Here is a 55,236-nt window from a genome sequence, read left to right on the forward strand (position 1 = left end):
CATCCTAGCCACGCAGGAGGCTGAGCTCTGATGACTGGAGCCCGAAGCCAGCCTGAGCAGGAGTGGCTGAGGCCCCAGGAGCGCCTTCCTCCTCCATTCCCCCTCCACGGGCGTCATCGGCGCTCGGCCTTGACCTGCGGTAATAGTTCCAGGGAATGGCTGAGGAGCCTGCGGGAGCCACGGCTGCCCGTGGGCCGTCCCCGGGGCTACAGGAAAGGGACAAGGATCTGAGAGCAGGGCGGCGGGGGCCACAGATGAGGCGTGGGCCTCTTGGGCGGGAAGGGGTGCAGTGGTGCCATCGTGGGGGCAGCAGGGAGTTTCTGCACAGTTGGAGTGGGCATGCCAGCCCCGCCTGGCCCTCTCTGGGCATCCAGCTCTCTGGGCTTCAGCTGCGATCACTTCGGCATTTGACCCCTGCTCTTGCCCAGCTGACTGTGCAGAGCTGCTCTGCCCACAGGCCAATCCGAGCCTCTCTGCCGTCTCTAGAGCCTGGACCAGGCGTCTGACTTCCCATCTGGCTGCTGTGGGGCAAGGGTAAGAAACAGACCTAAGGGCAGCAGTGGGGCACTTGTGCCTGTGCCTTTGGGAAGGCTGGCATCCGAGAAGCAAGGCAGGGGGCAGGTGCCACCCGGGGCCTCCCTCAGCCACTGAGGACCTCCCACCAGGCCCTAAAAGGCGCACCTGCCACGTCTCTCTGCAGGGGTGGTAGTAGCATGGGGTGGGCACCATAAATTCTAGCCAGCCACCCCCCCTCCCTCCACGGGCAGGGCAAGGCCAAGGCCGCCCTAGCCTCTTCCAGAGCCCTGAAGGGAAGGACACAGGCCACAGGTCTTGAAATCGTCAATCAAGTTTAATGCATCGTACAGCAGGAAACTACATGGCATAGTTAAGACAAACACGTTCTCTAGCCTCACTATCCACTGGACGGCCCTCCTGGTCCCCAGAACTAACCGTCTTAAGACTCGCTGGCAGCACCCCTTCCGGTCCAACCTTTCACATCCTCCCATGATGCCTTTACAAAAACTGAACTCAATCCATCCAAGAAGAAAAGCAAATCGAGAGGAACCCAGAGCCACGCCCTCCAAGCCACAGGGAATCGTGGGGTCGGCAGTCACCAATATAAAAGACGGCGTGTCTCGCGCCATTCATTTTGTTCAATAAAAGAATATAAAAATCTTGTTCAACCCAGTGGTGAGTGTATTAAAATAGATCTGTATCGTACAGCACAGTTTCTCCCGGAGTCGTGAAAGTGACGAGGGGGTGGGGGCGGGGGCGGGGCGGGGCTGGCCTCCTGCTCGGCCCCTGTCTGTGTGCACTTGCACGTCTGTGGCCACGCCGCCCGCCCACTGTTGGGCACTGTGTGACAGGCTCAAGGCGGAGCCTGGCTCGTGGACATGTGTGCATTGTGCTGAGTCCCTCTGGGCGGGGGGCTGGGGCCAGGGCGGGGGGCGTTGCCCATCTGGGCACCAGAGCACAGAGACATGGGCCCCACAGCTTGCTGCCCACGAGGGCGCAGCAGGAAGGGAGGCCTGGCCTGCCTTCCTGCCCGCCCCCCAGGCTGGCCCCTGGCTATTTACTGGGGCTGCCGCAGGCTGGCCAGCCGCCCTCTATTTGTACCCTAAGTGGAGGTGGCCGGAGGCACAGGGTCAGCAGGTCCCTGTCACGATAAATATCTTACCGTAAAAACGCCATACTAAAAGGTATTTTTGGCATAGTGTCTGTTAGTGGCAAGAAAAGAGGCTGGAATCCTTATTGGCTCTTAGAAAGGAGACCGTCGAGGCCTCCGTGGACGCCGAGGCCTGCGTGGGCCTCGGTGCGCGGCAGCGGCTCTGTCTTGCCCAGGAACTCCTTGAGAAAAAATACACCCATAGCAAAACGGATCCAAAGGATGGGCCACGGGGAGGAGGCAGGCAGGCGAGGCCCAGGGGGAGGAGGCCCGGCCTCCCCCTCCTCCTCTGGGGAAGTTGCCCCGGCCTGGCGAGGCCAGCAGCTGCCAACTCAACCTAGAAATACTGACACGAGGTGGCTGGCGGGGGCCAGAAGGTGCCAGAAAGGCCCGGCAGGCCTCTGGCCCCACAGGCTGAGGTGCTGACCAACTACCTAGGCTTACTACCCTCTTCTCCTCCCAACAGCTCAACCCAACTACCTACCCAGCTATCTGTGCTTGCGCTCCTTCCCTGGGCGGACACCCTGAGGTGCAGCCACGGGCGCCCTCTGGTGGAGGCGGCTCAAGACCCTGGTGAGACCTGGGCTCTCACCAGCAGCCAAGGACGGAGGCCATCACACCCTGGGCCGACTCCCAGGGGTTTTCTCCAGCCAGGGAGGGGACAGTGCCCCACCCGGGTCCCAGCTCTGGGATGCCTGGCTCCTTCCCCCCTTTCTCCTCCGCCAATACTGTTTTGTCTGCATTCATAGTATTTATGAATTAAGGCCGACAGAACCCCGGGTGTCGCAGGCAGGCCCGGAGACTTTACATGGGCATGGAGACAGGTCCCTGGGGTCAGTTGTGGCCCTGGGGATGCTGGAGGGTGGCGTGCAGGGTGGCAGCTGAGGGCTTGGTCCAGGGCCCGGCCAGCAGTGGGGCGGGGCCTGCGGTTGTCACGGTGACCTGCAGCATGGGCTCGCCCTGGATCCGTCTCAGGAGGGCCCGCAGCCGGTCCAGCGATGACTGGGTGCCCCTCTGGCGAGCTAGCAGACTTGTCTTAAGCTCCAGGCATTTCTGTTGGGAGAGCGGGGTCAGAGGGTCTCAGTGAACTGTGAAGCTGTCGGGAAGCAGCCCCCTCTCGAGCCCTGCCGTGCCTTCCCCAGACTCTTGAAGCAGGCAGAGGACCTCAGAGACAAGTCAGAGACACACACTGTGCAGCAGGCGCACAGGGACCCGCTGGAGACGTGGTGGGGCCCAGGGAGACGCCCCGGGAGGAGCCGTGGCTGCCTCTGCTCTGGCTCTTGCTCTTGCCCTCCCCTCTCTCGCCCCACTGCCTCGTGGCAGGGCGGCAGCCCAGGGTGGGGAGTCCATCTGCTTGGGGTCGCAGGCTGCCTAGAACAGCCTGAGCATACTGCTGGGAGCAACGCGCCTCGGCCCTTCATCTCGGAGCTACTGAGAGGAGCTACTAAGAGGGTCACTGCACAAATAGAGTGCTGCTGTGTCCACCGTCACCACCACCACCACCATCACCAACACAATCATCACCATCACCATCACATCATCATCATCATCACCACCACCATCACCATCAACACCACCATCACCAACACAATCACCACCACCACATCATCACCAACAAAATCACCACCACCACATCATCATCATCATCACCACCACTACCACCATCATCACCACCACTACCACCATCATCACCACCACCACCACCATCACCACCACCACATCATCATCACCACCATCACCAACACAATCACCACCACCACATCATCACCAACACAATCACCACCACCACAATCATCACTACCGCATCATCATCATCACCAACAAAATCACCACCACCACATCATCAACATCATCACCACCACCATCACTATCACAATCATCACCACCACCAACACAATCACCACCACCACATCATCATCACCACCATCACCAACACAATCATCACATCACATCATCATCATCACTACTAACACCATCATCATCACCATCACCACCATCACCACCACAATCATCACCATCACATCATCATCATCATCATCACCATCATCATCATCATCATCATCATCACCATCACATCATCATCATCATCATCACCATCACCATCATCACCATCATCATCATCATGATCACCATCATCATCATCATCACCATCATCATCACCATCATCATCATCATCATCATCATCATCATCATCACCATCATCATCACCATCATCATCATCATCATCATCATCACCATCATCATCACCATCATCATCATCATCATGATCATCATCATCATCATCATGATCACCATCATCATCATCATCACCATCATCATCATCATCATCATCACCACCACAATCATCACCATCACATCATCATCATCATCATCACCATCATCATCATCATCATCATCATCACCATCACCATCATCACCATCATCATCATCATGATCACCATCATCATCATCATCACCATCATCATCACCATCATCATCATCATCATCATCATCATCATCATCATCACCATCACATCATCATCATCATCATCACCATCACCATCATCACCATCATCATCATCATGATCACCATCATCATCATCATCACCATCATCATCACCATCATCATCATCATCACCATCATCATCACCATCATCATCATCATCATCATCATCATCACCATCATCATCACCATCATCATCATCATCACCATCATCACCATCATCATCATCATCACCATCATCATCATCACCATCATCATCACCATCATCATCATCATCACCATCATCACCATCATCATCATCATCACCATCATCATCATCACCATCATCATCATCATCATCACCATCATCACCACCACCATCACCGTCACCATCACCATCACCACCACCACCATCACCATCACCACCACCATCACCATCACCACCACCTTCCTCAGCACCAGCCCCTCACCGCTGCCTCCGCCGTCACTCTGGCACAGCACCACATCACTGGGATCATGTCGTCTACACTCCCGCAATGGGAGAATGCCCTTTTCACAGGAGGAAAGCGCGGGCCCAGGCCTTCCCCAGGTCACGGAGCCAGGATGTCCTCACTATTAGGTAACGATAATTAAGGTGCATTCCCCCCCTGTGGCCTGGCGAGGTCGGCCTCCCTTGGGGTTCGGGAGGGGGCTGACTCGGGGCCTGCAGGGCAGCCCCACACACCTTCACTGCCGAAGCCAGCTGCCGGTCCCGCTCCTCCAGATGCTGCTGCTCGCTGTGCAGCTCGCTGCCTCGCTGCAGCAGCTTCTGCTTCTCCTCCTCTTTGACTAGGAGACAAGGGCGGGGAGGTGAGGGCCCGAGGCACGCAAAGGCCTTCTCACAGCCTGGTGGAGGGGCGGCAGGCCCGCGCGCCTGGCCTCACCTGTCTTGTGGGTGACGTAGGAGTGCACAATGGCCAGCATGCCGGTCCAGGGAACACCCTCGTCTCTCTTTAAGGCCTGGCGGGCAGGGGAGGAAATGAGCGGGACGCTGGTCATGTCCTGAGTGGCCCCGGGGAGCCACAGTGACCAGGGAGGGCGCCTAGGGAAGCTGAGTGACTCACAGGGCAGGGCCCGCACAGAGCTTCATGGGCACCAATGTCAACTGTGCCAGGGTAAAGAAAGCCGCTTCTACCCTCCAACCCTGCCAGTCACCCTCCTGCCCCCAGCCTCCTCCTGTACCACGCGTGCCGTGGGGGGCACCACCGCACCTTCTGCTGGCACTTGGGGCACAGCCACACGCCCTTGGGCGCCGTCTTGAGGGGCGGGTCCAGGCAGCTGAGGTGGTAGGCCCCTGAGCAGCTGCCGCAAGGCTGCAGGTTGGCTCCTCGCTTGCAGGCCACACAGCTGTCCTCATGAGAGCTCTCCATCTAAAAGGGAGGTGGGGGGCTCAGCTCGTGGAGAGGAGAGGAGAGGAGAGGAGCTCCTTGCAACTGCAGCTTGGACATGTGGGGACCCCGGCAGAAAGCTCATGGGGCACACAGGATTTCAGGGCACCACCTGGCCAGAGGCACATGAGGAATCCATGTTCTGACTCTTCTGTGACAAGACCCAGGCTCCAGATGTGGGCACGGGAAGGGCACCCTGGCACCCTGACACCGGGGGAATCCCACCTGGCTCCACAACTGCACATCCAGGGGCAGCAAGGGGGGCACAAGGAGTGCTCCACTCATGCTAGACTGGAGTAGCCACCGAGAGCTGGCAGCTCCTTGGCCGTGCCCACCAGAGGTGGACCCAGCTCGACTTTCCCAGCCACCGCCTGCAGGGGGCTCCCTGCCCCCCCCCCCCCCCCCCGCCTTCTTGCAAGTCCCGTCGGGAGCTATTTTGGCACCTGTCATGCTAAGCTATTCCAAGGCTAAGGTCTGAGGATCAGGATGCAGAGAGACCGGGAAGAGGCGTGTGTGAGCCCCAGCGGACTTGGGCTCACGTCAGCCTCGAGAGGAAGAGCTGAACAATCCCAGGACAGAACCCAAAACCAAGAAAGTCTTTTGACTTCAGAGCTAAAACGGCCAAGTGTGTCCTCCAGCGCAGGCTCTGGATGGCAGCGGTGCCCTCGAGGAGGGAAGAGCCACCCCCGCCGTCACAGCCCATGCATGGCATCCTCCTTTCGGGGCAAAGGATGAGGAGGGGGGAGCCGAGGTCAACACCCAGGGCTCCTGCCTCAGAGCCAAGGCCCCAGCAGGGCTGGGAGCTGGTGTGGCAGGGATGTCGCAGCCCGAGAGCTCCAGGCCCTTGGTGCACCACCAGTACCCGAGTCACAAGAAACAACTCAAGACAACTGGCACCGCCTCCTGGACCGATGTGAGCTGTGAGGGCTGGAAGATGGGTTTGGAATTAGATCAGAAATTGAGGACAAAACATGGCAGAGGCCGGGCCTGGGCGCGCGCTCCTGAGCAGACTGCCGGGGAGTGGGCATGGTGTGTGGGTGAGGTTCACAGGATCACAGGGATGGAGAAAGGGGGCCAGATCCTGAGGGTACTGAGCTCAGAGAGAAGCCGAGAGAAGCCAGCTTGGCCCAGGGTCATACCCCGGAGCCAGAGTGGGGGCAACATGCCCAGCGCTGGCTGTGCCCGGCTCTCCCAACGAGCCTGGGCAGAGCAAGCTCTCCTGTGAACCCGGCCACTCAGTCCTGATGCCAGGCTCTGCAGAGCCATGGGCGCCTGCACCATGCCGGGACAGCCCCTCCTCCAGGAATAACCAGCAGAGCCCACGGCCCTCCCTTGGGCATGAAGATGGGCACGTACCTTCCAGCAGGGATCCTCATTGGCTGGCACAGGGAGGAAGGGCGGAGAACAAGTTAGCAGACATGAGAAGGGGTCCTGCCAGATGACAGGAGAGCACAAGGCCCAGGGAGGCCGTGAGAGGGGTGGGGGACGGGCTCTGCCCTGGTCCCAGCCAGAACTCACCCAGGGAAAGGCTCAAGGGCCATGGAGATGGCTGGGTGGCACTGCCGCCCAGTGAAGGCCATTACAATTCTAGGCCCCTCAGAGTGACTCGGTGACCCCTAAGTTCTCATTTGTGATGGCAAACCACAGCTGTGAGCACAGGAAAAAGTTTTCCTTTCAGGTTCCGGGCCAAACTCATCTGCAATGCCACCTGGGTTCCAGGCCCAGAACAAGGGCTCCCCAAACCAGGGCTCCTAGACCTGACTTCTCAGCCCCGAGAAGGTCTGGAGGGTGGCAGGGTGTGGCAGGGTGCCCGAGTACTCTCCAGTGCAGGCTGGCCACCCCGGCAGAGGCCACACATCCCCCGGCAGCCAGGCTGTAGGTGGAGGGGGGCTGGGGGGGCTCCCCTGCACATCCTCCCGCCCAGCCACGTGGCCTTTGACTCGGTGGGACCTGCCCCATTCAAGGCAGCCAGTGTGGGGCAGTGATTGGCAGGTGCCACTAGAGCCTCGGCTCTGCACCTTCAGGCGGAAGTCTCTCCAGCAAGCCCCTCCCTCCCAGGGCCCCAGCAGAGGAACAGCTGGCCAGCTGGCCCGTGCTCCAGCCGGCTTACCTCGGGCTGTGAGGAACAGAGGGCTGTTGAGAAAGCCAGAGGCCAGCCGCTTCCTCTGCAGGGACAGAAAACAGCAAAAGCCATCACCGGAGGCCCTGTGGCTCCCTGCCTCGGGGTCCAGCAGCCAAGGGAACACCCAGTGCCAGGGGCGGGAGGGGAGTGCCAGGCTCTAGGGGCAGAGGTGGGTGGGCAAGGGGGTCTCAAAGGCTCTGCCATGCCGTCAGGGGTACCTCGGTCTCCCTCTGCTCCCGAGGTGTCCGTAATTCAGGAAGAACAGGTTAGATTCCAGCCACAGGCCAGCCGGGCCCCAAGCCAGTGCTGCCCTTGGCCCCCTGGACTCCTAAATCTGCTGATCTTAGCCAGGTAGGCATAAAGCCCGAACCCTAAAATTCTGGGGATGTGACCCAAAGCCCCCCAGTGGCGGCTTCCATGCAGCTGCAGAAGGGCGGGCAACCTCTGTCCTGGCTTTAACAAGGGCCACAGGCCACGCCTTCCTCCCTTCAGTAGTTTGGAGTGGTTTGTGACAAGATAGGGAGGTGGCTCCAGGATTGTGTGATTGCTCTGACAAGTGGCTCTGGATGTGGTCCAGTGTGTGTTCACAGCCAGAGGGGCCCAGGAGAGGGCTTCCCTTGGCCAAGAGCTTGTGTGAAGCTCAAGGTCACAGGCTTCCCACAGACCTGGGACTCTAGAGTAAAACTGACACGTGAGGTTCGTTCTGAAAGCTGCTGGGTGCCCCGGGGACCCGCCCCGCTGCCCCATGCGCCATGGGCCTCCTTGGCAGGGGTCAGTGCCCGTGACCCCACCTCCGTCTCCAGGAGGCCACTGTAGGCAGGATTGGCGGTGCTCCTTCTCTTGCGTTCCTGGCGCTTGCTCTGGATTTCTGGAAAGACACATGGGGGTCACTGCATCCATCCTGTTTCTGTGCTCCATTCCAGGCAGCTGCTGTGGTGGCTGCAGACACTCTGGTGGTCACTCTGGTGGCCTCAGGCTGAGTGCCAGCTTGGTGGGAAGGTGGCAGGGACCCACTCTAATCATGGGGCCCTGTGTGTGCCATTACTCGGCATCTGGCCTTGTGGCTGGTCCACACAGGCCCAATACTATGAGGCTCAGAGCTTGGCCAGGTCAGGCCTGCAGGGCTCAGGCAGCCTCGGTGTGTGGCCTGTCTATCCACAGCCCATAGGGATGGAGGTTTCCTTTCCCTGGCTTTCTGTCTGGGGACTGTGCCTTGTGGGGGAGGTCACCTGGCCTTTCTCCCCCGGCCCTTGCATCTGCTGGAGTGCTTTTTCCTCTTCAGACCTCTCCAGTTCTATTCTCCATGGGCCCCATGGAGCACTACAGACCTCTGGTGGACAGGGTGAAATAAATATTTGAGGCACCACAGAGCTGGCTGCCGGCACTGCCCCAGGGTCCACACCAGAAGGCCTCATCAGCCCGTTTACAGATGAGCAAATCGAGACTTTTAAGAAGTGAAAAATTGGAGCCGGGAACATAGCCTAGTGGTAGAGTGCTTGCCTAGCATGCATGAAGCCCCGGGTTCGAATCCTCAGTACCATGTACTCAGAAAAAGCCACAAGTGGTGCTGTTGCTCAAGTGGCAGAGTACTAGCCTTGAGCAAAAAGTGTCCAAGGACAGTGCCCAGGCCCTGAGTTCAAGGCCCAGGACTGGCACAAAAAAAGAAAGGAAGGAAGGAAGGAAGGAAGGAAGGAAGGAAGGAAGGAAGGAAGGAAGGAAGGTGCTCAGATGGAGAGAACACCACAGGACTGTGCTGCCACTGTGGGGACAGGAACCTTCCAAACAGGAAGGGCAGTCGAGTGCAGAGCTTTCCTGCCTAGTGGGTCCTGGATGGCAGCCATGCCACTGTGGACAGAGCTCCTGGAAGAGGGCTCACAGCTGATGCGGCATCCTGAATCCTCATCTCACCCCATCCTGCCCCTTGCCCTTACCTTCCAGGTGCTCCGTGGAGACCAGGCCTAGCCCCACCATGAAGGCGATTTTCTGAGGGAAGGAAGGGGATGAGGTGGTGTTAACGAGGCATTCCACTACAGAGCAGGCCCCTGCAGTCCTAGACCCCAGGCACTGCTCCAGGAAACCTGAGACAACTGGGTTCCCGGTGACGCCCCAGGCTGGGACTGGGGGCCCTGGGAGCAGGCAAACAGCACACCTCAAATGTACTCCAAGATCCCCGGGCACACAGGCCCACTGGTGCCCACAACACCGCCCCCCCATCCCCAGCTCTGCAGTGGGGTCACCCTGCATGGCCTGCTGTGGAGCTAGAAGCGCTGATGTGAGGCCTTTCTCACATTAACAAGCAGTCTATATAGCCAGTCTTGGGCTTGAACTCAGGGCCTTAGGCATTCTCAAGGCTAGAGCTCTACCACTGGAGCCACAGCACCATTTTTTGGCTTTTTTCTATGTAGGTGGTACTGAGGAATAGAACCGGAGTCCTCATGCATGCTAGGCAAGCACTCTACCACTAGGCTAAACTCCTGGCTCCAACAAGCAGTCATTTATAAGCAGAACTAGCCAGTGTTTTCTTGTGCAGTGCTTGGATCTTTGCGTTTTGCAGAAGAACTCTGAGGTTGCAAACAAGGTGTTTTATTTGGGGACCTGGGGTCGCCCATGATGCATGCATGCCCATGAGTGACAGAGAGACTGGCCCAGGGCAGAAGTGCATTCTCTGCATTACTGGGGTGGCAGTGGGTGTTTCCACATCTCCGCCAGCATGCCTTCCCAGGTCACCAAGCCACAGCTGCCCCCATTCCTTCCTCAGTCTGCCTGTCATGAGAAGGGGGAGCAGACATTCTATTTCCTGGGGTGATGTTAACAGTTACATACGTGCCAACCACCAGTGGCTCGCTCCTATAATCCCAGGATTTAAAACTTTAAACAGGGGACATTGGCTACTTTTCTTTTTCTTTTTCATTTGTTATAAGGGTGATGGACAGAGGGGTTACAGTTATATAAGTTAGGTGAAGAGGACATTTCTTTTTGGGTACTGTCACTCCTTCCCTTGCTCTTGCCATTTTTCTCTTCCATTCCCTCCCATAAGTTGAATAGTTCATGACAGCAGCAAACCAATAAATGTCAGCGTGTGGATGAAAATACTACACAAAGGCTCAAGGCCTCTGTGTCTCTGATCGTATAAAGCAGCATTTATCAAAATGAATTTCAGGAAACGGAAACGAGGTGGTTCTCTTCATTCATGTTTTGGTTCATTTTCGACGTAGTGCCTAGGTGACAGTGCCACTGCTCTTTTGTCACCCTTTGTCCCTCCATTTCTGTCCCTTCCTTACCTGCCCAAAGACAGACACATGAACGAACAGGACAAAAAGAATAGGTCCTGGACACGGGAGCTCACCGCGGGGGCTCTCCACTAGTCACGTAAGCTCACCACGGGGACAGCCACTGGACACGTGAACTCACCGCAGGGACCGCCACTGGACACGGGAGCTCACCGCGGGGACCGCCACTGGACACGGGAGCTCACCGTGGGGCTCTCCACTGGACACGCGAGCTCACTGAGGGACTCTCCATTGGACACGTGAGCTCACCGCGGGGCCTGCCACTGGACACAGGAGCTCACCGAGGGGCTCTCCACTGGACACGGGAGCTCACTGTGGGGCTCTCCACTGGACACGGGAGCTCACCGTGGGGTTCTCCACTGGACATGCGAGCTCACTGAGGGACTCTCCATTGGACACGTGAGCTCACTGCGGGGCCTGCCACTGGACACGGGAGCTCACCGAGGGGCTCTCCACTGGACACGGGAGCTCATCGTGGAGCTCTCCACTGGACACAGGAGCTCACCGCAGGCTCTCCACTGGACACAGGTGCTCACCGTGGGGACTGCCACTGGACACATGAGCTCACCACGGGGCCTCTCCACTGGACACACGAGCTCACCACGGAGACTGCCACTGGACACGGGAGCTCACCACAGGGGCCTGCCACTGGACACGCGAGCTCACCGAGGGGCCTCTCCACTAGACACGGGAGCTCACTGCGGGGCTCTCCACTGGACATGCGAGCTCACCGCGGGGCTCTCCACTGGACACGGGAGCTCACCGTGGGGACTGCCACTGGACACGTGAGCTCACCGTGGGGACTGCCACTGGACACGCGAGCTCACCGCGGGGCTCTCCACAGGCAGCTCAACATCCCAGAAGTCTTTGATATCTTCTTTTATATTTTCAAAATTTTAACTGTGTGTGTGTGCATGCAAGTGTGATGCGTGAGTGTGTGTGTGTGTGTGTGTGTGCGTGCGTGCACCATTGCACATGGTGCACAAGCACTAATACTAGGACTTGAACTCAGGGTCTAGGTGTTGTCCTTTAGCTATTTCTTCCAGGGCTGGCATTCTACCACTGGAGCCACAACTCCATTTCCGCCCTTTTGGTGGTTAATTGGAGATAAGCGTTTTACAGACTTTCTTGCCTGGCCTGGCTTTGATTTGAGACCCTCTGATCTCAGCCATTCTGATCAGCTACGATGATAAGTGTTACCTACCCAGCACCCCTCTAGAAGCAACTTTAATAAGGAGCTTCCATCTAGATGTATTGTGACTGCTCTTGGTAAGTATCTCTATATGTTTATGCTAATTACGCAGTGATATGTAATTATACTCATTGTTACAATGCACAGTAATTGACTAAGATACACTTTAAGAAGACAAGGAGAATCCGCCCAGGGAACCTTTGAAGGCATGGGACAGCAAAGAGGCCAGGGCCTCACCACAGGCACGGCAGGTGCTCAGGTGGCCCCCGGGCTGCACCAGGCACACAGCAGGTGCTCAGTGTAGAATCTGATTGGCTTGAGATGGAGGAACGGGGCCGTGGAAGGGACTTGATGCGCATGCAGCCTCACTGAACAGCGATTCTTGCTGGCCGTTTGTGTGTGTGTGTGTGTGTGTGTGTGTGTGTGTGTGTGTGTGTGTGTGCGCGTGCATGCGTGTGTGTGTGTATGTGCCAGTCCTAGGGCTTGAACTCAGGGCCTGGGTGCTGTTGGTTTGCTTTTATTTATTTATTTTTGGCTCAAGCCTAGTTCTCTACCACCTGAGCCATGTTTATGGCAGTTAGTTGGAGGTAAGAGTCTCATGGACTTTCCTGCCCAGGCCAGCTTTGGTCTGTGCGCCTTCGATTACAGGTGTGAGCTGCTGCTCTCTGGCCCTCGGCTTTTTGGCAAGTAGTCAAAGAAAAGTGGCTTATTAGTCACTCTCCCTCTCTGCTTCATGTCCTGCTTGGAATTCTCACTTCTCTGACAACACTGGACATTTCTCAACCCCAGCTGGACCTCTGAGTAGCCAGGCCCTTCTCTAAAATGAGCCCCTGCCCTAGCCCCCAGCACAGTGCCCAGCAGGGAGTGAAACCCAGGACACATCTGGGCACCAAGGGAAGATGTGAGTGGGTTGAGGAGAGACGTATTTGTCCAGAGAATCACCAGGAGCTCAGTCAGGGGCAGAGGGCCTGCAGGGCTGGCTGGGGGGGGGGGGGTCAAAGCACTGCTCAGACTGGGACTGACCAAAATCTTGGAGGATGATTGTGGTCCCACACAGCCCAAGGGCCATGGGTCAGGCCTGGGGAGGGAGCAGGGGGCTCTAGGCTTGGATGGAGGATGTGGCGATGGCCACTCACTGAGCCTCAGGAGCCTCAGCCAGGGTGACTGGTTACCAGTGGCCCAGGCTGCTGCTTGTAAAGTGTTCAGACCCCAAGGATGGACAGAGACGGCTGGCAGGGCCCCCTCAGGGCTGGCTTCCGGTGGAGCCCTGGCCCTGACCCAGGGGCTTGGCTGACATTAACTCAGGCCCCTGCTCCCCAGGCAGCAGAACTACAGCTCACACTATGTGGACAGGAGATGGAGGAGCTGTCGTAGTCACACCAATGTCACCAGCAACCCAGACAGAGCCAGGCTAAGTGCTGTTAACCCTTCCAGCCCTGCTCTGCGCTACCAGCCTGACAATGCTGTGCTGAGACCCACTCCCTGTGAGTCTCACGTAAGTTCCACAGCACAAGGAGGAGAGGCCACCCCATGGCATACATCACAGAGTCCTGGGCCCTCCAACAGGCCCTCCCTACCTCTGGGTTCTCCTGGACAGTGGGCCGGTCTTCCTTCCTCTTTTTGGTGGCCTGAGCTCCCTGAGATGGCTCCTCTGAGGGTGGCCGTGGGTCTGCTGAGCTCTCAGGCTGTGTCTGCACTTGAGGTTGAAGGATAATAACCTGGAAGATGTGGCAGAGGGGCGGGGGGGAGAGGGCCCAGGGAGGGAGGGGTGTGGGCAGAAGGACATCAGTCACCAGTCAGAAAGGGCACAGAGGCTAAGGACAAAGGACAGCTGCCATGTGACCCCGAGGCCTCAGACAAGGCAACTACCAGGAAGATCTGGGGGCACAGGGTTTAGTTTTAAATCTGGCCAAAAAAAAAAGTTTTATCTCTTTGTTTGTTTGTTTGTTTGTTTTTTTCTTTGCCAGTCCTAGGCTTGAACTCTGGGCCTGGGCACTGACCCTGGGTTCTTCAGCTCAAGGCCACTGCCCTACCCCTTGACCCCTTGAACCACAGCACCACATCTGGTTTTCTAGTGGTTAATTGGAGAGAAGAGTCTCATGGACTTTAGTGTCCAGGCTGGCTTTGAACCATGATCCTCAGATCTCAGCCTTCTGAGTAGCTAGGATGACAGCCGTGAGCCACTACACCTGGCAAGTCTTGTATTTTCTATCCATGGACTTGGGAAGTAGAAAAGCCCCAGCCATGTGACTTCAGCAGACAGAGCATCTGTACTGGACTCTCTTGCAGCTATACATTTTATTAGATAATGATTCCAAACCAAAGCAAGCAATCTATTAGTCCATTCCTCTTTCTCTTCCCACAGGTGTTTATCAATTTGGCCGATTCCCTCTCTCTGCACCTTCACCCACACGTACCCCACCCCGCCCATCACAATCTGTTCATCCTGCACTCGTGTACATGCAATTCTCCACTGACTGTGTGCTCACACTCTAGCCACACATTGTGTCCACCCATTCGTTTACTCATCATTGGCCACCTGGCCACGCACCATCCAGCTCCTCATTCTATGTGAGCCTCCTTCATCCAGTCTCTCCCGGACAACTGACTCCTGGCCTCCTGCGTGAGGCATGCCTTCAGGGGACCTGGGGTGGTACTCACCTTGCTGTCGGCACTGATGAGGAGGGGCTGGACTTTGATGCTGTCGCTGACCACGGGCACGGCGGTGCTGGGGGTGATGGCGGCGGCATTGCTGGGGGAGGTGGAGATGATAGCGTAGGCCACGCCAGCGCCGCTCAGGGGTGAGGTGATGGTGGTGGGCTCGGCGAGGGCCTGGGGCTGGCTGCCAGGCGTTGGCACATGGCTGACGGTGTTGTTGGCAGTGGGGAGGGCTGGGCTGGGGTTCTTGATGCTCACCACAGTAGCCTTCTGGAATGTCGGGGGCTGCTTGGGTGGCCGGTCCCTGCCTGGAGTGATGGGGAGGCTGTCTGGAATCAGAGTCTTTGGCCTAACCTGGAAGGAAGGGACAGTGCCTGGTCAGGCGGGCAAGGGAGGCCCAGTGTAGACAGCCAGGGCACTGGAAGGGGTGCCAGGCATGCCTGGGTCTCCCCAGAAAGAGTTCAGAGCTCTTGATGCAGTGCCACTGTTTCCCTTTCCTCAGGTATGCGCCGACTGCCACAGGTTCTGGGGGAGCTAGGCAGGCACATCCAGCTCCACTGAGGGGAAGCAGAGAGGGAAGGAGAGGAGGAGAGGAGAGGGAAGAGGAGTGGTGGGGAGAGGGAAGGAGGGAGGTGGGAAGGAGAGGGAAGATGAGACGGGAGGGGGAGATGGGGAGAGGGAAGAGGAAGATGGGGTTGAGGAGGGATGCCAGCACAGATGGATCGAGTCAGGCATCTTCCCACCAAGCCCACAGCCCTCTGTGTCAGAGGCACTGGACAAGACCAAGGGGCTCCCGCATCTTGCCACTTCTGCTCCTCCTTCCAGGAGGGGCGGCAGTTGTATTCCCCTCAAAACCATGGAGCTGGGATGTGTCTGGGCCAATCAATCTTGGCTCCTCCAGAACCTGTGTGGCCTTGAGGACATTACTGAAATTCACGGGCCAGGTCCTTCTTCTGTCCACTGGGCTGAGGGGATCTAGGTGAGAAGAGCCCGCTGTCACCTGCTCTTCCCATTGCTACAGACACACAGCAGCGCCTGGCGGGGCCTGTGTAAACAGCAAGTGCTCAATGAAGATGGACCAGTGAGGATAAAGGCGCTGCCCACTCATTCCAGGGTGTCTGCTGTGTGCCAGGCAGTCTAGTCTGTCTAGTCATGCACCAAGGCTGTTGCTGAAGCCAGTGCCATTATCAACCCCTCTCAGGAGACACTGGCTCTGGAGGTAGTGATGAGGTGATCTGTCCAGGGTGTGGGTCCAGCAGGGGCCAGGCGGAGACTGCAGGGCAGCCAGCAGGGTCCCTGTGCTACCCTCTGAAAGGGAGCACAGGGCCTAGACTTCCTGGAACTCTTTTGAGTGTGAGCCATCATCATCTAGCACAGACACAACTGCTCAAGGATCAACGCTTAGGACATTTTCTGTTCTGTACAAGTCTAGCCAGCTGTTCCATTCAGAACAAAACCCAGTTGTTGGAGACATTGCTTTCAGCCTCCTGAGGAAGTAAGATGATAAGATGGCCCCTGGCAGCTCGCTAATGAGTCAGTGCTTGCTGACCAGGAAGTTTCTCTGCATTTGTTGATTTGTTTCTTCCATGCTTGTGGATAGAGTGCATCGCGAGATTTCTTCCAGGTTTGTTTGCTGCTTTGCAGATGACCTTTACTGGGATTGGCTGCTTAAGGATATAAATAGTGTGGGGTTTCCAGGGAGCGGGGGGGGGGGGAGAAAGGAAAAAAGACGGAGAAGGGAGAAGAGAGAAGGAGAAAGGCAGAGAGAGAAGAAAGGAGAGAGAAATAAAAGACCTCTGCTTGCAGCGATTTCAGTCTGTGATCATTCCCAGTCCGCCTCCGAAGTGACGTGTCATTGTGGCAGGCAGGGACAAGTGGTGGCCTGTACGGGGACGCTTTTTCGGCATGGTGGGTAAGTACTGAGGAACCTCTCGGAGGGCGAGGCAATAGTTATTCCCAGTCCACCTCCGAAGCGCAGGTCACTTCGGCACGGTGGGGAAACTGAGGAACCTCAAGGAAGTCTCTGGCCAGAATGGAAAGGGCGAGGCAATAAGGGGTTCGGTAAAGAACCGGGGTTAATGGGTTCAGTAAAGAACCGAGAACAGTGGGTTCAGGAGATTCCAAGAACCAGATGTTGTAGCCAAAGAAAAGGTTTGTGCAGTTGTTAAATGTGAATAATGGACTCAGAAGTCTCCAAGGACCAGATGGTTAGAGTCATAAGAAATTTACTTAAAGCTAACGGTATTGTATTGTCGTAAAAGAAGCCACGGTGAAGGCTCCTGTGGATACGATAGCAAAAGTAAGTCCCTGGGTTTTGAATGAAGGACTTCTTAATGTACCACAGTGGGATTTACATAAGTTAGATTTGGAAAAAGCGTCAAGACAGGGAGACCTCCCGTGAGGAACATTTCCTATGTGGCAACTTATACGGAGTGCTTGCTTTCGTCCAAACAAAGAGTTAAGCAACAGGTGGAAAGAAGCGCAGAGACTCTGGGAGAGATACATGAGAGAGAATCGAGGAAACAGGAAGAGGAGGAATTAAGTGGTAGCGGTTTAGAAAGCCTGTGCTCGGGGCCAAATTGCAAGAGGGGGCCATGGCCAGTAGTTCAGCTGTCTGTGCCTCAGTGGGAGGAGCCAACAGCTAGCCTCCTCCGACTTGTCCCCAAGTTAGCTAAAAGAATAGAAGTGTTAGAAATGGGGATGAGTGGGGCTTTCCAGTGTTTGAGGATCGAAATCGAGCAAGATTTCATCAACCAATAAATAGATTTTAAATCCGTTCCAAACAGCTTATTAGCACACCCTAATTTAAATTTACTTTTATAACTTTTTGGCTTGATGTCGGATATGTTAAAGAGTCATGGACTTCATATAGCTGAGGAAAAGGTACAATTAGGATCTCCCGTTCTGTATTTGGGATATCAAATTATGGATGTATGTATTAAGCCACAAAAAATTCGAATTGCTAAAGAAAGATAAATTGATTACTTTAAATGATTTTCAACATCTCTTAGGGGATGCCAAAAGTTATAAAAACAGACAATGGTCCAGCGTATACATCTGCTTCCTTTGTTCAATTTTGTGCAACTTTAAATATTGTTCATAAAACAGGTATTCCTTATAATCCTCAAGGACAAGGGATAGCAGAGCGTGCACATCAGACATTAAAATTATTGCTTTTAACCTTTAGTTCTGTGGAAAGATAGTCTCTCTGGAAACTGGAAAGGACCAGACCCTGTTCTCATGTCGGGGTGAGGAAGTGTTTGTGTTTTTCCACAGGATGCTGAGAGTCCCATTTGGGTGCCGGAGAGACTGATATGGCAGACGGTGGAGGCTCCTCAGAAGCATGTCGGTCAAGATGAAGGCTCTTCTACTTAGGCTCTTCTACTTGGCACGAGTATGGTTCCCGGAATGAATCCACATGCCAACGATACACGACCCTATCAACGTCGCTGAGGACCACGCTGCTGGGAACCTGAACAATCTTGGCCACCCTCCTGGACTAGATGTCAAGGATCCTCAAGAGCTAATTTTGTAGCTCAGTCATCTTTTTATCAAAATCCAATTGAGGACTGGAATTGTTATGCTTAATCGAGTTGATTTATTGCAAGAACAATTGAATATTCTGGAGCAGGTGATGAGCCCCTCTTGTGTAGCTGCTTATTCCGGATTTTGAACTTGGACATAACGTGGAATGCTCAGGATGATAACTTGACGGCCTCTCTACGTGCACAAATAATCAGACACATGTTGATATTCCAACCTTGGGTGACATCTTTATTTGAGACTGTCTTGGGATTTGGTCAAAGGTGGGCAGGATTGATTGGCTTGGGTTTGTTTTTATGTGTTATAATTGTAGCATGTCTATATTGCTTGTGTAAAATAATGCAAAGTCAACGTAGACAGCGAATTCTGATATAATAGGTGTTTGCTGCCAAGGAAACAGATGCCCCCCCCTCAGGTCTGGCTTGCTAAATGGATGGCTGGTAGTCAGAGACGGGTAAGTCCCAGTTGTTGGCCTATCAACCAAAGACAGGAGCCAAGTAAAGAGTACTTGGTGATCCCATGACGGGTAAGAAGACTAACGAGCTTGGAGACACCTAAGACAGGCACAGACCATCTGATATGACGGTAGCCCCACATATCCTAGGTCTTCTCCTTTTTTTCTTTTCTAAAGTAAAAAGGGGGGAGATACTGGAGACATTGCTTTCAGCCTCCTGAGGAAGTAAGATGAGAAGATGGCCCCTGGCAGCTCGCTAATGAGTCAGTACCTGCTGACCAGGAAGTTTCTCTGCATTTGTTGATTTGTTTCTTCGGTGCCTGTGGATAGAGTGGATCGCTAGATTTCTTCCAGGTTTGTTTGCTGCTTTGCAGATGACCTTTACTGGGATTGGCTGCTTAAGGATATAAATTGTGTGGGGTTTCTGGGGAAGGCGGGAGAAGGGAGAAAGATGGAGAAGGGGGAAGAGAGAAGGAGAAAGGAGAGAGGCAGAGAAGAAAGGAGAGAGAAATAAAAGACCTCTGCTTGCAGCGATTTGAGTCTGTGATCATTCCCAGTCCGCCTCCGAAGTGACGTGTCGTTGCGGCGGGCAGCGACACCCCGGCATAAGACACTACGTTGATTTTACAATTGCTCCACCTCACAACTCAGATTCCTCACAGTGAAAAGCCATACTCAGCTCCTGGGCAGAGAGGGCGAGGGGTGGTGCTGCCACGGAGAGACCCAAAGGGCCAGGGTCAAGGGCAGGGCCAAGGCAGAAGGGCATGGTCATGGATCAGAGGCTGGGTCGGGGCCCAGGGTGAGGGCCTGAGGCCTCACCCCACCCACCCCGCTTACCTGAGGTAGCACTGCTGCTCCTTGCCCAGCCAACCTCTGCAAGGAACTGACCTGAGGACCTGTGACAGGCACTGCCGTGATGGCTCCCAAAGCCTGAAAGGCAGAGAGAACATGCTGAGAGGGGCAGACAGCTGAGACAAGACACAGCCAGGACAGCATGGGGGCCCGCACAGCCTGGGTGCTTCCTTCTCTGACCATCTTCCCACTTACAGGTAAGTACTGACGAGCTCTAGAAGGGGCTTCACTGTGCCATGTCTGTCCCTCCCTCCCCCCACTCCTCCCCTTCTGATTTCCATCAGTGTCACTGTCCCACTTCCACACATGTGCATGAAGGACTTTGGCCACATTCCCCCCCCTGCCCTTCTCTTCGGAGCGTGCACCCCAGCCAGGGCCCCGCCACTTGTTTTATGTGGGGTATGTTAATTGCTCAGGGCGTCTCACCATGGTGGTTCACACATGTGTACAAGGTGCTATAGTCACCCCGCTCCCTCTCCCAGCTCTTAGTGAGTTTCATGTTCAGCCGTCTTTGCTTAGATGTACTGCACTTCAGTACTGTTCAAGAGCTAACATGCTTCTCCCTCTCCACTCTCAAGAAAAATAATCTATTTTCAGGCAAGAAATAACTTGGAAACTAGAAAAAGAAAAAGAAACAATGACCCCTGCTCACCACCAGCTTCCTTTTTGAAGACTGGGACAGCTAGACACATGGGCTTTGCCAGTGTCCTATCCTCTATAAATGACACCTCAGTGACTACCATCTTCCAGAGGGCGGGCACCGTGGCGTGTCCTCCCCTTCTCCCTCCCTCCTGAACTTGGGTGCTAGCTTACACCATCCTGCAGTATTCCCTGGGGCAGCTTGAAGACAGGTATGAGGGGTCAAAAGCTAGGGATATTATTGAGGGTTTCAATGTACACCCTCACTGGGCCCCTGGAGTCCCAGGCCTCATGCGGGGCTCTTGGTATAGGGACCCCAGCAGGAGGATGAGCCTTGGGGTGGGAGCTAAGAGTTCACGCCCTGCCCAGGACTCCAGGCTTACTCAGTAGAGAAGATGGGCCTTGGAGGCCTCCAGCATAAAGTTTCCATTTGCAACCACAGCTATCCATAGCCATGGAGGATGGGCTCTGCAAGGCCCAGAGGTGGCCCACAGCCTATGTGATGTGGGGGTCGGGGGGAGCGTGTCCTTTCCCTAGACCAGGCAAGCCATTGGCAACTAACAACCCGCAAGAGTCTCTCTTAGACTCAGATGCAAAAATTCCTAACAGAATTGGAGCAAATCACTTCCCATGAGAAGTACAACGTCTTGTGAGCAAGCTGGGTCTGTCCCAGGATGATAACAGCCTTGCTCTGAGCTGTAAGGACACCCTGGAGAAGAAAACCACACATCCGCCTTACTGGAAACCAAGATATTAGAACTAATGAGTGCATGTAGCAAAGCTGCGAAGATATAACAACAATATACAAAAAGGAAGTGTCCCCCTCTGTTAGTCACTGTTTTAAAATCCTACTTGCAGTAGCAATGACAAGTAAAACTAGTAAGAAATATTTAAGGGTAAATCTGACAATAGACAAGGCTTATAGACTCAACACTTCCAGATGTGGTTGAGGGAAAATTTCAAAGACATAAGAAAGAGATCTCCTCTATATCTGTGGTCAGAAGGTCCAATACTAAGATATCAATTCTCCCTCAAATCTTATAGATTCAATACAGACCTAATCAAAGTCTCAGTAGGCTTTGTTTTAAGAAATTGACAAGATGATTTTAAAATTACAAGGGAACGAATAGCCAAACAACCTCTGAAACCAACAGACATAACTAAACATCATCATTAGGAAAATACACTTAAATTCCACAATGAAACCACAGTAAAATGCTTTTGACACACCATAACTTACTATGATACTATGGCCAATGGTCTCTTGGCTATGGTGCCCTGAGCCTGTTGTGAGGTAGGGTGTTTGGAGAACAAGCAGAAAAGCAAGCCTGGAAGGGTCAAGGTCCCAGGATCCCCTCCCAGAGCACAATCTCTTGGACCTCACTTCCTCCCTCAAGGCCACACCCCCAATGACTTCACAGCCTCCCACCCGGCCCAACCTTCTAAGGGTTCTACCACCTCCTACCACTGCCACGAGCTGAGGGTGAACACTTCAGCACACCCAAGCCATAGCCCCAAATACATGCGGTACACTGAGTATAAATTATACCTTAAGGAAGCTGCCAGATCAATGAATTCCCTTTTACTTCCCTTAGCCACGATCTTTCCACCTCGAAACACATTTCATCCACCCACAAACAACATGCACAGTCTCAGGCCCAGACCACAGAGAAGACGATGGCTTAGGATGGAAGCTTGCAGCCTCTTTGCCATCTCCCCTTTGCGCTGAAACTCTAAAAGGTCCAGGCCCTTCCAGCTGCCTGCTGTCCCTCTGTGGAGTCCAGTTGCCCACACTGAAGTGGAATTCATTTGGCCACTTGGCTGGGAGCCAGTGCGGTGTGTGATTCACCCAGTGTCACACCAGGCTGGTCAGCTCAGGGACCACGCCCAATGTGCTGAGCTACTCATGTTCCTCGCTCGTGGCTCAGCTCAGTGGCCACTTTCCAAAGCATGCCACGTAAGAGAGGTGGGTCAATCTTAGCGAGCTCCAGTCCACCGTGTGCCCCACTTCTACAAAGCCATGCCTGTGGAAGGCTCTGAGCTCTCCCTCGCCTGCCCATCATCTGATGTAACGCAACGGTTTTTCCTCAGCCAGGGACTCCACCCTTGGAAGTGGGAGGCAGATGGGCAGCCTGGGACCCACAGGTGACTCCTGTCCTTCAGCAGGTCCGGTGGTATCAAGACCCATGGGGTGTGGATGCATCACACCAGTGGTTTCTGGGAGAGCTGTGTGGGACCCCCAGTGTGGGTCTGAGGACAGGGGCTCGCACATGCAATGGAACCAGAGAATAGGCAGGCACTTTGTTGCTAGGACCTCCCTCTGGCTGAGATGCCCAAACAAGATGTGCTCAGCCCACAGGAGGGAAGGCCTGTCTTCCAGAAGAAGCGTGCGTGTTCCCGGTCTGCATGCAGCTCTGCGTGGCCAGTGGCTCTGTGCAGGTGGCTCCTGCTCCGGGTGTGTGGAGGGTCACCGTGTGTACCTTTCTGGTGGGACTGTGTGCAGACATATGTTCCTGGGCGGCAGGTCTGCCCATGCTGGAGTTGGTCGACGCAGTAGAGAGTCGTCTCCAAGGCTGTTTCAGAAGCGCCAGGTCATGGACAGCTGCACTTTAGTCAAGATAAATGAGCTGTCCATGACAACGTTGATGGCTCTAAGCATTTTAATAGCACAAAAAGAGCCATAAAAATCAAAGATAACTTCCAATTTTTCCTGCGTTAGTGGAGCCCCACAGCCTGGAAACACCGCAGGGGCCTGCGATGTGCCAGGACAGGTAGGGGGTGGCGGGTGGCGGGAGAGCCTGCGGCCTTCTGGGGCAGAAGTCACATGCGGCCTCAGGAAATTCTTCATCCTCTTCATAGGCTGGGGGTGGGGGACTTGCACCAAGAGCTGTGGCTCGGATTCCAACCACTTGTCACTTCTCCTTTGTCACATCTGTCACAGAGGGCTCCTGCTGCTTGGTGCACAGAAGCTGGGGTGCTTGGTGCAGGGTCTGGAACAGGGCAGGGCCTGGCATGGACTGAGGGGACAGTGGGGTAGCATGCATGCCTGACAAAAGAGTCACTGGACGGTATGGACAGCTCAGCCTTGACTCTGGGGCTCGGTAAGTGTTCCCCAAGGACTACAAAGAAGCAGCTGGTCCCTAAGGTGGCACTTTTGAGAGGTGCTGGAGTCCACGAGGAGCTGGGGCCTGAGAGGCCTGTGGGAGAGGCCTCTTCCACTTTGGCTTTTTCTCCTGGCCAAGCAGTGAGGGGGTGGCTTGGCATGCTCTGCCAATATGCCACCCCGCACCCACCACAGGCCCACAGTGTCTCGGGCCAGGACCAAGAGCGCCGTCTTAGCCTAGGCCAGAACCTCGGCTGTGACGAGCTAACCCAACCGGGGTCCTCCTTCCAGAACCCACTTGTTCATCATCTCCTCACCTTCCCTGTCCTCCACCAGAGGATGACAGACACACTTGAGCAGACAAGCAAGAGGAAGAAGAAAGGCCACAGGCAGCGCTCAGGCAGCCTGCGGGGGGGCGGGGGGGGATCACCTGGCCTCTCTCTGTGTCCAGTCTGTAGCCTGTCCTCCCCCTGAGCTCAGAGGCCTGGCTGAACTGCCTGGGGGGGGGTGGGTGTCCCTGACTGCCTGTCACATGGCTGTGGACAAGCCCCTGCTGCCGCAGGACACACAGGCCCAGGGGTCTCTCAGCCCACACCTGCCCAGGCCACAGCACCAGGCCGCACTAGCCCAGCCCCACGCGCTCACCTGACTCTGCCCTCTGCTGTGCCCCCTGGTGCCTGCTGGTAACCTCACCCTCCTGAGCCTGTGACTGTCTTCCACAGCCACAGAGCTGTACAGTGGCTGGCCAGCTCCATCCCATCCTGGACTACAGGGACCAACACGGCTCTCTACCCCTCTGCAGGACGGTGGGCTCCTGGGGTATGGGGTGACATTTCCCCGTGTTACAGGGACATCCACCACAGTCTCCTGAAGCTTCTGTGGTTTCCTGAGCTAGATGAGGAAGAAGAGAACTCATGGTTGCGTCCTGATGCATACAATGAGCCATAAATGGAGACAGGGCTGGCAGAGGATAAAGAGAACTCATAGTCCCGTCCTGGATGCACAGTGCACCAATCCACGAATGGACTCGGAGCCAGAAGAGGATAAAGAGAACTCATGGTCCCGTCCTGGATGCACAGTGCAACAATCCACGAATGGAGACGGGGCTGGCAGAGGATAAAGAGAACTCATAGTCCCGTCCTGGATGCACAGTGCAACAATCCACGAATGGAGACGGAGCCAGAAGAGGATGACAAGGAGTCATGTCGCAGGGCCCAGTGCTGAGGGATGGGCAGGGAGGGAAAGCAGGGCCAGTAAGGCAGTGTCCCTGGTGCACCAGAGGCTTGGCTGAGCTGAGACTGGGCAGGCTGAGTGAGGCCAGCCACTGGCCCATCCCTCGGAGCTCAGACTTCATCATGGAGGCAGCGGGCCACCACACAGGGAGACACACACTTCTGTCCCTCGGGCTATCTGACCCTGGGCTGTGCCATGCAATTTTTACCACTGTGTCTAAGGGAAGGAGAAGAGGCTTGGCAGGGCCAGGCGACGTTAGCACTGCGGTGTAAGGGCAGATAGTCTCCCATCCTGGCTCCCTGCAGAAAGAGGAAAGGGCCCAACCCTGATGTCCCAGGATTCCAGCACGTTCCTCACCAGGTGCGGCTCCCAGGAGGGCAGGGGGGCCCTGTGTGGTTCTGCTTCTTCAGTCTGTCCCTATCTGAGCAGGCCAGGCTGGGGCTGGCACCCCCGTGAGGCACCCCTCTCGGTTCTGTGTGGGGAAACCCCCCACCCTCCACGTGGCCCAGGCATGCAGTCAAGAGTACCGCCCCGTCGCTGCTTCTGGGTTGTGATTTCCCTGAATCTTTACAGACGGCTGTGATGTGAGGCAAAGATAACAAGTCTGCCCCCGCATCGGTAACGCCAATAAATAGTAATACAACACAAGCACTGCTTTTACTGCCATGTGAAACCAGCTTGTTATTCACAGATGACACTGCCGCCACCACGAGGCCCGGGCTGGCCCTGGACTCCCGCTCCCCCACGCCAGAAGAAGGATGTCGGGGAGAACTCTACCAGCCTGCCTGGAAGTTTCTACCCCAGATAGCTCAGTCACCCTAATCTCAACCCCAGAGCTAGGGTCACCAGGAGAGTTTGAACATGCAGCTCCCGTGAGTGACACTCCTAGTGCCATCTTGTGGCAAGCCCCATAGGGCCATGCGTGGCTCGGTGATGTACGGCCAATGGACAAAGCCTAGGAGTGATGACCAAGAGGGAGGGAAGGAGGGAAGAGGGAGGGGAAGGAGGAAGGGAGAGGGAGGGGGAGGGAGGAGACGCCTCATCTTCTGTAATGCTTTACCCTCTCACCAGCGGTCAGAAGCATGGGCAGATGCCATGCTTACTCATGTGGGTGGAGAGCAGGTGCCGTCCATCACAGCACCCTCCACACAGTTTATGGTTTAAAAAAGCAGGTGCAAAGGGAGGCAGGGAGGCTGCTCCAGACAGCAGGGAGCGCGAGGCTTCCTGGAGGAGGTGGTTGTGAGTGGGACAAAAGGTTCCACGTGGGCAGTGAGGACACCAGGCAGGCAGTGGAGGAGAGGAGCAGGGAGGGCGACCCGGGCTCTGCATGCTGTAGCTCTCAAAGGCCAGAGGTGGGGAGGACAGGGCTGTGTGGAGGCTGGTCCCCAGGGGCCTGAATGCCATGCCAGTCCACCGCTCCAACACAGGGTGACGGAGCCAACATGGGAACGGAGGAGGGTTCTGAACACTTCCATGCTCAGGTAGCAGTCTACAAAGGTCCCAGGCCCTGCAGCAGAGACAACCCCACGAACAGTCCTCAGCTCCCCCAGAGACACGTCATATGTCATCTCCAGAAGAGCACTAGCCTGGGGGTCAGACCTGGCTGCTCTCCATCAACCTCCCCCCCACTCTAATAATTTTAGGGTTGATTTTGGGTTTTTTACCAGCCCTGGGCCTTGAGCTCAGAGCCTGGACACTGTCCTTGAGCTTTCTCAAAGCTAGAGCTCTACCACTAGAGCCACAGCACCACTTCCAGCTTTTTTCTATGTATGTGGTACCGAGGAATCGAACCTGGGTCTTTGTGCATGCTAGGCAAGCACTAGGTCACGCTCCTAGCCCCCTGCCATAAATCTTGAGGGAGCACAATGGAGGGCTTTAGGGACTGTCCAGCGCCCAGGGGAACGGGCCTGAAACAAGCAAACTGCTCTGCCCAGACAGAAGGAGGTGGCCGGGGACAAGGATGGCCCCTAGGGCAGGGCTGGGGACTGGAACCCCCATCAGGAGAACACTGGGGCTGGCTCCCCCTCCTCTCTCCATCCCTTGGGAGGACACAGAGAAGTCCGTGAGTGAGCTGAGATGGGGGTGTGCGCCCTGCCTGGAGGAGAGGGCTGCCACTCGGGGCCTGGACAAGAGGTCAAGGGCACCAATGGCGGGTGCATGTCCTTCTCCATGAGCCCCTTCCAGCAGCCTCCACGGAGCCTCCACAGGGTCTGTGCTTGGCCAGAGGCCCCCGAGGCCCCACCTGAGCACTGGGGTCTGGGGATTCCCACAGTGAGGTGTACGTCCTCACAACCAACCACAGAAGGGCAAAACACAGCCAACAGCAGTGCCTGGCTGCCTCCCCAGGGACATCCAGTCCCCAGTAATATAAACAGCCATTCCGAAAATCAAATTTCCCTTCCGACTGGCTGATGTGCCCTGCGCTGGCTCTGCCTCATCATCTCAGCACCTCTGCTGTCCCGAATCTAATTTAGGGAACTTGAGTCTCTTCTATGGCCACGGGAAGCCCAGTGACAGCCAACTACATGCAAGCCCCTGTCCCAGAGCCTCAGGGAGCCCTCCTCCACTGGGCTTGTAACCTTGTGGGAGGGAGCAGAGCCTCCCTGAGGGGCTGTGGTGAGAAGAGCTGCTGGAACATTCTACGCCTTCACAGCATTCGTCAAGGCCCATCAGCCGCTCACCGGGCTCTCTGCCTTGCACCCCTTTGTGGTGGCCTCCCCTTTGGAGAGAAGGGCAGGCAGGGAGCAAGAAAGATCTCCAGGCCACCTCCAAGTGTTTCAGCCGTCCCTGGGACTGACAGGTGCCAGGGCCAGGACACAGCACCTGTTGGACTCAAGAGGCCTTTCCTAGGGCCTTTGAAATCTCAAGGCCAAGCCCACTGTGATGTAAGTACTCCACGCAATGCTAAGACAAAAAGGGCCATGGCCATTGGTCCAGATGTTTCCCCAGCCAGGACACGTCACCCAAGACAGCTGGGGCCAAGTCCAGCTCCACCAGCCACAGGGCCATGGGCTTCCCAGAGCGCAAGTCCCTCCACTTGACCTCGCTCTGCCCCTTCCAGAACACAGGTTTGCTTGAACAGTTAGAAGAAGTGAGGCATCGAAGCCAGGCGCCAGAGGTTCACACCTGTAATCCTAGCCACTCAGAAGGCTGAGATCTGAGAATCGCGGTTCAGAGCCAACCAGGGCAGGAAAGTCCACGAGACTCTCATCTCCAGCTAAGCACCAAAGAAAAGCTTGAAGTAGAGCTGTGGCTCAAGTGGTAGCACTGGCCTTGAGGTGCTGAGTTCAAGACCCAGAAGCAGAACATGCACGCACACACACACACACACACACACACACACACACACACACACACACACACACGCGCACGCGCACGCGCGCACACACACACACATGCACACACACACACACACACACACACACACACATGCGCACTCGTGCGTGAAGCAACACACTTGCCCCAGGAGGCCCTGAGGAAAATGGCAATTGCCTCAGGTGGCAGGTAACTTCCTGAGCCTGTTTCTTCTTCAACACCTGGAAGTGGTGGTCATGCAGTAGACCATGAAGACACAGAGAAAGCAAACTGCTTTCAGAGCAAGGAGCTGGTGGTCTTGTTCTGACCTGGCAGCTGTGCTGTGGCCCCTTTCCCTCTGGGAACAAGGATGTCACTGTCCCACTGAAGCTGTGAAGTAAGGCCAAAGCCATCCCCATTCCAAATGTCACTCCTAGAGGTTGGAGGCATGGCTCAGGTGGTAGAGCACCAGCCAATGAACTGGTATCACATACCAGGTTCGAGCCCTGGTCTCAAAAAAAACAAAAACAAAACCCACAAATGTCACTCCTGGCCTGCAACCCTCACATCTCACAGTACCTCTGGTCCCATCCCTTTCCTGAGCACAGTCCTGGCTGTTCCATGCCACCTGGGTGGCGCTGTCACCAGGGACCACCTCCAAGCAGAGGGTCTGAACTGAGCTCTGCCCCAGTGTGAGACACATGACGTGTCACAGACAGCATGAAAGAAGTAAAAGACCTCATTAATATTTTAAAACCTTAATTACATGTTGAAATAACATTTTGGACGTGCTGGATTACACAAGGTAATTACCCAAATCAGTTTCACCTGCTTCTTCCTACTTGTGTTTTTTCAGGCAGCGCAAGGCGGTTCTGAGGTGTGTGTGTGGGGGCGCTCTGTGTCTTATCTGGGGTGTAACCAACTGGATGTCTGCAACTGTCAAAACTCATCAAGGGGCGCAACTATGATCTGTGAATTTCAATAAGGGGAAAAAAAGGCAGCAGGAGCTACAGCCACAGCTGTCACGGAAAAAGGTGGCTGGGGCAGCATGGATGCCAGGGGTGGTGTGAATACGGCTGGCTATGCCAAACGCAGGCCCCGGTCGGGAATGAGCAGGCCGTGATTTCCGAGCAGCACTGAACCATTTTGGATAAGGACCACTCTCAAATGAGCACACCTTGGGTCTGGGAGTAGGGACGCGAGTGCAGGGCTGCAGAAGCAGGACTGTGCCCAGACCAGGCACACGGGGCAGCTGCAAGGTGTGGAAGCAAAGTGCCACACACAGCTCCCATGGGGCTGGAGGCAGGCCCCCCTCACACACAGGGCCACATCTTGACGGATAGGTAGCGAGAAATAGGATGGGCCCCTCCTGGGAACCACTTCATATGGTTAAATGACCTTGCTGAGCCCGAGGCCTCGTCCATCACCCCTGGTCTGGGACGCCCACAGCATCACCCTGCTACCTCGGGACCTCTGAATGTAGATAGAGTAGGTGCCCTCACCAATCACCCAGGACCCATCAAAAGAAAGGTAAAGTCACACGGCCCCATCACATGCCACACCCAAAGCTGAGGCAGCACTAGATACATGTCCCCTGAGGCCACGGGGACACTCACAGAAGCCTGTGGTGCTGCAGGAGTCCCGGAGCGCCTGGCCTCGGCAGCAGCGACAGCAGTGAAGCCAGGCGCAAGTGGAAGTGAAGCGAGGGCCCGGACGCATGGGCATACAGAGCAGACTGGAAAGCAGATGCCCTGCCTACAAGGGTGGCTGCACTTCTTTTGTCCACTCTAGTCTGCAGCATCTGCACCAGGCTCTGCTCTCCAAACCAGTGACAGCAGCTCCACCTTTGTGTCCATGGCTGTCACCCATGTCCTCGAAGGTCTGGGGCACAGCCCCTCAGATCTCAGTTTCCCGAGTCATTAGAATTATAGGCATGACGACAGGATGTCTTTACAAAGAGAAGAGGAATACATGTGGATCTGTGACAGCAGGATTCACAGTGTGCCCTGGACACTCCCTGGGGAAAGGCTGCGCTGGGCCTGCAGGGGCCCCTCCTGGACAGAGCACTGACAGGTGAGAATAGGTGCCTGCAGGAGGGAAAGGAGCTGGAGGCCAGGAACCCCAGTTCTAGCCCTGGCCTCAGCCTCTCTCAAAAGGCCCAGAGTGCCCACTGGTACCAAAAGAAGGTCCCCACAGGACTGGGGGATGCCAGGACTGTGGCTGGGCAGAGAAGTTCTCCTGGGATTGGTGCCACGCCCTGGGCGGGGCCCCGGCCAGCCAGGTATGACTATCTGGGCCACTTCATTTTAAGCCGAAGCTCAATCTGGAGCCTGAAAGCGATCATGTTACCTCACAACAATTCCATCCTTGGAAGATCCTGTGAGTGTCTCTCCCTCCCCTCCATCCCTTCTGATGCCAGTCCCTGTCAGAGGGAGGGGATCTGGGCCCTCTGACACTTGCCCTCACTCACTGTCAATTGGCACGGTGGGTAAGGAACCACTCTTGCCAGTGTAGGTGGGCACCCAACTCCTCACAGGCTCCCCAGGACATGAAGGCCTCACAGGAAGGGTGGTTCTCCTGCTCCTGGGGCTGGGACATCAGAGCCTTCAGACTCCACTTACCCGGGTAGCCCCAAGAGCCAGCCTCAGCTCCTGAGTCACACTCGCACCTCCCATCGACTCAGCTCCTGCAGGATTCCTGGCCCCCATGACTGCAGAAGTCAGAACCTGTGTGCAAGACTTCACACACATCTACAGGCAAGTCTTGCTAACTCAGACGGGCAGGAGCTGAGAACAAGGCAAGGCCAGGATGAGCACTCTGCGACTGAGCTACAACAGGTGGAGAGACGGCCACCAGGAGGCTGGGCCCTGCGCCTGTTTAACAGATGCATGTGTGAGTCACTGCCCCGGCGAGGCAGTACAGGGACAAGAGTCATGGCCCTGTCCCCACTGCCGTCCCCGGCCACTAGCCGAGGTGAAGGTCCCCGACGAGGAGCAGCAGGTGTGTGCACTTGTGCACAAGGCCCCATCAGGCCACCGGGAATCGACAGCCAGGACTACACAGTACGTCATCTCAGTCCCATCGCGGGCGGCCCCAGCAAGATGGCACCAAATTAAATCTAACAGCCAATGAGATCGTCAATACTTAATTTACTCAGGGCAGGTGGCGATGTAGCTCTCGTGATGGTGTGGTGTCCAGCACGGGACTCTGAAATGGCCAGGTAAACTTGGTGCTATGGACTCCACCTGCTGCAGTCGGAAACAGCCAGGTGTGAAGCAGGCGCCATGCAGCTGCCCATGGATGAGCAAGCTGGCAGTGAGGTGCAGGAGGCAGGCCCTAGGGGAGGGTGGTGGGGCAGAGCAGGGGTGCGGCCCCCGAGGGTGGCTGTCCACCTCACAGGGGCCACCCCACGCTTGTGCGGATGGAGGAAGATGCTGGTCCTAGGAGAGGCCTCACAGCAGAAGACGTTAACGAGAGATAACGGCTCAGCTTTGAAATTCAAATTCCTCTGCCTTCCTCATCAACTTCTGTGATCCACACAGCTCCTCTGGACCGTGTGGCTTTGATGTCCTTAATGAAAATATGAAGGGTGATTAAGGAGAGCTCTCTGCTTTCCTCTGGGAAATGTGTAACGAGTTGGGATCTCCAGTGAGGATATTCATCATCCTGTGTGAGGGGTGGGGTGGGAGGGAAGGAGGGAGGGGGAGGGAGGACTGCCTGAAGCCTCATCCTGGCAGAGAACAGAGAAATCTGGTGGGACATGACTCAGCATGGGGCAGCTCAGGGGGGTGCAAGAGCCAGGCACAGCCCCAGACACTCAAAAGCGCTGCCAGTCAGCCAGCCAATCAACAAACATCGGTGAAATGCCTCCCCAGGTCCCAGGTCCTGTCCTGGTAGAGTTGACCTCCCAGGGCAAACACAATTCCAGCCCTGCTCTTGTCCCCAGCTGTGTGCATGGTGGCTCTGTCTGTCTGTCTGCCCAACAGACAGGAACTGTGTCCTTGCTGCCAGGTGACTGGGGGCCCAGCATGGGTCTGACATCCTGTAGGGTGAGGCAGCGGATGGAGTGCAGGCAGGATACACCTCTCCACCCCACTGGCTGTCCCCAGTTAGAAAACTGCTCAGGTGGTGGTCCTGGTAACAACCCCCCCCCACACACACACACAGACCAACGACCCAGCCGGGCACTAGAGTCAAGAGTGCACATCACGACAAACTCTCCATCCCGAGAATTCCCTTCCATCCCTGGGGGCTGCACCTGAGGTCCTTGGATACCAACTGAGAGCAGGGGACTGCCAGTCCCCATCTTGTCCTTATCTGGTCCTACCCTCACCCCTAAAGAGGCAAAGGTATCCATCCAAGTCCACTCTCATACCAACTTCTAAACCCACTGTCCACACTCTGCACCCCAAAACAATGAGGTTAGAGCAATTTGAAAACCGCTGACATCTAGATCCATCCAAGAACTGAGGTCACAGAGCAAATCCCCACAGCCTGCTGTCAGGGGAGGCTGAGGAGGGAAGATGAAGAGGACTGAGAGGAAGGACGCCATGAGAGTCGCTACAGGACACTGTGTAAGCAGCAGAAATTGTGACTGTCATTCTTCTCCTGCAGCAGGAAGGGCTGCCCGGGATGGCGGCACCCAGAGCTGTCCGTGGTGCTGGGCCCCTGGATTCTCCACACCCCACGGGCTCTACTTCCACTGGGCCAGGAGAGGGCACTAGTCCATTCTCCATTTCTAGAAGGAAATTTGTGTCTGCTAGACACAAATAATAGCACATTCTCTATGTTCCCTGAGGGGAAGAAAGGCAAAATTACAATTCATGTTCACAACTTACACAGCTGGCTTCCCTCACTCTGGACCTGTGCGGCCTTGTCTCTGAAACTTACAGAACTCTTGGGCTCTGAGCATGGGTCCTGGGCATGGAGCCCCATGCTGGGCACAGAAGCCCATGCTGGCAGGCTCCCAAGTCACATTCAAAGAGAAGGAAAGGGGCTGGGAGCACAGCCTAGTGGTAGGGTGCTCACCTGGCATGCACAAAGACCTGGTTTCGATTCCTCGGTACCACATACACAGAAAAAGCCAGAAGTGGTGCTGTGGCTTCAAGAGACAGAGTGCTAGCCAAGGACAGTGCCCAATCCCTGAGTTCCAGCCCCAGGACCAGCCAGAGAGAGAGCAGGGAGGGGGAAAGGGTATTCTCACGACAGGCAACCACTGCCAGGTTGTATCTAACATTCTCGACTTTTCTTTGTGGTTTACTGTGTATGTATCTAAAAAGGACTCTGTTCTGTTTTGCATGACTTTGCACGTTACATAACAGAATCCTGAATAATTCTCTTGCAACTTCTTTTCTGAACTCAACTTCCCCCAAGGTTCACTGTCGCCATGTCCCAGAATAAGGGCCTTCCCTGCCACGGCCACAGATACCCCGTGACTGTGCATCTCCCGTCCGGCCATCTTGGACAGCTGGCCCCTCTGTTTATGTGGGCTTCTCCTTCTCGGAATGCCCAGGCCTGCATCCTGAGGACAGGACCCCTCAGGGTGGACGCTTGAGTGGGGCTCTGGCCATGGGGCACGCACGTCTCCAAGGCTGCATAAGATGACTTCATGTCCACTCAGTTCCACCACTAGCACTCCGTGGGCTGGCCAGCCTGGCACTGCCACCACTCTACATGGTGTGCTCAGAAGAGGACAAGACAGAGTCCCCTGTGGCTTTCATCCATGGACACTGGAGGCTGGGTACATCTTGTCACATGCCTTCTCCCCATGTCCTGGCTCTGTTGGAAGCCTCAAGGCCACCAGGTTTCAGTCCAAAGAACAAAGGTATTGTCCCCTAGGGGCATGGAGGGCCAGTGCATGTAGACTCTGCATCTGGAAATCCCAGGGGAGACAGACCCAAGGCTACCCCATGCAGAAAATGCTGGCCAGAGGCAACTTCTGGGCCAGCAGCCCCACCCACAAGCAATAATCTCTGAAACGACACACAAGCTCAGTATCCCCACCTCCAGCACCAGGCCTTGAGCAGCTCCAGATGGACATCCCTGCTCAGAGAACGACAGGGTCCATTCTGTCCCCATTCGCAGCTGTGAGTTCTGGAATACCTTGCCAACCCCTCCCCGGGATGTGCCTGTTTCTGTGCCTGGGTTTCTGTATCAGTCAGGGAGGAACGGAATGTATAAATAACCACAAAGGAGGTTAAGGGTTGCATGTGGATTTCTGGAAGCCCAACAATGCCATCTGCTCTCAGGGAAGCCAGAGAGCCCTGGAGAGCTCAGCCCGAGATACTGGGAGCCTCAGAACCAGGGCACCAGTGCGGAATACCAGCCCAAGGCTGGAGCCCTGGAAACTCGCTGGAGACTGGCTGGTGAGGGTCCATACTGAAAGGCGGGAGAAGTTGGAGTCTCACATCCCTGGTGATGCCACACTGCTCAGAAAGGGTGGAGGCTGTGGGCCTGGCTGGCTTCCTCCTTCTTCCTCCTTTAGCTCCACCTGGGCCCCAGCCTACTGGATAATTCAGTTGGTACTCACACTGGTCTTTCATTTGCTGTCCCATCCGCCTATCTCTGGACACACCTAAACAGGCACACCCAGAAGAGTGCTTTACCAAACCAGCTTTTCCCCACAGTCAAGCTGACAATCAAGATGAACCACAAAAGTGGCTGAAGTATCTCCTAGCACTTCCTTTTTTTTCTAGTTGGGATGAAACTAAAAAGCAGTGGCATTTAATGTACCTCCTCTACCTACTTCATAAACGTCTCCCTTCCTCAGGGAAGGCGAGTGACTCCCCAGGGCCATCAGAAGGCTGGGGACTGGGGGACAGCAGCAGCCAGAGCATGTCTTCATCTATTTGCAGTTGCTGATGAAACCAAAGTTACATGTTCACATGTGATCACAAGTACTTGCGCCACGCAGGTACGTGACAGCGGCTTTGCAGGTGACTGCGGACCACACCACACCCAACAAATATGGCCAAAGTGACCTAGCTGCTGACCGGGGCCACATCTTGGGAGAGTGGACGAGTGAACTTGAGTGAATGTGATGGTAGTGAAGATCTAGAAGAGGCCGAGGGCACACGGGGTGTGAGTTTGGTCCCTGTCGCTGACAGTGCTAGGCTCTGGCTCCCAAGATGGTAGGTCCCCAGCCACCCAAATGCCACCAAGTCACCACACACGTATCTCTGTGAGTGACCTGACAGCAACTGGACCAGGGCCCCCAGGGAGCTGAGTCCCTTCACAAGGATAACGCGCCCTCTCGGCTCTGCTGGGGACCAGAAAGTCACATCTGCCACCTTGCACTACACCCAGAGTCATCAGCAAGCTAATTACCACTAATTGTAATATCGTTTCTGTCTTGCTGCTCATACATTTAGACTTGCTAATCAAATCAGACCCTTCCACCTGGCCACGCTGCCTTCACACAAACAGTTCTGCAAGACAAGAAGTAAATAACTCCTAAGCGTTTGATGGTCTCTGCAGAAATGAACTCTGCAACCAAAGGTACAGAAGGATCCTGAGAAAGAGCCAGCCTCAAAGGACAGATGCTTCCCCTCTGACTAGGACAAAAATCTGCCCTGGGCCACAATCTGCTAACCACCTCCCCTGCATCTTCTCCACCCCCTCCACCACCATCTCCAGTGGCTCCTGGCTGGGCCAGCAGCTCTGTCTCTGACCGTGTGGCCCATCTGCCTTAGGCTGGCTCTAAGCATGCTGAGGGCGGGCCCTAGGCTTCTGGCCTGTTGGCCCAGAGCCTCTCCCAAGGCCTAGCAGGCAGCAAGGGCACAAGAAAGCTTGGCTCACTGAACTACAGCCTGAAGATTGCACAAACTCTCCTTAGCAGAAGATGAATCGCTGAGAGCCTGGGATCCATATTTGTGAGAGCTGACAGGTCCACAGCAGGCCTGGCCCTGCACCTGGACTCTTCCAGAAAGCGGCCCCATGGCCACACAGGGACCAAGGAAGAAATGGATGACGGCCAGGGCCAGGGCACTCTGTTCAAGGGCACACCCAGTGGTTCTAGGAATTCAGGGATGGAAATCAACTAAGGGCTGGCCCCATGAATGCAACTGAGTACTATTAATGCGTCACTTACTGTAGCGATCTTGCTGAGGACTAACTCACCCGCACACCCAGCCCACTATCCAGTCCAGAGCTGTGCTGTCCAGAGGTGACAGCGTGCCCCCCACCCCTCCACCCCCGGCTCCCTGTGCCTTGACAAACACCAACTCCCAATCACCCTCCCAGCCAGGGGGCCCAGCTTTCACCTACTCCTTCCCAGCTTAAGCCAGACCAAGGCATGTCCTCTCTGGTGATTGTGCCCAAAAGAGGAGCTCTGGCCTCCTGGCTGTCTGCCCCTGCCTCCCCTGTGCCAGCTCTCGGGTCTACTTATCCTATGGCTCAAGTTTGTGAATGAACAAGTGAGACACACCATGATGGCCTTTCTGAGGATGGCCCGGGCGGGAGAGTGAGCGGCAGGCAGAGGCTCACCCCCCCCTCACACAGTCCTGCAAGGCAGGGGTTTCTAGCCCCTTCTCACAGTCAAGGGGCCTGCAATGGAAGAGTCCCTTCTCAGAGTGCCCGGCTGCCAGCTGGTCTGGACAGCGCCGAGCTTACACGCTGCCCCCACTCCTCAGGGCCACCACACCAGACAGCCACCAGACTGCATGCGTGCACACATCTCCATGAAACACGCCCTGGCTCAAGTGAGGCCATCCATCTTAATGAACCTCACACTTCCTATGTTTCTGGCAATAATTATTTGTAACGAGGTTTAGGGGGGAGGAAGCAGAGAGATTAAAGATAATTGTGATTTTTATCTGGAAGTCAATGTTTAATTTTTAAGTGGCTCATTAGGAGCGAGCTGGTATTAAGGCAACAGGTTCTATCGGAAGGGACACCTGGGGGTGACGGAGGATCTGGAAAGGGGACAATGTCCCCTGGGGTTATGGATCAGACCCAACACTAGGAAATGAAACTCCAAAGGGCCAAACAAGCCTAGTTTCTTTTCTCCTCAGTCAACCACAGCCTCAGAGCCCGTAGCCCCGGGGAGGTCAGCCATCCTTGGCCACCAGCTTAGGGGACCTCGCTGACTTGGGGAGAGGCTATGGTGGACACCCTTGCATGCACCAAGGGCCCTGCAGTGGAAGGTGGATGTGGGTGACGAGGCAGAATCATCTGTGGGCTGGAAGCGCCCATGGGAGCCCAGCCCCAAACTCAAGAGCTAAAGACCCTGGTCATTTTTATAGTTTTACATTTTAAAAAAATTAGAAGAAATAGCTTTTGAAGCCTAAGAAAATCCAGTCGACATGGGCAGAACCCGCCACGTACCAATCACATAAAAACGGCACCGAGTCTTGTCCCTGCTCTGCCTCCTGCGGCCTGAAGTCACACAGCCTCTGAGTGACAACAAAACCATGAGCCTTCCTTCACAGCCCGCAGAGATTATTGAGGAAAACTGGGTACAAGAAGATCTTGGCGGGAAGGCACCCCAAGGGCCTGCAGCTAGCTTCCCTTCCACACGTCCACCTTCCCAATCCATCCTAACTTTAATGAGGCCCAAAAGCCATCATTCTCACCCCCACCATCATCACTACACTCGCCACCACCACACTCCTCACACTACCATCACACCACCACCACGTCACCATCCCGGTCTCATCCGTTCATCTCCCCCATCATCACCACCCCCATCGCTCCTCTTGTCACCGTCATGTCACCATCACTATCACCATTATCATAATAATCAGAATCTATCACCACCACCACCACCACTGCCATCTCTTTGATGACAATCACCCCTGCCAGTTTCACACGACATGGAAGATCCAGTGAGGACTGACAAACCTGACATCTACCCCTGTCCACCTTGGCAGGTATCCAGAGAAAGGGCTGACCTCCCACTCAGAGCCAGTATTCTAAAACTCCAGGGCCTCCAGAATCTCATCGGAACATGTGCTACAAAACACAAGCCCTGCGCCCAGAGGGGAGCCTCCACCCTAAAGACAGGGCAGAGAATGGCACCGGGGTACAGAGACAGGGGTCAAGGACAGTGTGTGTCGGGCACCACCTGGACCCAGGTAGTTCAGAGTACGCCTGGCAGTTAGAACTCTATCGTAAAGTGTCACTAGGCATGGTGAAGAGACTACCCGATGCACGATGCTTGTTTGTATCTGTATTCTGCTCCATGCTTCCTCACTCCTAAATTGGGGGGTGGGGGAATGATTGACTGTTATTTTTCATTGAAAGCTTTATTTTTTCAGGAAAACTCACATGCAGAGTACATTCTATTCCTTTTCCTGTCACCTAAACCCTCAGCATTAACTACGAGCATGCCACAGAGCTCTCCCCTGGTAGAAGAGGGTGTGTAACACCCAAAGCACAAACCTAGGGACTTCCCGAGTGGTACACTGACAGCACACACCTGAAACAGATTTGGAAAAGCACAGGCTACCCCCAAGAAACAGAATGGGAATGCATTCTAAAACGCGAGGTGCTCCAAAATCTCATGAAAACATCTTAAAACGATGGTAGTGACAGTTTGTGATCGCCACGTGTGCCCCAGCTCAGCATGCGTCACCAAGATCTAAAGTTACCAAGTGACTAGAACTTCTCAAGCTTTTGTTTCTCCTTTCCACTAGCACGCACACAGCATGCCCACGTGCCCACACACAACATACAGGCACACAGACAGAAAACATAGTGTCCTCAGGGACACAGGTCACTGCAATGACACCAGCGGTTTCTCAGGCACCTCACACTCACCAGGACATGTCTGTTTCAGACGGAGCACCCCTGCCGTCTCGCCTACACTGGCAAAGACACCCAAGTTACTAATTTTCCACAAAGCAACAAACGGCAAAGCTAAGAGGGGTCAGCTCTAGCCCCTTGTGTATTAAGAAGCTGCACTGAGGATTTGGAGGCATGGCTCAAGTGGTAGAGCACCAACCAAGGAGCAAAAGCAAGCATCGGATAGAAAGTTCAAGTCCCAGCCTTGGACAGAAAAACAGAAACAAAAACCACACTAAAGGATTTTTAAAGTTGTCTACCAGTGGTTCACATCTGTAATCCTAGCGATTTAAGAGGCTGAGGACTGCAGTTTAGAGTCAGTCCAGACAGAAAGGACAACAGGACCGTCTCCAAAATAACCAACAAAAGAGCAGGGGTGGAAGAGTGGCTCAAGTGGTGGAGCGCCAGCCATGAGCGAGACAGCTGAGTGCCTCATCCTGAGTTCAAATCCCAGTTCCATCACCATCACCAACATACAGACATGTATACCTATACCCCAATGGGGAGGGGGAGGTGGTGAAAGGTGGCTATCAATCAAGATGCAGTGCACTTATAATCTGATAAGTACAACAACTTAAAAATAAGAATCTCTGCTCTCCCGGCTGCACACAGGGAGTCACACAGCCTCACAGAGACACCAGGCAGGGGAAGGGGTTAATAAACAGTGACTGCCACCACCACCATCGGTGTTAACACCACCATCACACCAACACCACACAGCCGCCACCACCATCACCACCACAACCGTCCCCAGTATCACCATCATGACAACCACCACCACCAGAAACACATCACCATCCCAATCCCTCGTCACCATAACCAAGACCAGCGTTACCATCACAACATCACCACCATCAAAACCACACCAGTGGTGCCATCAGAATCACTACGGCCACCGCCTCCCCGCATGCTGTGGTCCAAGTGAATCCTGAGGTCCCTTTTCAAGTGGGTAGAGCTTGATCAAGATCTTGTGTCTTGGGCTAGCATTGATCTTTGTTCAGACAAAACCAGAGGGCAGTCAGCAAGGGGACAGTCCTCCATCCTGGGCCCGGCCCCCATCACAGCCGGCCTTCATCCTGGGCTCTGAGGCAGGCCCAGGGCTCTGAGCAGGGCAAGTCGGGTCCTGGGACTGCAGGGGACCAGGGCTGGAACCTCTCTCATCAGTCTCCTTTGAGCTCATCAGCCTTTACCTTCAGCTTTTTCGCCAATGCAGTGATGCCTCACATGGCAGCACCTGATCCCCAGGTGCCAATGAGATGACTCTGGGGAACCATTCACTCCTGTGTTTATCATGAGAAAAGCACCCAAGGAGAATGAATCACAGGCACCGGTCACCGCCATGACCTATCCAGATAGGCCTCCAGAGGGCACGCCGGGCCACACTCAGGTGTGAAGGAGACATTCCTCAGAGCACACTGGGAGCCCACGAGCTAGGCCACTCCTTCCAGGGAGCCCCGCTCTCCCAGCCTGTGGTCCCACGGCAGTCACAAGGCGAGCCAGTCAGAACAGCCCAAATTACAGACTAAAATTACAGTCCATTTTCCCACACCTGGGTCCCAGCAGTCCTGGTAGACTGGTCCTTGTCACAGCCATGTCCCTGATGAGAAAATGAAGGCACAAAGCCACCTGAGAGGCTCCTTAGAAGCTTGCCCCTCCCCAGGGAGTCTGTGCTTCTCCCCACAAGCCACTAGTTGGAAGGAACCTACTTGCCACCCAAAGCCACCCCCCCCCCATGTCTCATTTGCTTCTGCACAGCTGTCTGGTCTACCAACCGTAGTCCAGGGCGAAGTCCAGGCTGGTGGCTCTTGGAAACGGCTTCACAGGCGACAAACTCCTCTGGTGAGCCCTGAAGCAGCAGTGAGACCCCTGGTTTCTGGGATGTTCCTGATTCAAGTACTTAAACCAGCTGCCAGGTAGCAGGTTACCAAAATTCATCCCCTGCACCACTCACAACCGAATGGGTCCAGCAACACGTCCACCTCAGCCTTGCGTCGGGAACACAGCCACGAGGGAGCACGCATGGTGGCTGGGCTCTGCCCTTCCTCAGTGCTGACCTGAGCTCCCCCTGGCAGAGGCCCCTCCTCCTGTAATCTCAGTACAGGCCTTCCTTGGAAATAGGGCCTTCAAAGCTGCCCTAGTTGGGTTAAGGACATACTGATTCAGGGTGGTCCCTAAATTCAACGGCGCCTAAGCCATAAGAGGAGGAGAAAAGGCGCAGAGACAGGACAGCAGTGAGACTGGAGCATGCATCCAAAGCCACAGAAACTAGGACCCCCCCCAAACCAAGGGGGAGGGAAGGGCCCCGGAGGGAGGACACCCGGCTTTGCAGGCACACTGCTCCCACACCTGGCCGTGGGAACTGTGACGATGCACGCTGGATGCTTTACACCCCCAGGCTGGACTCCCCAGATATGGTGGCCTCAGGACACAGGGCAAGTGCAAGAGGACAATCTGCTCAGGGAAGGAAGGCTGCTGGCAGAGGTTTGCAGACTCAGGCACAGCCAGCCAGATGATGCAGTGGCTCCAGCCCCAAGCCCCCTTCCCCTCCCAGTGTCCCCCAGTCCACCACCCACAGGAGCCCCTGGGCAACCCATCTCCACAGATAAGTCGCTGAAGTGAGCAGTACCCCCTCCCCCCAATTTGTGTCGGCCATATCCAAGTCACTGTCATCAGAAGAACAGTCCAGATAAAAATATGGGGACCACCTGGAGGAAAAAGCCCAAGGACAGTTCTCAGACCCTGAGTTCAAGCCCCAGGACTGGGAAAATAAAATAATGCAGGAGCCACGAGTGGCAGGGAGAGTGTGAATGGATCTTTAAGGCAAGCTGCAGCCACAACACAGGACCTCAGCAGACGCTGGCCCCAGCGCCCAGGCTCAGGCCTCCGCTGGCAAGGCCCCACACCTAGTCCCATTTACCTTTTCTTTTTTAATTTTATAGTCGGAATAATGTATAGAGGGGTTACAGTTACATTTGTCAGGTAGTAGGCACACTACTTCTCACATATTGACATCCCCCCGTTTCCTCCCCCCACCCCCTCCCAATCATCTTGTTTTCCCCCTTCCCTATATAAATGGATATACAATACACCAGGTAACAAGGTCAGATACAGCAACAACATGAGATTAACCATAAGAGTAAAAAAGAAAAGAGAAATAACCTAGTACATTAAGAACAACAATCACACAAGATAAAGCTCTTGTTTCCATATCCTAGGGTTCATTTCATTTAGTTTCATCCTGTATGACCTTATGTACATCAGTTTTGAACTATTGTAATCCTCGCTAGGAGAGTCCTAGATATGTACTAATTATTACAAATGAGGGAAATTATTGAGCCTTACTTCACTTAATATGATTTTTCAAAAATCCTCAAAGAAACAACCATTCCATCTTAAAGAGAGACTTCTCTGAAGAGGAAATAAGAATGGCCTATAGACACATGAAGAAATGCTCCACATCTCTTGGTCATAAAAGAAATGCAAATCAAAACAACTCTAAGATTCCACCTCACTCCAGTTAAAGTGGCCGTGATCAAGAAACCTAATAAGGACAGATGCTAGCAGAGGACGTGGCCAGGAGGGATCGCTACGACACTGTTGAGAATGTAAACTCGTTCAGCCACTATGGAAAGCAGGATGGCAATTCCTCAAAAGACTAAACATAGGGCTCCCCCCTATGACCCAGCAATCCCACGCCTCAGCATTTACCCAAATGCCCAGAAACAAGGGCATACTAAAGCCACTAGCACAACGATGTTCCTTGCGGCATTATTTACCATAGCTAAGATATGGAACCAACTCAGATGCCCCTCTGTAGACCAATGGATCAGGAAGCTGTGGTACCTATACACAATGGAATCCCATGCTGCCATCAGAAAGAATGACATCGCCCCACTCGTAAGGAAATGGAAAGACCATTTACCTTTTCATCAACTAAACAAAGTTAAAGAGACGCAGCGGACGGTCTCTGGAAAGTGGGGTGGGGGCAAATGAGGGATAAGTGTCTGCTCTGGGATGTAATAAAACGTGTTGCTAAGATACAAGTGGCAAAGAAGTTCATTAAAGGGCATTTCGGGCCGCTGTCAGACTTCTTCCTTCCAAGGTGGCTTATCTGGTAGGGACCCTCGTGTTTATAATTAGATCCACGGTGTGAGACCTTCAAGTCCACTCAGCACATTAATAAACTAACTTCACTGAGACCGTGCCGTAAGACTATACTTCATTTGAAGAAACACATTTGAGTTCCACTAGCCACCTAAATGGGAGAGAAACACCTGAGCCCATGGCTCTCTGGCTACTTGATAAACTATTTTCACCTCCTGGAATCTTACACTATAGACCGTGGAATTACTAAATCTTGGAACCTACAATTTTCTACAGCCTCAAGTCAATGGTCTGTGAATCTCGGGGCTTGTTACAAACCCATGACTGAGCACCCAGTTCCTCCTTAGCATGGCAGGGTCCCGGTACCCCAGAACTCCCTCAGCATGGAAAGGGTCTCACCACCCCAGAATCTCTCCAGCATGGTAGGGCCCAAGCACCCCAGAATCCTGTCACAGGCCCGGTGCCCCAGGACAGGCCACCACTGTAAATGCTGCCTGGGGATGAGAGGCTGGGGAGATTGTTAGCAGGTCACAGCCGGGTCACACCAGGGCCAGGAGAGGGATGAGACACTGCAGAGGGGTCCGATGTCTGCCAGCCCCGAGGGGTAGGGAGATGACAGACTCAGGGCGCTGCAGCACTGCCTCTGGCCAGAGGCATCGGGCAGACTGTGTTCTGCCCCTGCATTCACTCGCTAGAAGACCCCACGTGAGCACACTGAGTCACCTAGCCATGGGAGAGGCTCAGGTAGGCCCTTCCATGGAAATCTGGAGAGCCCCAGCACAGACCCCTCAAAGATCTTAGGACTTCTGAAGCCAGAACCGCAGTATCAGGGCAAAACGACCTGGCCTGATGCCCACTGGGGCTACTTCAACTTCTGGGGTCCTGCAGTGCCTGGTAGACAAACGTCCCCAGCAACCGGCTCTACCTCTGCAGCGCTCCTTGCCAGCACAACTACTCCCACTGAGGGCTCACCCGTGCCACCAGTGTGACCAAAGGCCTGCAGGTTACCACGCAGGAAGCAGCCTTACCTCCCTCTCCCCACCTAAGGGCGGGCCTCTGTCACGCTCACCCACCCTCCTCCGGCCACAAGGGCCTCCAGCAGACACAGGCTCTGCCCCTCTGCCTGCCATAAACAGTCTTCCCAGAGAGCCACAGAGCCCCCTTGCCTACCTGCCTAGCCATGGTGTCAGTGCTGCCACCCGCCGCTGGGTATTACCCGTGGAACCAGGACCACCAGCGCGGCCTGTCCACAGCAACTGGAGCCCAACAGAACATGGGGTCGCCAAGGCTAAGAAGCCCACCTGCGGAGCTAATCTGATTACCACCAACACACATTTCCACAACACGCTAGCTAGCCCTGTTTCTCACTTGTGTGGGGTAGCCGTTCACGGGAGCAGCCGTTCTGGAAGTCCCTGGCTGGAGCCCTGCCGTCAGCCCATGGGGTGCCACTCAGAACTTGGGACTTGTCTCCAAGGGGCTGGCCCCCGTAAGAGTAGTACACGCAGAAAATTCAGCCGTCCATGGAAACAGACACAGGCTCCTCTGAGCCCACAGAACAGCAGGGGAAGACTGGATCCTTCGGCTGGTTATGGTCCCTATGTGTAAATCTTCTGCCCCACTCATCTGCAGCCTCAGTTTCCCCTTGGTAGGGAAGCGGCTTTCCAAGGCACCCCTTTGGTTCTCTCATTAACACAACATGTTCAGTGCCTAGCCATCTGCCAAGTCCAGGGCCCTGGGAACACACACGCTCTATTTCTAGGCCCCCATCTCAGCAGGAAACACACCATACTGTGAGACCAAAAGCAACTTGGATGTCTGTCGTCACTGAAGAGTCAAGGTCAGCAGGGTTCGGGTGGCTCACAGCTGTAATCCTAGCTATTCGGGAGTCTGGGATGAGGATCGTGGTTCGAAGCTAGCCAGGGAAGGCAAATTCACTCTTTATCACAGAAAAAACACAAAGTGGTGTTGTGACTACCTTTCCATGGCAACCTTTGGACCATGTCACTTCTGATGTCTTGTAGCAGGCTAATAAAGCAAGAGAAAGAGCAGAGCCCACTGCACTTTAAGCGAGACTCCCCCCTCCCCACCTGGCAGCTCCATCTCCACTGGGACCAGCGCCCACCTAGCCGCCCCAACTACTCTACTTCAAGCTCAACCATGACTCTGCCCTGGTTACAATGTAATGACTACCACCCTCTGTGAATTCACAGCTTCACTGTAACAGGACCACTACAAGCACCAGGCCAAGGAATGGAAAGCATAACCCACAGAGTAGCTAGAAGGCAGGGGCCAGAGGCCCCCTAGCCCCCTGGCTGCCATTGACAGCCTGAGGCTGTAAGCAGAAAGAAGCCACGTCAGCAGTTTCTCCCCACACCCAAGGCAGGGCTGCCCTGCAATTAGGAATCACTAGGAAAAAAAAACAAACTGTCACAGAAGCACATTTTTCCTTTGAAAAACAGAGGCCGTTTTTCAGAGTGAGACGCTAACCCTGAAATTAAAACCTCAGTAACAAATGTCAAAGGAGAGTGCGGGATGGTCTCGGTGGGGCTCACAGCAGCCACATGAGGAGAGGCGCCCCAAGCTTTGGGATCAATTCTCCCCAGACCCGCAGGCGGGGCGTCAATGCCACAGCCCTCCCTCCTGGCCCAGGTGGACACAAGGCCCCCAACCTGCTGGGGCAGCCACCAGGAGAGAGAGATGCCACCTACTAGAAAAGTCTGCTTCCTTTCCAACTTGGGCCTGGCAGAATGGCTCCCGCAAAGAAGGGTGATGAGAAGTAGGGCTCTTGTGCCATCCATGAGGTGGTGACCCAAGAATACCCCATCAACATTCACAAGCGCATCCATGGCGTGGGCTTGAAGAAGCGTGCTCCTCGTGCAAACAAATCCGGAAGTTTGCCATGAGGGAGATGGGAACTCCGGATGTGCGCATCCATGCCAGCCTCGGCAAAGCCGTCTGAGCCAAAGGAAGAAGGAACGTCCCCTATCAGACCTGCGTGCGGTTATCCAGAAAGTACCACGAGGATGAAAACTCACCAAACAAGCTCTACACTCTGGTAACCTACATCCCTGTTACCACCTTCAAAAATCTACAGTCAATGTGATGAGAACTAACCAGAGAGTGTCACATAACACTATAAAATTGTTAAAAAAAAAAATAGAAAATAGGAAGGAAGGAAGGAAGGAAGGAAGGAAGGAAGGAAGGAAGGAAGGAAGGTAATTCTACACTTGCTCTTCTGAAGGGGACTCCAGCCACTATGACCATTTCACCAACCTACCTGGGAGCACCCTGGTCTAGGAGCTCCGTGTGTGTGTGTGTGTGTGTGTGTGTGTGTGTGTGTGTGTGCGCACGTGCGCGCATGTGAACACGAGCACATGCACATGCCCTTGCACTAACACTTGAACTCAGGGCCTGGGTGCTGTCCCTTCACTTTTGCATTCCAGGCTGGTGCTCTACCACTTGAGCTACAACTCCACTTTGGGTTTTTTGGTGGTTAACTGGAGACAAGAGCCCGGGCTGGCTTTGAACCATGATCCTCAGATCTCAGCCTCCTGAGTACCTAGGATTACAGGTGTGAGCCACCAGTGCCCTGCTAAGCCCGATCTTTTACACCCATGGTATTGTCCTCTCTCCCATACCAGCCAGCAGGAGCAGGAGTGAAACAGCAGCAGCCAGGAGTCAGAGCTTCTGCATCGCCAGCTGGGGGGACAACAAGTCCCTGAGCTCCTGTGGCTTTCGCTCCTTCTAAACAACCACAGACCCTCTCCACCCAGCATACTCTGCGGCCTGGTCAGACCCTGAGAGCCCGAAGGAGTCAGTGTGCAGGCAAGGCTGAGCACTGTCAGAAGAGATGTGCAGACCCTCAGAGTGTGCCACCTCCCTTAGTGTCTGCCCCTTCTCCACACTAACCTCTAGCTGGGCGCTCTGCCCATTGACTGGAGACACAGCAATTCCATCTTCCAATAGCAAACCCAGCCCCCAGTGGCGGGCTCAAGAAGACCTGGGGTAAAACTCTGGTCTGTTCTATTAAAATGCACTCAGTGTTCAGGGGAGAGCTGGGCTGAAGCTCCACCTGGATGGGCAGACTGTCAAGAGGCCTCCCACAGATGAGGGGAGGAAGGGGCTCAGGACGGGCAATGTGTCACAGGGCGGCACAATAAAGAGGCGGGGAGCCAGGGGCTTGGTTCCTGAAGGGAACTCGGCCACCCGGCCGCTCTAATGAGACATCCTGGGATTATCAACGTTATCATCAGAGTCATCTCATTGGAAAAACTCCAATTTAAGTGAAATTGTACAGTTGCAACAGGAGGTATTTTAAGGGACTCAGAAAGGAAAGCGAACTCTGAACTGGCAGAAGACGGCGGCACCGGCTGCTCCATCACCGGCAACCTCTCCCGGAGGCGGCAGGTGAAGTGACCCCACAAGCAAGAGTGGGGAGCAGCAGCCGCACCCTCCCACAGTCAGCAAGCCTCACGGGGTGGGCGCCCTTACCCCAGCCCCTGGCGGCTTTCCCAATGATGGTGAAAGAGGGAGCGAGGGAGGCCTACTTGCTGCCATTACGTTGTTACTGACAAGAAAGGGAGCTGGAGGCTTTCTGGCTCTCCCCCCCCCCCACTCTCCCTGGAGCTTCCCGACTACACTTTCCCCTCCAGCAGATTACCAGACTTTGAGGACTGGCACTGTGCAGATACCTGCAGCCCTGACCACGTGGACAGCATCTCTGAAAAGCCCCGAAGGGTGAGCCGTCACCTCATCACCACCTCCATGTCCCAGGATCTGCTGGGAGCCCTGCAAATACGTGAGCTGTTCCCAAGAGATGTCCGCATCTCTTGTCAGGTGCGAAAAGCATGTTTAGAAATAGTGCAGTGTACAGAGTACATCGCGCTGACACCTCGGGACTCGAGAGCAGGGGCCACAGGCCAGTGGTGGTGAGTTGAAGGGAAGCTTCTATTACTCCAATTATTCATGGAAGCTTTATAACAAACATGTTTTCAAAGGTAGAATTTTTTTTTGGTGGGGGGTCAGTTGTGGGGCTTGAATTCTGGGTCTGGGTGCTGTCCCTGAGCCCTTTAGCTCAAGGCTACTGCTCTACCACTTGAGCCACAGCACCACTTCTGGTTTTCTGATGATTAATTGGAGATAAGAGTCACACAGACTTTTGTGCCCTCTGCCCTCACTGACTTTGAATCAGAATCCTCAGATTTCAGCCTCCTAAGTAGCTAGGATTACAGGCATAAGCCACGGATGTCCAGCTCAAAAGGAGAATTCTTGCCAATTAACCTCTAGAAAATAGGAAGTGGGGTTTGGCTTAACGGTAGGGCGGTAGCCTTGAGCTGAAGAGTTCAGGGACAGTGCCCAGGCTGAGTTCAAGTCCCATGACCAACAAAAAACAAACAAAAAAAAAAAACCCACACACCCCCCCCCCACACATCCTTCCTCTCATTTTTTGGGGGGGAAGTGGGGGAGGCTTGTCATGGAGCTTGAACTCGGGGCATAGACACTGTCCTTGAGCGTTTTTGCTCAGGGCTAGTGCTCTGCCACTGAAGGCAAAGCCCCACTTCTGGCTTTCTGCTGGTCAATTTGAGATGAGAGGCTCCTAGACTTTACTACCTGAGCTAGCTTTGAACTGCGCTCTTCAGATCTCAGCTAGGATTATAGGCCTGAAACACCAATGTCCAGTATCTTCCTTTCATTTTAATAGCATAACTCTTGACTTATCTTTACATACACTAAACAGGTTGCATATATATTATGCTATGATATCCATCAAAAGGTATCACTATACAGTTATTCTTTATGGTCAACTCAATATAACCTACAATAACATAAAATTGGTGAAAATGAAAATACGGTTGGTAAGTATAAACGTATGTTACACACACACACACACACACACACACACACACCATCATCCGTGCAAGAGCCTCTGCAGAGATAAGGAAAGTCTGGGCTGTGGGGCTGTCATCTCCTTTACTCTCTGGAGAATCTGCCACCCTACTGCAGAAGATCCTGCCTGTGCCAGGCTTCGAAGCCCAGCCCTTCCACAGGAACCAGAATTTACAGTGTCACCTCTTGTCTGCCTGCCCCGGCTCTCTCCTCCTAATTTAACTGCCTGAAGACCCATGAGCTCACCTGTAGGTTCTATTCAGGCCCTGGACCTCCAGTGAACTTGTCCTTCAACTCTGCCTAGAAAATGGGAATCCCAAGGCCACATGGCCCAGGAACCTCCTCCAGGAAGCTGCCTCCATCTCCAGGTGAAAATGCAGGTAGGTGTTCCCACAGCCTACCCTGAAACCAGCCACTGATTTCCAGGGCAGAGAACTGGTCCTGTTCTGGTCCACAGGTTTAAATCTTAAATCTCTTGTCTGACTCCTAAGGTAAAATCTCTGGGACCCTCAGATCATCAATACCAATCCCCCATCCTCTCCCTCCCTTGGAAATGCTGAAAGGGGAGAGAGGTAGAGCCCTGCATGGAGATTACAACCCACAGAACTAACTAGATGCCAACATATACACATAGACACATAGACACACACACACACACACACACACACACACACACACACTCCAGAGATCAAGATGACCAGAGCCCAGCACTCTCAAGGTCAAGAAATACTGGGGGCAAGAGGAAATGGGGACAAAAACATAAAAAAAGGTATCAGTGTGGGAGACTGGTGACTGTCACTGTAACCCTTCTATAATAAAAAATAAAATAAATACTTGGGACATCAGAAAAGCAACCAAGGGCTGTGCAGACAAGTACAGGACCCCCACCCCCACAGCAGGGGGACACAGGAGTCTCATCCTCAGCACTGGAGAATGGAGGGAGCACCCCAGGGGGCGCACTCTGATGTTGGTCTGACCCTAAGACACTCACTCGCTGCGTAGAAGAGATCAGTGCCAAAAGGTAGACGCCACCAGACGTCCCTCAACAAGGCAGATGGCCACACAGAATGCATGCCACCCAGGCGAGGGCCACAGATGCATACCTATGGTGCCATTCCTGGAAGGCCCAGAACTGGAGGCTCTGCAGTACCAGGGCTTAAGGCTGGGAAACCAGTGACTGAGGACTGGCCTCAAGGTGACTACAACGCTCTAAAATGGACGGTGGTGACAGCTGAGGCTGTGATGTTCCACACTTACGGTGGGTGCAAGGAGGCACAAACCAACTCGATACAGCCGAGCCTGCTTGACGTGGACTCAGAGATAGCTTCCAGAACCTTCTAAATAAGGACAGTTCTCAGTCCCTGGCAGGGGGAAGGTACAGGAGAGGGAGGCTGGGAAGAAGGGCTCAGGGAGGGCCTGCACAGCGGTCTGCTGTCCCAGCCCAAGCTCCCTCCAGGCTGCCTTTGTGTGTAGTGACATGGGTAACGCTGTTGCTTGAAAAGCAGGACCACCAGTGCTCTGGGCAGGAGGTGAAAACTGCCCTCCTGGAAGAGGGTGGGCTGGGGAAGAAGGCTTGGAGAACAGAATGCCCACGGCCAAGAGCTGACCACTGGAGTGGGGAGATTGGAATAAGCCCATCACCACAGTGGGCTTATTCAGGGACTTATTCAGTGGGGCCTTGAAGGTGGAATCTCCGTGGGGTTGGACATGGCTGGTGAGTCACGCTGCAGACATGATTCAGCCCTGGTGAACATGACATACGTACATTCAAGAAGACAGATTTTAGTCAGGCTGTAATCCTAACTACTCAGGAAGCTGAAATCTGAGGATGGTGGTTCGATGCCAGCCCTGCTAGGGAACTTTAAGACTCTCCAATAAACTACTAAAAAAAAAAAAAAGCCAGAATTGGCACTGTGGGTCAAGTAGCAATGTGATCACCTTAAGTAAAAGAAGTTCAGGGACAGTGCCTAGCCCAGAGTTCAAGCCCTAGGCCTGGGGGCGGGGCAAGCCCTGCTAACACTAAGGTCCTCAATGGAGTTAAAGCTAAACAGGGAAATTTATCTTCTTCTGGCCAACAATCTGGACTTTAGTGCTTTAAACACTTGTCACTATTCCTAAAAATGAAAAAAGAATTCCTAGCATCAAGGGCATGAATGGAAAATAGATGGCAGAGAGCTAAACAACATCTGCCTGCTAGTATATATCTAACAGAGGAGGACAATGGAATCATCTGTTCATTTTACTATCTCATTTGTCACTTGTGCATGCACTTTTAATTGAAACTTAACCTTTATTGGGCAGGGGAAGTACAGAAAAGCAACTCTGAAGGTGGAGATGGTGAAGACTTTTCCCCCCACCAACTCTAGAGAGGAATTCTATCTACCATTTTGTGTGTGTGTGTGTGTGTGTGTGAGGGAGGGAGAGAGGAAGAGAGGGAGAGAGGGAGAGGGAGAGGGAGAGAGGGAGAGGGAGAGGGAGAGGGAGACGGAGAGGGAGAGGGAGAGGGAGAGGGAGAGAGAGATGAAATAACTGTTACACAAGCCTTTTCACTCACACAGTGCAAATTTGGGGGTATCTAAGCAAAGCCTCTTCCAAGCTCAGGCTCAGTGCAGTCACCTTCAAGCTTGTTCACTGACCTTTCCCAGCCAACCTGCCAATCACCACCAAAGTCTGCCAAGGAGCCTGAGAGGAGCAAATCTAAGTCCACCCAACGGGCGGGCAGCAGAGGTGAGCTCTGAACATGTCCGCAGGGAGACAGACACGAGGCAGCGTGATTAGCATGCCAAACCCAGCCTCGGCCCCCTCGCCTCCCTTTGATGAGTCCTTGTTATATAAATGCCACAAAGGGAAGCGGAAAAGCGACACACTTGCTGTTACAAAAACCTAAGTTCCGGCGCCCAGCCCCAACGCTGGCAGCACACCAGCTGTGATTCTCAGCCATCTGAGGGAGACACACTTCTTCAAGGCCAGGGAACAAAAGTTTTCTGGCGTCCTTTCTTTCTTTTCCAGCACTCGCACACAAGAAGATGGAGGTGGGGTCTTCCTTTCACAGGCATCCGTCCAGAGTTGGATTTCAAGGCAAAGGCAGAGCTGTCACCGCAGCCGCCCCACCGGCTGAGGAAAGCCCTATCTACATTCCAGCGTGCTGGATAATGACTACGACTCGTTTACTACCATCATTACATGTGAAACAGCCTTGAAACAGTTGCTACGAAAGAGAGGGAGCGATCCAACCAGGGCCGGAACAGCCGCTCCGAAGAGCAACCCGACTGCCACAAAGCCGCGCACGGGGGACCCGGCGGCCGGGCAGGCTGCGGGGCCCGGCGGGCCGGGGAGCGGCCCGGGGGCCTCGGCCGCGCCCGTCCCGGTCTGCGGGCGCGTTGTGTTTCAAGACAGTACCGGGGTGACTCTGCGCCCTGCCCACCCATCTCGGCGCGGCCAGGGGCCTTCCGGCCCCCCCGACCCGAACATGGCCACCACGCCATCAAAGCGGCAATGCCGGGCCGGGTCCCCCCTCGCCAACTCCCCGACGGCGCCGGGAACGGAGGCGCCCCCGCGCGGCCGGGGTGGGGGGCCGGCGCTCGGTCCCCGGCGGCCGGGACCCCCCGCACGGGCACGGGCCCGGGCCCGGCCGTCCTCCCCCGGCTCCCGCGCGCCCCCGCCCACCCCGCTTCAACTTTAAAGACTCGAACGGGAGCGCCGGCCCCCTTCGCCCTCTCCGGGCTCGAGCGCCCGGCCGAGCTCGTCCCCCAGAAGCCCCAGCAGCGGGGCCGAGGCGGGGGCCGGCCCGGCCCGGGGGGGGCCGGCGGGGCGCGCGGAGGGGGCCGAGGCTGTCCAAGTTTGGCGCGGGTGGGCGGCGGTGCGGCGCCCGCATTCCGTAGGAAGAGTGATCGACGGGGGGGGGGGGGGGGTGAGGGGCGGGGCGAGAGGAGGGGGAGGGGCCGCGCCGGGAGGGAGCAGGGGGCGGGGCGGAGGAGGGGCCGCCCCCGCCGCCTCGGGGCTCCGGGCACGCCATTGGCTGCTGGGCTCAAAGTTCTGTGCCGGCGGCCCGGCTGGGGAGGGCGGGGGCCGGGCGGGGAGCGCGGGGGAGCGCGGGCGGGGCGGGAAGGGGCGGGGCAGGGGAGGGCCCGCGGGGAGGGGCGCGCGGCCCCCGCTCCGCGGCGGCGGCGGCATCTGTTCGTGGTGCTGAAGCCGGGCGCGCTGGCTCAGCGCAACTCAAGTCACAATGGACAACTTTTCCTCCCCCCAGGCCGCCGGGCGCCGCGGCCGCGCCTCCCGTCCCCGGAGCGGCTCCCGGGCCCCCCTCCAGCCCAGGGCCCGGGGATCGAAGTTGGGGCAGAACGGGGGTCCCGGGGGCGCCTTTCTTTTGTTCCCCGAGAGCTGGCGTCAGGTTCCAAGAATAAGAAAGTGAAGCCAGGGGAAGGCAGGGGGGGCCGGAGCTTTGCCGAGGAGCCCCGACATTGCTCTGAAGTAGTTTGGGGTGCCGGTCCGGACTGCAGGCCCCACCCCGGCGTCGGGCAGGGGGCGCCAAGCCCAGGCAAGGTCCACGTTCCAAAAACATGTCCACCAACTCAAAATGGACGCCGGCGCCTCCGAGGTGCGGCTGGCCGCTCGGTCTGGGCCCTCGGCCGCCACCCCGGCTCGCTCCTTCCAGGAAAGGGGGGACGGTAACTTTGAGGATGGGCCGCAGGCCCCGCAGGGAGTCTGCGTGCGGCGCCCGGGCGGGCACTTTCCGGGCACCGCCGAAGTGCCGGCGCCCGGCTCGCCCCGTGCGGACGGGGCCCGCTTACTTGTTTGTCGCCGAGCGCTGCGATCCGCGGCTGCCTTTCGTGGAGCTGCTTCTTGAGGTCGCCGTTCTGCGGAGACACGGAAGGGGTGGGCTGAGGCCGGGCCGGGGGCCGGGGAGGGGGTCAGGGGCGCCCGGGGCCCCGCGCGCCTCAAGTTTCCCGGGCCGCGCGTCCCGCCGTGGCGCGGGGCCGCTTACCTGTGGCTGCCGCCTCATCGGGGCAGCTCGCCGGGCGGGGCGGGGGCCGAGGCCACCCGGCGGCGCGCCCCGAGCCGTGCAAGTTTGCAGGCCGGGGTGCGTGTGCCAGTGCGTGCGAGTGTGAGCCGGGGAGGGGGGAGGAACAAAGAGCCAAGTAAACACGGCGAGTCCGTGTCGAGCAAAGCTCATAAATATTCAAGTCGCGTCCTAATCTCCCCAACACACACACGCGCACACACGCGCACACACGCGCGCACGCCGCCCGCCGCTCCCCACCGCCGTCGCCAAAACTACTTTGCGGAGCAGCGCGGGGCTGCGCGGGGCTGGGGCCGCCGAGCGGGGGCCGCCTCCCGGCCGACCCGATGCCGAGCCGGGGTCCTGCCGCTCCCGCACCCCCGAACTGCACGGGACTGGGGGGCGGGCGGGGGGGGGGGACGAGGGGCCCGGACTGCGCGCGCACCGCCCCGGGCAGGCTCCCGGGGGACCCCGCGGCCCGGGAGGAGGCGAGGCGCCCCCTTCCCCACCTACCTGGCGCCGCGCGAGTTCCACAGCGAGCGCCTCGGGCCGGCTCTGCAGCTCCATCCCCGCAACTTGGGCAGCACTTTGCGCTCACTTTGGCCCGGGCTGCGGAGAAGTTGCGCGGCTCGGAGGGGGCCGGCCGGCCGGCGGGGGTGGACCGGGCCTCCGGGGAGAGGGGACGCGAGCCCCCTCCTCCACAACCCAGAGGGAGGGGGGCTGGCGACGGGGTGCGAACGCGCCACGGCGCTGAGCCCCGGGTCGCCCCAACTCCTCAGGCTTCCGGGCGAGCGGCGCCGGGTCTGCGGGCGGCCACCGCGGCCCGGCTCATGGCTCCCCGCCCCAGCGTTGGGAGCCCCGCGCAGCCCCGCGCGCCCCGCCGCCGCCCGCAGGCAGGGACTATATTTCCTCCGGCGCGCGCGCCTGGATCTCGCTGGGCCTCCACAAAGTTGTGCCTCGGCCCGATGCTAATTCGGCAGTGCCCGGATGGAGCGGGCCGGAGCGGCAGGGGGCGGGGCCGGAGCCCTCCGCCGACCCCGCCCCCGTCCCGCCCCTCGCGCGTGCGCACTGCCGCCCCCGCCGCGGCCGGGCACCCCCGAGCCGAGAACAAAAGTGCCGGCGGAGTGGAGTGCGGGGGACCCTCCGGCCCGCGACTGGGGCGGCCGCGGAGCGGGGTGCGGGCCGAGGTCCCGCGGCACGGGGCGCCCCCAGACCCACTCCGGTACTTGGCGACCCTCGGGGAGAGGCCGGTGCTGGCGTTTCGCCTCCCCCGCTGCCGCTGCCTCTAATCCCGTCCCTGCCGGCCGCGGTGCCCGCCCCCACCCCGAGCCCCCGCGGCCCCCAGACCCTGCCCCCCCCCAGAGCCCCTGCCCCCGAGGCCCCTTCCCCGGCCCCCCGCGCGCACCCCGTCCCCGCGGCCCGGAGCCCCGCCGTAGGTCCTGCGGCCCCGCGCTTCCTTCACGCTTGCTTTGCCACAACTCGAGTCCCCACCGAGGCCGCCTAGGGCTGGTGTCGCCGTGCGCCCGGGGCC

General features: G+C 55.8%; 1 protein-coding gene across 1 annotated transcript; it reads right to left on the bottom strand.

Annotated features, from left to right (window-relative positions):
- Positions 1-844: 844 nt before the first annotated feature.
- On the bottom strand, positions 845-54,392 carry Phf21b (PHD finger protein 21B). Its single transcript, XM_090358388.1, has 13 exons — positions 54,219-54,392; positions 53,497-53,562; positions 19,651-19,743; positions 14,820-15,170; positions 13,736-13,876; positions 9,608-9,659; positions 8,468-8,544; positions 7,665-7,719; positions 6,911-6,933; positions 5,378-5,536; positions 5,051-5,126; positions 4,852-4,955; positions 845-2,719 (listed from the first exon to the last, which is right to left on the bottom strand). The coding sequence occupies exons 1-13, from the start codon at positions 54,270-54,272 to the stop codon at positions 2,501-2,503; spliced, it is 1,470 nt and encodes a 489-aa protein (XP_090214514.1). The 5' UTR covers positions 54,273-54,392; the 3' UTR covers positions 845-2,500.
- Between the last annotated feature and the right edge of the window lie 844 nt (positions 54,393-55,236).

The sequence above is a fragment of the Megascapheus bottae genome, chromosome 2, assembly GCF_031878675.1.
Source record: "Megascapheus bottae isolate mThoBot1 chromosome 2, mThoBot2.hap1, whole genome shotgun sequence".
NCBI lineage: Eukaryota > Metazoa > Chordata > Mammalia > Rodentia > Geomyidae > Megascapheus > Megascapheus bottae.

What these genes read in the sequence shown, in the direction of transcription:
- Phf21b (XM_090358388.1), bottom strand. Translation starts at nt 54,272, where the DNA reads ATGGAGCTGCAGAGCCGGCCCGAGGCGCTCGCTGTGGAACTCGCGCGG. An exon ending in GCCCCAAGTGCCAGCAGAAG is followed by an intron (nt 5,127 to 5,377) that starts GTGCGGTGGTGC and finishes CCTGCCCGCCAG; the next exon opens with GCCTTAAAGAGAGACGAGGG. An exon ending in AGCTGGCTTCGGCAGTGAAG is followed by an intron (nt 2,720 to 4,851) that starts GTGTGTGGGGCT and finishes CTCTCCCAACAG; the next exon opens with AAATGCCTGGAGCTTAAGAC.